Here is a 50,807-nt window from a genome sequence, read left to right on the forward strand (position 1 = left end):
TGTACTTTTAGTTTTCCCAAAAGAATATTTTTTAATTTTATCGAAAAATATTCATTGATCAAAAGCTCTTGTTTTGTCAAAGGCTATGACTACGTCCATACCACTTGGAAAGCACTGGTTCTCGTCTGATCACTAAAGTTAAAACAAGTCGGCGAAGTTAGACTTGGGTGGTGACCTCTTAGGAATACTTCGTGTTGTAGGCTCCTTTTGATTTAATAATAGAAAATTATTTCAATGTACTCATCAATTTTCCGAAAAGGAATTTTTTTTTTAATTTTATCCAAAAATATTCATAGATCAAAAGCTCTTGTTTTCTCAAAGGCGATGTCTACGTCCATACCACTTGGAAAGCACTGGTTCTCGTCTGATCACCAAAGTTAAAACAAGTCGGGCGAAGTTAGTACTTGGGTGGGTGACCTCTTAGGAATACTTCGTGTCGTAGGCTCCTTTTGATTTATTAATAGAAAATTATTTCAATGTACTCTTCAGTTTTCCCAAAGGGAATATTTAATCTAATTTTATCCAAAAATATTCATAGATCAAAAGCTCTTGTTTTTTCAAAGGCTATGTCTACGTCCATACCACTTGGAAAGCACTGGTTCTTTTCTGATCGCTAAAGTTAAAACAAGTCGAGCGAAGTTAGAACTTGGGTAGGTGACCTCTTAGGAATACTTCGTGTTGTAGGCTCCATTTGATTTAATAATAGAAAATTATTTCAATGTACTCATCAATTTTCCCAAAAGAAATATTTTTTTTAATTTTATTCAAAAATATTCATAGATCAAAATCTCTTGTTTTCTCAAAGGCGACGTCTAGGTCCATACCACTTGGAAATTACTGGTTCTCGTCTGATCACCAAAGTTAAAACAAATCGGGCGAAGTTAGTACTTGGGTGGGTGACCTCTTAGGAATACTTCGTGTCGTAGGCTCCTTTTGATTTATTAATAGAAAATTATTTCAATGTACTCATCAATTTTCCCAAAAGGAATATTTTTTTTAAATTTATCCAAAAGTATTCATAGATCAAAAGCTCTTGTTTTCTCAAAGGCGATGTCTACGTCCATACCACTTGGAAAGCACTGGTTCTCGTCTGATCACCAAAGTTAAAAGAAGTCGGGCGAAGTTAGTACTTGGGTGGGTGACCTCTTAGGAATACTTCGTGTCGTAGGCTCCTTTTGATTTATTAATAGAAAATTATTTCAATGTACTCATCAATTTGCCAAAAAGGAATATTTTTTTTAATTTTATCCAAAAATATTCATAGATCAAAACCTGTTGTTTTCTCAAAGGCGATGTCTATGTCCATACCACTTTGAAAGCACTGGTTCTCGTCTGATCACCAAAGTTAAAACAAGTCGGGCGAAGTTAGTACTTGGGTCGGTGACCTCTTAGGAATACTCATCAATTTTCCCAAAAGGAATATTTTTTTTAATTTTATCCAAAAATATTCATAGATCAAAAGCTCTTGTTTTCTCAAAGGCGACGTCTACGACCATACCACTTGGAAATTACTGGTTCTCGTCTGATCACCAAATTTAAAATAAGTCGGGCGAAGTTAGTACTTGGGAGGGTGACCTCTTAGGAATACTTCGTGTCGTAGGCTCCTTTTGATTTATTAATAGAAAATTATTTCAATGTACTTTTCAGTTTTCCCAAAGGGAATATTTATTTAATTTTATCCAAAAATATTCATAGATCAAAAGCTCTTGTTTTCTCACAGGCTATGTCTACGTCCATACCACTTGGAAAGCACTGGTTCTCGTCTAATCACCAAAGTTAAAACATGTCGGGCGAAGTTAGTACTTGGGTGGGTGACCTCTTAGGAATACTACTTGTCGTAGGCTCCTTTTGATTTATTAATAGAAAATTATTTCAATGTACTCATCAATTTGCCCAAAAGGAATATTTTTTTTAATTTTATCCAAAAATATTCATAGATCAAAACCTGTTGTTTTCTCAAAGGCGATGTCTACGTCCATACCACTTTGAAAGCACTGGTTCTCGTCTGATCACCAAAGTTAAAACAAGTCGGGCGAAGTTAGTACTTGGGTGGGTGACCTCTTAGGAATACTCATCAATTTTCCCAAAAGGAATATTTTTTTTAATTTATCCAAAAATATTCATAGATCAAAAGCTCTTGTTTTCTCAAAGGCGACGTCTACGTCCATACCACTTGGAAATTACTGGTTCTCGTCTGATCACCAAATTTAAAACAAGTCGGGCGAAGTTAGTACTTGGGAGGGTGACCTCTTAGGAATACTTCGTGTCTTAGGCTCCCTTTGATTTATTAATAGAAAATTATTTCAATGTACTTTTCAGTTTTCCCAAAGGAATATTTAATTTAATTTTATCCAAAAATATTCATTGATCAAAAGCTCTTGTTTTCTCAAAGGCTATGACTACGTCCATACCACTTGGAAAGCACTGGTTCTCGTCTGATCACTAAAGTTAAAACAAGTCGAGCGAAGTTAGAACTTGGGTAGGTGACCTCTTAGGAATACTTCGTGTTGTAGGCTCCTTTTGATTTAATAATAGAAAATTATTTCAATGTACTCATCAATTTTCCGAAAAGGAATTTTTTTTTTATTTTATCCAAAAATATTCATAGATCAAAAGCTCTTGTTGTCTCAAAGGCGATGTCTACGTCCATACCACTTGGAAAGCACTGGTTCTCGTCTGATCACCAAATTTAAAACAAGTCGGGCGAAGTTAGTACTTGGGTGGGTGACCTCTTAGGAATACTTCGTGTCGTAGGCTCCTTTTGATTTATTAATAGAAAATTATTTCAATGTACTCTTCAGTTTTCCCAAAGGGAATATTTAATCTAATTTTATCCAAAAATATTCATAGATCAAAAGCTCTTGTTTTCTCAAAGGCGACGTCTACGTCTATACCACTTGGAAATTACTGGTTCTCGTCTGATCACCAAATTTAAAACAAGTCGGGCGAAGTTAGTACTTGGGAGGGTAACCTCTTAGGAATACTTCGTGTCGTAGGCTCCCTTTGATTTATTAATAGAAAATTATTTCAATGTACTTTTCAGTTTTCCCAAAGGGAATGTTTAATTTAATTTTATCGAAAAATATTCATTGATCAAAAGCTCTTGTTTTGTCAAAGGCTATGACTACGTCCATACCACTTGGAAAGCACTGGTTCTCGTCTGATCACCAAAGTTAAAACAAGTCGGGCGAAGTTAGAACTTGGGTAGGTGACCTCTTAGGAATACTTCGTGTTGTAGGCTCCTTTTGATTTAATAATAGAAAATTATTTCAATGTACTCATCAATTTTCCCAAAAGGAATATTTTTTTTAATTTTATCCAAAAATATTCATAGATCAAAAGCTCTTGTTTTCTCAAAGGCGATGTCTACGTCCATACCACTTGGAAAGCACTGGTTCTCGTCTGATCACCAAATTAAAACAAGTCGGCGAAGTTAGTACTTGGGTGAGTGACCTCTTAGGAATACTTCGTGTCGTAGGCTCCTTTTGATTTATTAATAGAAAATTATTTCAATGTACTCTTCAGTTTTCCCAAAGGGAATATTTAATTTAATTTTATCCAAAAATATTCATAGATCAAAAGCTCTTCTTTTTTCAAAGGCTATGTCTACGTCCATACAACTTGGAAAGCACTGGTTCTTTTCTGATCGCTAAAGTTAAAACAAGTCGAGCGAAGTTAGAACTTGGGTAGGTGACCTCTTAGGAATACTTCGTGTTGTAGGCTCCTTTTGATTTAATAATAGAAAATTATTTCAATGTACTCATCAATTTTCCCAAAAGGAATATTTTTTTAATTTTATTCAAAAATATTCATAGATCAAAAGCTCTTGTTTTCTCAAAGGCGACGTCTAGGTCCATACCACTTGGAAATTACTGGTTCTCGTCTGATCACCAAAGTTAAAACAAATCGGGCGAAGTTAGTACTTGGGTGGGTGACCTCTTAGGAATACTTCGTGTCGTAGGCTCCTTTTGATTTATTAATAGAAAATTATTTCAATATACACATCAATTTTCCCAAAAGGAATATTTTTTTTAATTTTATCCAAAAATATTCATAGATCAAAACCTGTTGTTTTCTCAAAGGCGATATCTACGTCCATACCATTTGGAAAGCACTGGTTCTCGTCTGATCACCAAAGTTAAAACAAATCGGGCGAAGTTAGTACTTGGGTGGGTGACCTCTTAGGAATACTTCGTGTCGTAGGCTCCTTTTGATTTAATAATAGAAAATTATTTCAATGTACTCATCAATTTTCCCAAAAGGAATATTTTTTTAAATTTTATCCAAAAATATTCATAGATCAAAACCTGTTGTTTTCTCAAAGGCGATGTCTACGTCCATACCACTTGGAAAGCACTGGTTCTCGTCTGATCACCAAATTTAAAACATGTCGGGCGAAGTTAGTACTTGGGTGGGTGACCTCTTAGGAATACTTCGTGTCGTAGGCTCCTTTTGATTTATTAATAGAAAATTATTTCAATGTACTCATCAATTTTCCGAAAAGGAATTTTTTTTTTAATTTTATCCAAAAATATTCATAGATCAAAAGCTCTTGTTGTTTCAAAGGCGATGTCTACGTCCATACCACTTGGAAAGCACTGGTTCTCGTCTGATCACCAAATTTAAAACAAGTCGGGCGAAGTTAGTACTTGGGAGGGTGACCTCTTAGGAATACTTCGTGTCGTAGGCTCCTTTTGATTTATTAATAGAAAATTATTTCAATGTACTCTTCAGTTTTCCCAAAGGGAATATTTAATTTAATTTTATCAAAAAATATTCATAGATCAAAAGCTCTTGTTTTCTCAAAGACTATGTCTACGTCCATACCACTTGGAAAGCACTGGTTCTCGTCTGATCACCAAAGTTAAAACAAGTCGAGCGAAGTTAGAACTTGGGTAGGTGACCTCTTAGGAATACTTCGTGTTGTAGGCTCCTTTTGATTTAATAATAGAAAGTTATTTCAATGTACTCATCAATTTTCCCAAAACGAATATTTTTTTTAATTTTATCCAAAAATATTCATAGATCAAAAGCTCTTGTTTTCTCGAAGGCGTCGTCTACGTCCATACCACTTGGAAATTACTGGTTCTCGTCTGATCACCAAAGTTAAAACAAGTCGGGCGAAGTTAGTACTTGGGTGGGTGACCTCTTAGGAATACTTCGTGTCGTAGGCTCCTTTTGATTTATTAATAAAAAAATATTTCAATGTACTCATCAATTTTCCCAAAAGGAATATTTTTTTTAATTTTATCCAAAAATATTCATAAATCAAAAGCTCATGTTTTCTCAAAAACGATGTCTACGTCCATACCACTTGGTAAGCACTGGTTCTCGTCTAATCACCAAAGTTAAAACATGTCGGGCGAAGTTAGTACTTGGGTGGGTGACCTCTTAGGAATACTTCCTGTCGTAGGCTTCTTTTAATTTATTAATAGAAAATTATTTCAAAGTACTCATCAATTTTCCTAAAAGGAATATTTTTTTTAATTTTATCCAAAAATATTCATAGATCAAAACCTGTTGTTTTCTCAAAGGCGATGTCTACGTCCATGCCACTTTGAAAGCACTGGTTCTCGTCTGATCACCAAAGTTAAAACAAGTCGGGCGAAGTTAGTACTTGGGTGGGTGACCTCTTAGGAAAACTCATCAAATTTCCCAAAAGGAATATTTTTTTTAATTTTATCCAAAAATATTCATAGATCAAAAGCTCTTGTTTTCTCAAAGGCGACGTCTACGTCCATACCTCTTGGAAATTACTGGTTCTCGTCTGATCACCAAATTTAAAACAAGTCGGGCGAAGTTAGTACTTGGGTGGGTGACCTCTTAGGAATACTTCGTGTCGTAGGCTCCTTTTGATTTATTAATAGAAAATTATTTCAATGTACTCTTCAGTTTTCCCAAAGGGAATATTTAATTTAATTTAATCCAAAAATATTCATAGATCAAAAGCTCTTGTTTTCTCAAAGGCTATGTCTACGTCCATACCACTTGGAAAGCACTGGTTCTCGTCTGATCACCAAAGTTAAAACAAGTCGTGCGAAGTTAGAACTTGGGTAGGTGACCTCTTAGGAATACTTCGTGTTGTAGGCTCCTTTTGATTTAATAATAGAAAATTATTTCAATGTACTCATCAATTTTCCCAAAAGGAATATTTTTTTTAATTTTATCCAAAAATATTCATAGATCAAAAGCTCTTGTTTTCTCAAAGGCGTCGTCTACGTCCATACCACTTGGAAATTACTGGTTTTCGTCTGATCACCAAAGTTAAAGCAAGTCGGGCGAAGTTAGTACTTGGGTGGGTGACCTCTTAAGAATACTTCGTGTCGTAGGCTCCTTTTGATTTTTTAATACAAAATTATTTCAATGTACTCATCAATTTTCCCAAAAGGAATATTTTTTTTAATTTTATCCAAAAATATTCATAAATCAAAAGCTCTTGTTTTCTCAAAGGCGATGTCTACGTCCATACCACTTGGAAAGCACTGGTTCTCGTCTAATCACCAAAGTTAAAACATGTCGGGCGAAGTTAGTACTTGGGTGGGTGACCTCTTAGGAATACTTCGTGTCGTAGGCTTCTTTTGATTTATTAATAGAAAATTATTTCAATGTACTCATCAATTTTCCCAAAAGGAATATTTTTTTTAATTTTATCCAAATATATTCATAGATCAAAACCTGTTGTTTTCTCAAAGGCGATGTCTACGTCCATACCACTTGGAAAGCACTGGTTCTCGTCTGATCACCAAAGTTAACACAAATCGGGCGAAGTTAGTACTTGGGTGGGTGACCTCTTAGGAATACTTCGTGTCGTAGGCTCCTTTTGATTTATTAATAGAAAATTATTTCAATGTACTCATCAATTTCCCCAAAAGGAATATTTTTTTCAATTTTATCCAAAAATATTCATAGATCAAAACCTGTTGTTTTCTCAAAGGCGATGTCTACATCCATACCACTTTGAAAGCACTGGTTCTCGTCTGATCACCAAAGTTAAAACAAGTCAGGCGAAGTTAGTACTTGGGTGGGTGACCTCTTAGGAATACTCATCAATTTTCCCAAAAAGAATATTTTTTTTAATTTTATCCAAAAATATTCATAGATCAAAAGCTCTTGTTTTCTCAAAGGCGACGTCTACGTCCATACCACTTGGAAATTACTGGTTCTCGTCTGATCACCAAATTTAAAACAAGTCGGGCGAAGTTAGTACTTGGGTGGGTGACCTCTTCGAAATACTTCGTGTCGTAGGCTCCTTTTGATATTTTAATAGAAAATTATTTCAATGTACTCTTCAGTTTTCCAAAAGGGAATATTTAATTTAATTTTATCCAAAAATATTCATAGATCAAAAGCTCTTGTTTTCTCAAAGGCTATGTCTACGTCCATACCACTTGGAAAGCACTGGTTCTCGTCTGATCACCAAAGTTAAAACAAGTCGGGCGAAGTTAGTACTTGGGTGGGTGACCTCTTAGGAATATTTCGTGTCGTAGGCTCCTTTTTTATTTATTAATAGAAAATTATTTCAATGTACTCTTCAGTTTTCCCAAAGGGAATATTTAATTTAATTTTATCCAAAAATATTCATAGATCAAAAGCTCTTTTTTTCTCAAAGGCGATGTCTACCTCCATACCACTTGGAAAAAACTGGTTCTCGTCTGATCACCAAAGTTAAAACATGTCGGGCGAAGTTAGTACTTGGGTGGGTGACCTCTTAGGAATACTTCGTGTCGTAGGCTTCTTTTTATTTATTAATAGAAAATTATTTCAATGTACTCATCAATTTTCCCAAAAGGAATATTTTTTTTAATTTTATCCAAAAATATTCATAGATCAAAACCTGTTGTTTTCTCAAAGGCGATGTCTACGTCCATACCACTTGGAAAGCACTGGTTCTCGTCTGATCACCAAAGTTAAAACAAATCGGGCGAAGTTAGTACTTGGGTGGGTGACCTCTTAGGAATACTTCGTCTCGTAGGCTCCTTTTGATTTAACAATAGTAAATTATTTCAATGTACTTATCAATTTTCCCAAAAGGAATATTTTTTTTAATTTTATCCAAAAATATTCATAGATCAAAACCTGTTGTTTTCTCAAAGGCGATGTCTACGTCCATACCACTTGGAAAGCACTGGTTCTCGTCTGATCACCAAAGTTAAAACAAGTCGGGCGAAGTTAGTACTTGGGTGGGTGACCTCTTAGGAATACTTCGTGTCGTAGGCTCCTTTGATTTATTAATAGAAAATTATTTCAATGTACTCATCAATTTTCCCAAAAGAATATTTTTTTTAATTTATCAAAAATTTCATAGATCAAAAGCTCTTTTTCTCAAACGATGTCTACGTCCATACCACTTGGAAAGCACTGGTTCTCGTCTGATCACCAATGTTAAAACAAGTCGGGCGAAGTTAGTACTTGGGTGGGTGACCTCTTAGGAATACTTCGTGTCGTAGGCTCCTTTTGATTTATTAATAGAAAATTATTTCAATGTACTCATCAATTTTCCCAAAAGGAATATTTTTTTTAATTTTATCCAAAAATATTCATAGATCAAAAGCTCTTTTTTCTCAAAGGCGATGTCTACGTCCATACCACTTGGAAAGCACTGGTTCTCGTCTGATCACCAAAGTTAAAACAAGTCGGGCGAAGTTAGTACTTGGGTGGGTGACCTCTTAGGAATACTTCGTGTCGTAGGCTCCTTTTGATTTATTAATAGAAAATTATTTCAATATACTCATCAATTTTCCCAAAAGGAATATTTTTTTAATTTCCAAAAATATTCAGATCAAAAGCTCTTGTTTTTGAAAGGCGATGTCTACGTCCATACCACTTGGAAAGCACTGGTTCTCGTCTGATCACCAAAGTTAAAACAAGTCGGGCGAAGTTAGTACTTGGGTGGGTGACCTCTTAGGAATACTTCGTGTCGTAGGCTCCTTTTGATTTATTAATAGAAAATTATTTCAATATACTCATCAATTTTCCCAAAAGGAATATTTTTTTAGATTTATCCAAAAATATTCATAGATCAAAAGCTCTTGTTTTCTGAAAGGCGATGTCTACGTCCATACCACTTGGAAAGCACTGGTTCTCGTCTGATCACCAAAGTTAAAACAAGTCGGGCGAAGTTAGTACTTGGGTGGGTGACCTCTTAGGAATACTTCGTTTCGTAGGCTCCTTTTGATTTATTAGTAGAAAATTATTTCAATGTACTCTTCAATTTTCCCAAAAGGAATATTTTTTTTAATTTATCCAAAAATATTCAAAGATGAAAAGCTCTTGTTTTCTCAAAGGCTATGTCTACGTCCATACCACTTGGAAAGCACTGGTTCTCGTCTGATCACCAAAGTTAAAACAAGTCGGGCGAAGTTAGTACTTGGGTGGGTGACCTCTTAGGAATACTTCGTGTCGTAGGCTCCTTTTGATTTATTAATAGAAAATTATTTCAATGTACTCATCAATTTTCCCAAAAGGAATATTTTTTTAATTTATCCAAAAATATTCATAATCAAAAGCTCTTGTTTTCTCAAGGGCGATGTCTACGTCCATACCACTTGGTAAGCACTGGTTCTCGTCTGATCACCAAAGTTAAAACAAGTCGGGCGAAGTTAGTATCTGGGTGGGTGACCTCTTAGGAATACTTCGTGTCGTAGGCTCCTTTTGATTTATTAATAGAAAATTATTTCAATGTACTCATCAATTTTCCCAAAAGGAATATTTTTTTTAATTTTATCCAAAAATATTCATAGATCAAAAGCTCTTGTTTCAAAGGCGATGTCTACGTCCATACCACTTGGAAAGCACTGGTTCTCGTCTGATCACCAAAGTTAAAACAAGTCGGGCGAAGTTAGTACTTGGGTGGGTGACCTCTTAGGAATACTTCGTGTCGTAGGCTCCTTTTGATTTATTAATAGAAAATTATTTCAATGTACTCATCAATTTTCCCAAAAGGAATATTTTTTTTAATTTTATCCAAAATATTCATAGATCAAAAGCTCTTGTTTCTCAAAGGCGATGTCTACGTCCATACCACTTGGAAAGCACTGGTTCTCGTCTGATCACCAAAGTTAAAACAAGTCGGGCGAAGTTAGTACTTGGGTGGGTGACCTCTTAGGAATACTTCGTGTCGTAGGCTCCTTTTGATTTATTAGTAGAAAATTATTTCAATGTACTCATCAATTTTCCCAAAAGGAATATTTTTTTTAATTTATCCAAAAATATTCATAGATCAAAAGCTCTTGTTTCTCAGGCGATGTCTACGTCCATACCACTTGGAAAGCACTGGTTCGTCTGATCACCAAAGTTAAAACAAGTCGGGCGAAGTTAGTACTTGGGTGGGTGACCTCTTAGGAATACTTCGTGTCGTAGGCTCCTTTTGATTTATTAATAGAAAATTATTTCAATGTACTCATCAATTTTCCCAAAAGGAATATTTTTTTATTTATTTAAAAATATTCATAGATCAAAAGCTCTTGTTTTCTGAAAGGCGATGTCTACGTCCATACCACTTGGAAAGCACTGGTTCTCGTCTGATCACCAAAGTTAAAACAAGTCGGGCGAAGTTAGTACTTGGGTGGGTGACCTCTTAGGAATACTTCGTGTCGTAGGCTCCTTTTGATTTATTAATAGAAAATTATTTCAATGTACTCATCAATTTTCCCAAAAGGAATATTTTTTTTAATTTTTCCAAAAATATTCATAGATCAAAAGCTCTTGTTTCTCTAAAGGCGATGTCTACGTCCATACCACTTGGAAAGCACTGGTCTCGTCTGATCACCAAAGTTAAAACAAGTCGGGCGAAGTTAGTACTTGGGTGGGTGACCTCTTAGGAATACTTCGTGTCGTAGGCTCCTTTTGATTTATTAATAGAAAATTATTTCAATGTACTTCATCAATTTTTCCCAAAAGGAATATTTTTTTTAATTATCCAAAAATATTCATGATCAAAAGCTCTTGTTTTCGAAAGGCGATGTCTACGTCCATACCACTTGGAAAGCACTGGTTCTCGTCTGATCACCAAAGTTAAAACAAGTCGGGCGAAGTTAGTACTTGGGTGGGTGACCTCTTAGGAATACTTCGTGTCGTAGGCTCCTTTTGATTTATTAATAGAAAATTATTTCAATGTACTTCATCAATTTTCCCAAAAGGAATATTTTTTTTTATTTTATCCAAAAATATTTATAGATCAGAAGCTCTTCTTTTCTCAAGGGCGATGTCTACGTCCATACCACTTGGTAAGCACTGGTTCTCGTCTGATCACCAAAGTTAAAAAAAGTCGGGCGAAGTTAGTACTTGGGTGGGTGACCTCTTAGGAATACTTCGTGTCGTAGGCTCCTTTTGATTTATTAATAGAAAATTATTTCAATGTACTTCATCAATTTTCCCAAAAGGAATATTTTTTTTTATTTTATCCAAAAATATTCATAGATCAAAAGTTCTTGTTTTCTGAAAGGCGATGTCTACGTCCATACCACTTTGGAAAGCCGGTTCTCGTCTGATCACCAAAGTTAAAAAAAATCGGGCGAAGTTAGTACTTGGGTGGGTGACCTCTTGGGAATACTTCGTGTCGTAGGCTCCTTTTGATTTATTAATAGAAAATTATTTCAATATACTCATCAATTTTCCCAAAAGGAATATTTTTTTTAATTTATCCAAAAATATTCATAGATCAAAGCTCTTGTTTTCTCAAGGCGATGTCTACGTCCATACCATTTGGAAAGCACTGGTTCTCGTCTGATCACCAAAGTTAAAAAAAGTCGGGCGAAGTTAGTACCTGGGTGGGTGACCTCTTAGGAATACTTCGTGTCGTAGGCTCCTTTTGATTTATTAAATGAAAATAACTTCAATGTACTTCATCAATTTTCCCAAAAGGAATATTTTTTTTTAATTTATTCAAAAATATTCATAGATCAAAAGTTCTTGTTTTCTGAAAGGCGATGTCTACGTCCATACCACTTGGAAAGCACTGGTTCTCGTCTGATCACCAAAGTTAAAAAAAATCGGGCGAAGTTAGTACTTGGGTGGGTGACCTCTTAGGAATACTTCGTGTCGTAGGCTCCTTTTGATTTATTAATAGAAAATTATTTCAATGTACTCATCAATTTTCCCAAAAGGAATATTTTTTTAGATTTATCCAAAAATATTCATAGATCAAAAGCTTTTGTTTTCTCAAAGGCGATGTCTACGTCCATACCACTTGGAAAGCACTGGTTCTCGTCTGATCACCAAAGTTAAAACAAGTCGGGCGAAGTTAGTACTTGGGTGGGTGATCTCTTAGGAATACTTCGTGTCGTAGGCTCCTTTTGATTTATTAATAGAAAATTATTTCAATGTACATCATCAATTTTCCCAAAAGGAATATTTTTTTTAATTTTATCCAAAAATATTCATAGATCAAAAGCTCTTGTTTTCTCAAAGGCGATGTCTACGTCCATACCACTTGGAAAGCACTGGTCTCGTCTGATCACCAAAGTTAAAACAAGTCGGGCGAAGTTAGTACTTGGGTGGGTGACCTCTTAGGAATACTTCGTGTCGTAGGCTCCTTTTGATCTATTAATAGAAAATTTTTCAATGCACTTGATCAATTTTCCCAAAAGGAATATTTTTTTATTTTATCCAAAAATATTCATAGATCTAAAGCTTTTGTTTTCTCTAAGGCGACGTCTATGTCCATACCACTTGGAAAGCACTGGTTCTCGTCTGATCACCACAGTTAAAACAAGTCGGGCGAAGTTAGTACTTGGATGGGTGACCTCTTTGGAATACTTCGTGTCGTAGGCTCCTTTTGATTTATTAATAGAAAATTATTTCAATGTACTCATCAATTTTCCCAAAAGGAATATTTTTTTAGATTTATCCAAAAATATTCATAGATCAAAAGCTTTTGTTTTCTCAAAGGCGACATCTACGTCCATACCACTTGAAAAGCACTGGTTCTTGTCTGATCACCAAATTAAAACAAGTCGGCGAAGTTAGTACTTGGGTGGGTGACCTCTTGGAATACTTCGTGTCGTAGGCTCCTTTTGATTTATTAATAGAAAATTATTTCAATGTACTCATCAATTTTCCCAAAAGGAATATTTTTTTTAATTTTATCCAAAAATATTCATAGATCAAAAGCTCTTTTTTCTCAAAGGCGATGTCTACGTCCATACCACTTGGAAAGCACTGGTTCTCGTCTGATCACCAAAGTTAAAACAAGTCGGTGAAGTTAGTACTTGGGTGGGTGACCTCTTAGGAATACTTCGTGTCGTAGGCTCCTTTTGATTTATTAATAGAAAATTATTTCAATGTACTTCATCAATTTTCCCAAAAGGAATATTTTTTTAATTTTATCCAAAAATATTCACAGATCAAAAGCTCTTGTTTTCTGAAAGGCGATGTCTACGTCCATACCACTTGGAAAGCACTGGTTCTCGTCTGATCACCAAAGTTAAAACAAGTCGGGCGAAGTTAGTACTTGGGTGGGTGACCTCTTAGGAATACTTCGTGTCGTAGGCTCCTTTTGATTTATTAATAGAAAATTATTTCAATGTACTCATCAATTTTCCCAGAAGGAATATTTTTTTAGATTTATCCAAAAATTCTCATAGATCAAAAGCTCTTTTTTTCTGAAAGGCGACGTCTACGTCCATACCACTTGGGAAGCACTGGTTCTCGTCTGATCACCAAAGTTAAAACAAGTCGGGCGAAGTTAGTACTTGGGTGGGTGACCTCTTAGGAATACTTCGTGTCGTAGGCTCCTTTTGATTTATTAATAGAAAATTATTTCAATGTTCTTCATCAATTTTCCCAAAAGGAATATTTTTTTAATTTTATTCAAAAATATTTACAGATCAAAAGCTCTTGTTTTCTGAAAGGCGATGTCTACGTCCATACCACTTGGAAAGCACTGGTTCTCGTCTGATCACCAAAGTTAAAACAAGTCGGGCGAAGTTAGTACTTGGGTGGGTGACCTCTTAGGAATACTTCGTGTCGTAGGCTCCTTTTGATTTATTAATAGAAAATTATTTCAATGTACTTTATCAATTTTCCCAAAAGGAATATTTTTTTTAATTTTATCCAAAAATATTCATAGATCAAAAGCTCTTGTTTTCTCAAAGGCGATGTCTACGTCCATACCACTTGGAAAGCACTGGTTCTCGTCTGATCACCAAAGTTAAAACAAGTCGGGCGAAGTTAGTACTTGGGTGGGTGACCTCTTAGGAATACCTTGTGTCGTAGGCTCCTTTTGATTTATCAATAGAAAATTATTTCAATGTACTTCATCAATTTTCCCAAAAGGAATATTTTTTTTTTTATCTATTTGATCAGCAAACCAGTGCTTACCCCTTGGAAAGCACTGGTTCTCGTCTGATCACCAAAGTTAAAACAAGTCGGGCGAAGTTAGTACTTGGGTGGGTGACTTCTTAGGAATACTTCGTGTCGTAGGCTCCTTTTGATTTATTAATAGAAAATTATTTCAATGTACTTCATCAATTTTCCCAAAAGGAATATTTTTTTAATTTTATCCAAAAATATTCATAGATCAAAAGCTCTTGTTTTCTCAAAGGCGATGTCTACGTCCATACCACTTGGAAAGCACTGGTTCTCGTCTGATCACCAAAGTTAAAACAAGTCGGGCGAAGTTAGTACTTGGGTGGTGACCTCTTAGGAATACTTCGTGTCGTAGGCTCCTTTTGATTTAAATAGAAAATTATTTCAATGTACTTCATCAATTTTCCCAAAAGGAATATTTTTTTAATTTTATCCAAAAATATTTAGATCAAAAGCTCTTGTTTTCAAAGGCGATGTCTACGTCCATACCACTTGGAAAGCACTGGTTCTCGTCTGATCACCAAAGTTAAAACAAGTCGGGCGAAGTTAGTACTTGGGTGGGTGACCTCTTAGGAATTCGTGTCGTAGGCTCCTTTTGATTTATTAATAGAAAATTATTTTAATGTATTTCATCAATTTTCCCAAAAGGAATATTTTTTTTAATTTTATCCAAAATATTCATAGATGAAAAGCTCTTGTTTTCTGAAAGGCGATGTCTACGTCCATACCACTTGGAAAGCACTGGTTCTCGTCTGATCACCAAAGTTAAAACAAGTCGGGCGAAGTTAGTACTTGGGTGGGTGACCTCTTAGGAATACTTCGTGTCGTAGGCTCCTTTTGATTTAAATAGAAAATTATTTCAATGTACTCATCAATTTTCCCAAAAGGAATATTTTTTTTAATTTATCCAAAAATATTCATAGATCAAAAGCTCTTGTTTTTCTGAAAGGCGATGTCTACGTCCATACCACTTGGAAAGCACTGGTTCTCGTCTGATCACCAAAGTTAAAACAAGTCGGGCGAAGTTAGTACTTGGGTGGGTGACCTCTTAGGAATACTTCGTGTCGTAGGCTCCTTTTGATTTATTAATAAAAAATTATTTCAATGTACTCATCAATTTTCCCAAAAGAATATTTTTTTAATTTTATCCAAAAATATTCATAGATCAAAAGCTCTTGTTTTCTCAAAGGCGATGTCTACGTCCATACCACTTGGAAAGCACTGGTCCTCGTCTGATCACCAAAGTTGAAACAAGTCGGGCGAAGTTAGTACCTGGGTGGGTGACCTGTTAGGAATACTTCGTGTCGTAGGCTCCTTTTGATTTATTAATAGAAAATTATTTCAATGTACTTCATCAATTTTCCCAAAAGGAATATTTTTTTAATTTTATCCAAAAATATTAGATCAAAAGCTCTTGTTTTCTATAAGGCGATGTCTACGTCCATACCACTTGGAAAGCACTGGTTTTCGTCTGATCACCAAAGTTAAAACAAGTCGGGCGAAGTTAGTACTTGGGTGGGTGACCTCTTAGGAATACTTCGTGTCGTAGGCTCCTTTTGATTTATTAATAGAAAATTATTTCAATGTACTCATCAATTTTCCCAAAAGGAATATTTTTTTTAATTTTATCCAAAAATATTCATAGATCAAAAGCTCTTGTTTTCTCAAAGGCGATGTCTACGTCCATACCACTTGGAAAGCACTGGTTCTCGTCTGATCACCAAAGTTAAAACAAGTCGGGCGAAGTTAGTACTTTGGTGGGTGACCTCTTAGGAATACTTCGTGTCGTAGGCTCCTTTTGATTTATTAATAGAAAATTATTTCAATGTACTTCATCAATTTTCCCAAAAGGAATATTTTTTTTAATTTTATCCAAAAATATTCATAGATCAAAAGCTCTTGTTTTCTCAAAGGCGATGTCTACGTCCATACCACTTGGAAAGCACTGGTTCTCGTCTGATCACCAAAGTTAAAACAAGTCGGGCGAAGTTAGTACTTGGGTGGGTGACCTCTTAGGAATACTTCGTGTCGTAGGCTCCTTTTGATTTATTAATAGAAAATTATTTCAATGTACTCATCAATTTTCCCAAAAAATATTTTTTTAATTTTATCCAAAATATTCAAGATCAAAAGCTCTTGTTTTCTCAAAGGCGATGTCTACGTCCATACCACTTGGAAAGCACTGGTTCTCGTCTGATCACCAAAGTTAAAACAAGTCGGGCGAAGTTAGTACTTGGGTGGGTGACCTCTTAGGAATACTTCGTGTCGTAGGCTCCTTTTGATTTATTAATAGAAAATTATTTCAATGTACTCATCAATTTTCCCAAAAGGAATATTTTTTTAATTTTATCCAAAAATTTCATAGATCAAAAGCTCTTGTTTTCTCAAAGGCGATGTCTACGTCCATACCACTTGGAAAGCACTGGTTCTAGTCTGATCACCAAAGTTAAAACAAGTCGGGCGAAGTTAGTACTTGGGTGGGTGACCTCTTAGGAATATTTCATGTCGTAGGCTCCTTTTGATTTATTTCAATAGAAAATTATTTTAATGTAATTCATCAATTTTCCCAAAAGGAATATTTTTTTTAATTTATCCAAAATATTCAGATCAAAAGCTCTTGTTTTCTCAAAGGCGATGTCTACGTCCATACCACTTGGAAAGCACTGGTTCTCGTCTGATCACCAAAGTTAAAACAAGTCGGGCGAAGTTAGTACTTGGGTGGGTGACCTCTTAGGAATACTTCGTGTCGTAGGCTCCTTTTGATTTATTAATAGAAAATTATTTCAATGTACTCATCAATTTTCCCAAAAGGAATATTTTTTTTAATTTTATCCAAAAATATTCATAGATCAAAAGCTCTTGTTTTCTCAAAGGCGATGTCTACGTCCATACCACTTGGAAAGCACTGGTTCTCGTCTGATCACCAAAGTTAAAACAAGTCGGGCGAAGTTAGTACTTGGGTGGGTGACCTCTTAGGAATACTTCGTGTCGTAGGCTCCTTTTGATTTATTAATAGAAAATTATTTCAATGTACTCATCAATTTTCCCAAAAGGAATATTTTTTTTAATTTTATCCAAAAATATTCATAGATCAAAAGCTCTTGTTTTCTGAAAGGCGATGTCTACGTCCATACCACTTGGAAAGCACTGGTTCTCGTCTGATCACCAAAGTTAAAACAAGTCGGGCGAAGTTAGTACTTGGGTGGGTGACCTCTTAGGAATACTTCGTGTCGTAGGCTCCTTTTGATTTATTAATAGAAAATTATTTCAATGTACTTCATCAATTTTCCCAAAAGGAATATTTTTTTTAATTTTATCCAAAAATATTCATAGATCAAAAGCTCTTTTTTCTCAAAGGCGATGTCTACGTCCATACCACTTGGAAAGCACTGGTTCTCGTCTGATCACCAAAGTTAAAACAAGTCGGGCGGTCAGGGGTTAGTACTTGTGGGTGACCTCTTAGGAATACTTCGTGTCGTAGGCTCCTTTTGATTTATTAATAGAAAATTATTTCAATGTACTCATCAATTTTCCCAAAAGGAATATTTTTTTAATTTTATCCAAAAATATTCATAGATCAAAAGCTCTTGTTTTCTCAAAGGCGATGTCTACGTCCATACCACTTGGAAAGCACTGGTTCTCGTCTGATCACCAAAGTTAAAACAAGTCGGGCGAAGTTAGTACTTGGGTGGGTGACCTCTTAGGAATACTTCGTGTCGTAGGCTCCTTTTGATTTATTAATAGAAAATTATTTCAATGTACTCATCAATTTTCCCAAAAGGAATATTTTTTTAATTTATCCAAAAATTTCATAGATCAAAAGCTTTGTTTTCTCAAAGGCGATGTCTACGTCCATACCACTTGGAAAGCACTGTTCTCGTCTGATCACCAAAGTTAAAACAAGTCGGGCGAAGTTAGTACTTGGGTGGGTGACCTCTTAGGAATACTTCGTGTCGTAGGCTCCTTTTGATTTATTAAGAAAATTATTTAAGTACTTCATTAATTTTCCCAAAAGGAATATTTTTTTTTATTTTATCCAAAAATATTCATAGATCAAAAGTTCTTGTTTTCTCAAAGGCGATGTCTACGTCCATATCACTTGGAAAGCACTGGTTCTCGTCTGATCACCAAAGTCAAAACAAGTCGGGCGAAGTTAGTACTTGGGTGGGTGACATCTTAGGAATACTTCGTGTAGTAGGCTCCTTTTGATTTATCAATAAAAAATTTTTCAATGCACTTGATCAATTTTCCCAAAAGGAATATTTTTTTTATTTTATCCAAAAATATTCATAGATCAAAAGCTTTTGTTTTCTCAAAGGCGACGTCTACGTCCATACCACTTGGAAAGCACTGGTTCTCGTCTGATCACCAAAGTTAAAACAAGTCGGGCGAAGTTAGTACTTGGGTGGGTGACCTCTTAGGAATACTTCGTGTCGTAGGCTCATTTTGATTTATTCATAGAAAATTATTTCAATGTACTTCACCAATTTTCCCAAAAGGAATATTTTTTTTTATTTTATCCAAAATATTTATAGATCAAAATCTTTTGTTTTCTCAAAGGCGATGTCTACGTCCATACCACTTGGAAAGCACTGGTTCTCGTCTGATCACCAAAGTCAAAACAAGTCGGGCGAAGTTAGTACTTGGGTGGGTGACCTCTTAGGAATACTTCGTGTCGTAGGCTCCTTTTGATTTATTAATAGAAAATTTTCAATGTACTTATCAATTTTCCCAAAAGAATATTTTTTTTATTTATCCAAAAATATTCATAGATCAAAAGCTTTGTTTTCTCAAAGGCGATGTCTACGTCCATACCACTTGGAAAGCACTGGTTCTCGTCTGATCACCAAGTTAAAACAAGTCGGGCGAAGTTAGTACTTGGTGGGTGACCTCTTAGGAATACTTCGTGTCGTAGGCTCCTTTTGATTTATTATAGAAAATTATTTCAATGTACTCACAATTTTCCCAAAAGGAATATTTTTTTTATTTTATCCAAAAATATTCATAGATCAAAAGCTTTTGTTTTCTCAAAGGCGACGTCTACGTCCATACCTCTTGGAAAGCACTGGTTCTCGTCTGATCACCACAGTTAAAACAAGTCGGGGCCGAAGTTAGTACTTGGATGGGTGACCTCTTGGGAATACTTCGTGTCGTAGGCTCCTTTTGATTTATTCATAGAAAATTATTTCAATGTACTCATCAATTTTCCCAAACGGAATATTTTTTTAAGTTTTATCCAAAAATATTCATAGATCAAAAGCTCTTCTTATCTCAAAGGCGATGTCTACGTCCATACCACTTGGAAAGCACTGGTTCTCGTCTGATCACCAAAGTTAAAACAAGTCGGGCGAAGTTAGTACTTGGGTGGGTGACCTCTTAGGAATACTTCGTGTCGTAGGCTCCTTTTGATTTATTAATAGAAAATTATTTCAATGTACTTCATCAATTTTCCCAAAAGGAATATTTTTTTTTAATTTTATCCAAAAATATTCATCGATAAAAACCTCTTGTTTTCTCAAAGGTGACGTCTACGTCCATACCACTTGGAAAGCACTGGTTCTCGTCTGATCACCAAAGTCAAAACAAGTCGGGCGAAGTTAGTACTTGGGTGGGTGACATCTTAGGAATACTTCGTGTTGTAGGCTCCTTTTGATTTATTAATAGAAAATTTTTCAATGCACTTGATCATTTTACCCAAAAGGAATATTTTTTTTATTTTATCCAAAAATATTAATAGATCAGAAGCTTTTGTTTTCTCAAAGGCGACGTCTACGTCCATACCACTTGGAAAGCACTGGTTCTCGTCTGATCACCACAGTTAAAACAAGTCGGGTGAAGTTAGTACTTGGATGGGTGACCTCTTAGGAATACTTCGTGTCGTGGGCTCATTTTGATTTATTCATAGAAAATTACTTCAATGTACTTCACCAAATTTCCCAAAAGGAATATTTTTTTTTATTTATCCAAAAATATTCATAGATCAAAAGCTTTTGTTTCTCAAGGCGACGTCTACGTCCATACCTCTTGGAAAGCACTGGTTCTCGTCTGATCACCACAGTTAAAACAAGTCGGGCGAATTTAGTACTTGGATGGGTGACCTCTTGGGAATACTTCGCATCGTAGCCTCCTTTTGATTTATTCATAGAAAATTATTTCAATGTACTCATCAATTTTCCCAAAAGGAATATTTTTTTAAGTTTTATCCAAAAATATTCGTAGATGAAAAGCTCTTCTTATCTCAAAGGCGATGTCTACGTCCATACCACTTGGAAAGCACTGGTTCTCGTCTGATCACCAAAGTTAAAACAAGTCGGGCGAAGTTAGTACTTGGGTGGGTGACCTCTTAGGAATACTTCGTGTCGTAGGCTCCTTTTGATTTATTAATAGAAAATTATTTCAATGTACTTCATCAATTTTCTCAAAAGGAATATTTTTTTTTAATTTTATCCAAAAATATTCATCGATCAAAAGCTCTTGTTTTCTCAAAGGCGACGTCTTCGTCCATACCACTTGGAAAGCACTGGTTCTCGTCTGATCACCACAGTTAAAACAAGTCGGGCGAAGTTAGTACTTGGATGGGTGACCTCTTAGGAATACTTCGTGTCGTAGGCTCCTTTTGATTTATTAATAGAAAATTATTTCAATGTACTTCATCAATTTTCCCAAAAGGAATATTTTTTTTAATTTTATCCAAAATTATTCATAGATCAAAAGCTCTTGTTTTCTCCTAGGCGATGTCTACGTCCATACCACTTGGAAAGCACTGGCTCTCGTCTGATCACCAAAGTTAAAACAAGTCGGGCGAAGTTAGTACCTGGGTGGGTGACCTCTTAGGAATACCTTTTGTCGTAGGCTCCTTTTGATTTATCAATAGAAAATTATTTCAATGTACTTCATCAATTTTCCCAAAAGGAATATTTTTTTTAACTTTATTCAAAAATATTCATAGATCAAAAGCTCTTGTTTTCTGAAAGGCGATGTCTACGTCCATACCACTTGGAAAGCACTGGTTCTCGTCTGATCACCAAAGTTAAAACAAGTCGGGCGAAGTTAGTACTTGGGTGGGTGACCTCTTGGGAATACTTCGTGTCGTAGGCTCCTTTTGATTTATTCGTAGAAAATTATTTCAATGTACTGATCAATTTTCCCAAAAGGAATATTTTTTTTAACTTTATTCAAAAATATTCATAGATCAAAAGCTCTAGTTTTCGGAAAGGCGATGTCTACGTCCATACCACTTGGAAAGCACTGGTTCTCATCTGATCACCAAAGTTAAAACAAGTCGGGCGAAGTTAGTACTTGGGTGGGTGACATCTTAGGAATACTTCGTGTTGTAGGCTCCTTTTTATTTATTAATAGAAAATTTTTTCAATGCGCTTCATCAATTTTCCCAAAAGGAATATTTTTTTTAATTTTATCCAAAAATATTCATATATCAAAAGCTCTTGTTTTCTCCTAGGCGATGTCTACGTCCATACCACTTGGAAAGCACTGGCTCTCGTCTGATCACCAAAGTTAAAACAAGTCGGGCGAAGTTAGTACCTGGGTGGGTGACCTCTTAGGAATACTTCGTGTCGTAGGCTCCTTTTGATTTATTAATAGAAAATTATTTCAATATACTGTTCAATTTTCCCAAAAGGAATATTTTTTTTAATTTTTTCCAAAAATATTCACAGATCAAAACCTCTTGTTTTCTCAAAGGCGATGTCTACGTCCATACCACTTGGAAAGCACTGGTTCTCGTCTGATCACCAAAGTTAAAACAATTCGGGCGAAGTTAGTACTTGGGTGGGTGACCTCTTAGGAATACCTTGTGTCGTAGGCTCCTTTTGATTTATCAATAGAAAATTATTTCAATGTACTTCATCATTTTTCCCAAAAGGAATACTTTTTTTAACTTTATTCAAAAATATTCATAGATGAAAAGCTCTTGTTTTCTGAAAGGCGATGTCTACGTCCATACCACTTGGAAAGCACTGGTTCTCGTCTGATCACCAAAGTTAAAACAAGTCGGGCGAAGTTAGTACTTGGGTGGGTGACGTCTTAGGAATACTTCGTGTTGTAGCCTCCTTTTGATTTTTTAGTAACATATTATTTCAATGTACTTTATCAATTTTCCCAAAAGGAATATTTTTTTTTAATTTTATCCAAATTTATTCATAGATCAAAAGCTCTTGTTTTCTCAAAGCGATGTCTACGTCCATACCACTTGGAAAGCACTGGTTCTCGTCTGATCAGCACAGTTAAAACAAGTCGGGCGAAGTTAGTACTTGGATGGGTGACCTCTTGGGAATACTTCGTGTTGTCGGCTCCTTTTGATTTATTAATAGAAAATTATTTCAATGTACTTCATCAATTTTCCCAAAAGGAATATTTTTTAAGATTTATCCAAAAATATTCATAGATAAAAAGCTTTTGTTTTCTCAAAGGCGACGTCTACCTCCATACCACTTGGAAAGCACTGTTTCTCGTCTGATCACCACAGTTAAAACAAGTCGGGCGAAGTTAGTACTTGGATGTGTGACTTCTTGGGAGTACTTCGTGTCGTAGGCTCCTTTTGATTTATTCATAAAAGATTATTTCAATGTACTCATCAATTTACCCAAAAGGAAGATTTTTTTAAGTTTTATCAAAAAATATTCATAGATGAAAAGTTTTTGTTTTCTCAAAGGCGACGTCTACGTCCATACCACTTGGAAAGCACTGGTTCTCGTCTGATCACCACAGTTAAAACAAGTCGGGCGAAGTTAGTACTTGGATGGGTGACCTTTCGGGAATACTTTGTGTCGTAGGCTCCTTTTGATTTATTCATAGAAAATTATTTCAATTTACTCATCAATTTTCCCAAAAGGAATATTTTTTTAAAGTTTTATCCAAAAATATTCATGGATCAAAAGCTCTTCTTTTCTCAAAGGCGATGTCTACGTCCATGCCACTTGGAAAGCACTGCTTCTCGTCTGATCACCAAAGTTAAAACAAGTCGGGCGAAGTTAGTACTTGGGTGGGTGACATCTTAGGAATACTTCGTGTTGTAGGCTCCTTTTGATTTATTAATAGAAAATTTTTTCAATTCACTTCATCAATTTTCCCAAAAGGAATATTTTTTTTATTTTATCCAAAAATATTCATAGATCTAGAGCTTTTGTAAAAAAAAAAAAAACTGGTTCTCGTCTGATCACCACAGTTAAAACAAGTCGGGCGAAGTTAGTACTTGGATGGGTGAGCTCTTGGGAATACTTCGTGTCGTAGGCTCATTTTGATTTATTCATAGAAAATTATTTCAATGTACTTCACCAATTTTCCCAAAAGGAATATTTTTTTTTATCCAAAAATATTCATAGATCAAAAGCTTTTGTTTTCTCAAAGGCGACGTCTACGTCCATACCTCTTGGAAAGCACTGGTTCTCGTCTGATCACCACAGTTAAAACAAGTCGGGCGAAGTTAGTACTAGGGTGGGGGACCTCTTAGGAATACTTCGTGTCGTAGGCTTTTTTTGGTTAATTTATAGAAAATTATTACAATGTAATCATCAATTTTCCCAAAAGAAATATTTTTTTTAATAATTCCAAAAGTATTCATGGATCAAAAGCTGTTGTTTTCTCGAAGGCGATGTCTACGTCCATACCACTTGGAAAGCACTGGTTCTCGTCTGATCACTAAAGTTAAAACAAGTCGGGCGAAGTTAGTACTTGAGTGGGTGACCTCTTACGAATACTTCATGTCGTAGGCTCCTTTTGATTTATTAATAGAAAATTATTTCAATGTATTTCATCAATTTTCCCAAAAGGAACATTTTTTTTAATTTTATCCAAAAATATTCATCGATCAAAAGCTCTTGTTTTCTCAAAGGCGACGTCTACGTCCATACCACTTGGAAAGCACTGGTTCTCGTCTGATCACCACAGTTAAAACAAGTCGGGCGAAGTTAGTACTTGGATGGGTGAAATCTTAGGAATACTTCGAGTCGTAGGCTCCTTTTGATATATTAATAGAAAATTATTCCAATGTACTCATCAATTTTCCTAAAAGAAATATTTTTTTTAATTTTATCCAAAAATATTGATGGTTCAAAAGCTCTATTTCTCTCAAAGGCGATGTCTACGTCCATACCACTTGGAAAGCACTGGTTCTCGTCTGATCACCAAAGTTAAAACAATTCGGGAAAGTTAGTACTTGGGTGGGTGACCTTATAGGAATACTTCGTGTCGTAGGCTTTTTTTGTTTATTAATAGAAAATTATTTCAATGTACTTCATCAATTTTCCCAAAAGGAATATTTTTTTTAATTTTATCCAAAAATATTCATAGATCAAAAGCTCTTGTTTTCTAAAAGGCGATGTCTACGTTCATACCACTTGGAAAGCACTGGTTCTCGTCTGATCACCAAAGTTAAAACATTTCGGGCGAAGTTAGTACTTGGGTGGGTGACCTCTAAGGAATACTTCGTGTCGTAGGCTCCTTTTGATTCATTGATAGAAAATTATTTCAATGTACTTCATCAATTTTCCCAAAACGAATATTTTTTTTAATTTTATCCAAAAATATTCATAGATCAAAAGCTCTTGTTTTCTCAATGGCGATTTCTACGTCCATACCACTTAACTTTAACTTTAACTTTAATAATTATGCCTCTTTGAGCATCTCTATATGGTTACAAAGTTCAAAAACAATTCACTATAAAAATTACTTACAAAAACTTCTTTAAAAAACATATCTATAAGTCTATATATATACAAATACACAAGCTCATATTTAAAATCCTAAATTCTATTAAAAATTTCATCTGATAAGTTCCAATACCCATTAGTACCGTCACTGCCTAGATTAGTCAATTTATGATATTCTAATTTTGCCTTAAAAATCATTCACCGAAGTTGCTTCTTTTACCTCACATGGCAACATACTCCAGTACTTAACTACTCTCTGCTTAAATAAGTCCACACTATTACCAAGCTTATAACTTGATGTAGGTACAAGATTTCTTCCTGATCTCGAGAAACGGAAAAAACCATCTGCATAATTCACTATTCCTTTTATAATTTTAAAAGTTTCGATCAAATCACCACGAGCACGGCGTTCTAATAATGTAGTAAGTCTAAGCCTTAATAACCTTTCTTTGTACGACAAGTGTTGTAAGCCCTCAATTCGTTTCGTGAATCTCCTTTGACAGTTTCCAAGACTCATTATTAAGGACCAGTTCCCATTCCTTAACGATGGTGACCATAACTGTACACAATGTTCCAAAGGCGGTCTGATCAATGATTTATATATTGGTAAGAGCACACTCTTAGATCGAGACACGGTGTTACGAAACACCCATGCAGCCATTCGATTTGCTTTTCCAACTGCCTTTTCTATTTGGTCTTTCCAATCACACTTATAAGACATTTCAACTCCCAAATCGGATTCTTGAAGCACTGATTTAAGAATATTACCATTTAGTAAGTAGTTACTATTTCTATTATCCATTCCCACGTGCATTACAAAGCATTTTTTGACGTTGAAAGACATGCACCACTTGTGCTCCCAATCCGTCAAATTATTGAGGTCCTCCTGGATTTTATCTGGACTCTCAGCATTGCCTATAAGCTGAACGTCACCTGCAAATAACTTTGTTGTAGATGAAACAGCATTAGGTAAATCGTTTACGTAAAGCAAATACAATGGAGGCCCCAGTACAGAACCTTGGGGCACTCCTGATGTAACTTTTTTCCAAGATGAAATAGCACTCCCAACTCGAACAGCCATCCATATGTCCGACAAAAAATCTTCCACAATCTTCAACAGATTTCCCACTATACCAAATTTTTGTATTTTAATTAACAATTTCTCATGCGGCACAGAATCGAACGCCTTTCGAAAATCTAAATAAATTATATCCACTTGGAAAGCACTGGTTCTCGTCTGATCACCAAAGTTAAAACAAGTCGGGCGAAGTTAGTACTTGGGTGGGTAACCTCTTCGGAATACTTCGTGTCGTAGGCTCCTTTTGATTTATTAATAGAAAATTATTTCAATGTACTCATCAATTTTCGCAAAAGGAATATTTTTTTAATTTTATCAAAAAATATTCATAGATCAAAAGCTCTTGTTTTCTCAAAGGCGACGTCTAGGTCCATACCACTTGGAAAGCACTGGTTCTCGTCTGATCACCAAAGTTAAAACAAGTCGGGCGAAGTTAGTACTTGGGTGGGTGACCTCTTAGGAATACTTCGTGTCGTAGGCTCCTTTTGATTTATTAATAGAAAATTATTTCAATGTCATTCATCATTTTTCCCAAAACGAATATTTTTTTTAATTTTATCCAAAAATATTCATAGATCAAAAGCTCTTGTTTTCTCAATGTCTACGTCCATACCACTTGGAAAGCACTGGTTCTCGTCTGATCACCAAAGTTAAAACAAGTCGGGCGAAGTTAGTACTTGGGTGGGTGATCTCTTAGGAATACTTCGTGTCGTAGGCTCCTTTTGATTTATTAATAGAAAATTATTTCAATGTCATTCATCATTTTTCAGCGGTTTCATCATTTTTCAGCGGTTTCAACATACAACGAATAAAAACGAAGATACACGCACTCAGACTAAATACCTTACGACGACTCCTGGACCAAGAACCAGCACACTGGAAACAACTAACAGAATATTTTCTAAGAACGGGCAACATGAAACTGGGAAAAATGACTCTCACCCAAAAGTACACCTCACAGCAGATAAACCGGGGAACCCCAAAGTTCCACAAGGAACTACTAACGTCATGGCTCAAGTACAACCAACACACTGAACGTACACACGAACCAACAAACGTAACCGACATACTCAACGAACCATTATTTCGAAACCCGGCGATACGAGACAACGACAGCCAGGTGCTGTACAACGCCAAATGGCAACAGCGGGTGTTACACAACTAAAAGACATATGCTACATAGCAATCCCAGGATTTAAGCCACCCAGAGCTGTCAATGAACTGCTACAAGACGAAGATGAAGAACCGACCGAGTCGCTTGACGACACGAGGCAGGAACTTAACCGAGTAATGGACGCTATACCTATCAAATGGACTAGGGAAATACAACGGGAACATACCAAACGACCTAAACCTACAGTGCAGCCTAGCTTTAGAGTAAACATAACAGCACAAGAGACAGTAGACATAACACAACTCAAGACAAAACATTTCCACAAACAATTGACAAGAGATGAACAAGCAACAATCGCATCGCTTGATCATTGGAAACAAACCCTACAACCGATACCAACAATCGACTCCAGCTACTGGACAAACACAACATACAGCAAACTCATCACAAACAAACAAGGCGACGTCAACTGGAAAGTAGCGCACATAGTACTACCAAACGCAAAGTCACTACACAGAATGGGAGTTTATCACACGGACACTTGCCATCACTGCAACGAAACAGAAACAGTTGAACACCTACTGTTACACTGCAACCACGCTAAACACTTTTGGACGACAATCCAGCAACTTGCTGATAACGTCACCGAGCGAAAACTGCCACTGACCGACACTACCAAACTACTAGGGCTTCACACCCAGCAAAACAATCAACTGTCAGCAAATACAACGGAACTCATAAACTGGATTCTAACAATCGCACGCTGTGCCTTGCATAAATTGGCTGTAGACTACCGTGTGAGGGGTGAAACTACTCCCCCCCTTTCACTTTTTGTTGCATCGGCCAAGAGCCACATAACCTACCAACACAAACTGGCACAAACACGACAAAACGTAGACACCTTCGACGCACAATGGTGCATAAACGAGGCGATAGCCAAAATTGTAAATAAAAAATTAATATTAAACTTATGAAATCACAACTGAAAAAATTAGAAAACATTAACCAGGATATAACGTAGTAAAAATACAAACAAATAGAAACAACTGTAAATATGTAGTATAATAAATAAACAGAAAAAAGAGAAAAAAAGAGAAGAAAAAAAAAGCACTGGTTCTCGTCTGATCACCAAGGTTAAAACAAGTCGGGCGAAGTTAGTACTTGGATGGGTGACCTCTTGGGAATACTTCGTGTCGTAGGCTCCTTTTGATTTATTCATAGAAAATTATTTCAATGTACTTCATCACTATTTCCCAAAAGGAATATTTTTTTTAATTTTATCCAAAAATATTCATAGATCAAAAGCTCTTGTTTTCTCAAAGGCGATGTCTACGTGCATACAACTTGGAAAGCACTGGTTCTCGTCTGATCACCAAAGTTAAAACAAGTCGGGCGAAGTGAGGGACTCAGGTTGTGAAGTAGAGGGAATGACTTCTGCTTCAAAAACATTGACACTATGTTGAGAATTCCCCTGTTGTGGAATTCTCATCTTCACAACCTTCCCAACCGACTAACTCCGCACACCAGCGACTAAAGCAGCAAAAGGGAGAGCAAAGTAGATTGAAGTCCGAACAACCTGTTGTGCTAATTGGGGATTCAATTATAAAACATATTAATCCCAAAAAAATTGTCTCGGAAGCCAGAACGTAAATTTACCTATCCTGGGAAAACATGCGAGGAAATAAATAAATTTGTTGGTGCTATAAAAGCAGTCGTGTCTGATCCATCACATGTAATCATTCATTGTGGCACTAACAACTTAGGCAATGACTCGGTTGATACCTTCGCAACGAAAATTAAGAATCTTGCCCAAAATGTATAAAATAAATTTCCCAATGCTCAAATTGGAATCTCAGGACTGCTGATCAGAGAAGATCTCAATACTAACTGCAGTAAATGAAAAAATGAGAAAGTTCTGTCAAGATCATAACTTTTGTTATATCGATCATTCTTCAATAGACCAATCCTGCTTAAATGGCAGTAAGCTTTACTTGAATGGGAAAGGATCCTCTGTTTTGGCAACACAATTTAATCAAGTTTTTGAGACCATCACCTAGGCCTTACAATACCCAGATCGGCCATAATACGAATGATCGGGGATTTCAGAATGCTCTTTTCAAGAAATTTGGGGAAATATTGATGAAGATGGGGTCTCAAACGACGAGATCCACATTCTTGGATATAATATAGTAAAAAAAGACCGAAATAGATACGGCGGCGGAGTGTTTATGTATATTAAAGAAAATCTGTCTTATACAATTCGGGAGGACCTTGTGCCAGTCCGTTTAGAATTAATCTGTATTGATTAATTAAAAGTATATTCGACGATTACGCTAGTTTTCTATGTGATTATGAAAATAAACAATTGATTATACTGGGTGACATGAATTGTGACTACTCGAAGAGTCCAATTGGACCTCACACTGAGAAGTTACAGTTCCTGTCATCGATATACAGTATGAGTTACAACAATTGATCTTAGAGCCGACACGTGTGACCAGCAAATCATCTACTCTAATAGACCTAGCTTTTAGTAATGAGCTAAGTAATATAGCCAAATCAGGTGTGATTCACTGTGGCATGTCTGATCATAGTATAATTTTCATAGTACGCAGGATTATTCCACACAAGCGGTTTCCGAAGTTGAACTCCAATGGTTTCAATTGTGTTTAAAAAACCGATACCAGAAATGCCAAATTAATGGTTGTCTCTCAAAAAAAGTAAAGTAATCAATACTTGTGCCCCTGATGTTTTTAATCTACATAAATGATTTCCCAAACTGCTTGAAATCGACAGTGCGCTGTCTATATATGCAGATGATTCGCAAATATTCACTTTATCATACGACTCTGTGGAAAATTTGAATACGTACTTGAGAAGCATAACAGACTGGTTAAATGTAAACAAACTCCAATCTCACTCCTCTAAAACCAAGCTTATGGATATAGGTTCTAGATATAATCCAAACTCTATATATATATATATATATATATATATATATATATATATATATATATATATATATATATATATATATATATATATATATACACCCGTTTGCAAAAACGTTGGCCGCAGATAGATATATAGATAGATACAAGAAATCTAATTAGAATTGCATATGTTGTGTAATATGATTGAAATCCCATGCAAATGTATTCATATGCAATGCTAATTAGACTTCGAGTATCTATCTATCTATCTATCTGCGGCCAACGTTTTTGCAAATGGGTGTATATATATAAATATATATATATATATATATTTATATATATATATATATATATATATATATATATATATATATATATGAATTATGTAAAAAAATATATTCTGGTATAGGTAAAGGTATATATATATATATATATATATATATATATATATATATATATATATATATATATATATATATATATATATATATATATAATATATATATATATATGAATTATGTAAAAAAATATGTTCTGGTATAGGTATCTTGAGAAGAATAAAATCTTTCGTCTCATTAGATTCTCTTCTTAAACTTTATAAATCTTTAATTCAGCCGTATTTTGATTACTGCTCCCCTTTGTCGGACACTTGTGATAAGGTCTTAAAGGATAAATTGCAAATGCTCCAGAACCGTGCGGTTAAAGTGATTACTGGTGCAAATTACGATGTCAGTCCCAGCATGATATTGCAATTTAAAAATTAAATTTAGACACTCGTAATGTCAGACGCGCTAAATTGAAGAGTGTTCTGTTGTATAAGGTCCTCAATGAACTTTCAGCTTCGGGCCTGACTAATAATTTATAAAATTCTGAGATTTGGAGGGCTAATATAATCTGCGAAATTATGACACTGATTTAAAATTACCAAAACCAAACATAGAATTCGCTCGATCGATTGCAATTGGACCAGTCAGAGAGAGATTGAAGAAAATATTCGTAACACATGGAATCCCAAAAGTAGTGCAGACGGGCAATGGCCCACCATTCAACCCCTATGAATGTATTAAGCTGCTTGCTACAGAGAACGGATTCACCCATAAACCCGTAACGCCTTACCATCCAAAAGCACAGGGACAGGTGGAAAACTTTACTAAATTAATTCACAAGATCGCTGCGATTGCAAAACAAGACCATATCAACCCTCATGAAGCAACGTATGACATGCTACAAACATATCGAAGTACACTACATCCGGCGACAAAACGCACACAATACGAGTTGTTAATGAACCGACAAGTCAGAACAAATCTGGATTACTTTCCCACGGAAACTGTCATCATCCAAAGATGACGTTGTGAGACGGACCAGTGATACAAAGAAAAAGCAAAGATCGATCGAAGGAATACAGAGTAAAGACCGGAGACACAGTAATCGTTAAACGAGAAACAAAGAAGAAAGGAGAAACTCCGAAATGAACCATATGTATATGTGATAACAAAAATCAAAGGATTGATGGTAACAGCGAAAAAAATGAATGATCAGAAGACGAAACGCAGAGACATATCTTGTTTCAAACTGCTAAAGACGGACAACCACCCGGAAGAGCATCAACGAAGCCCTGAAACCCTAGTACCACCACCAGCCGAAGGAGACACACCTATTCGCCAACAAGAACCATTGAGTGCAGAAACAGAAAATGAAAGACAACCGCGAATCGAGAGATAAGAAGAAGCACAAGGACTGCGAAGATCAACACGACAGAAAAAGTCGACATTTGAAACACATTTAAAAGAGTGTACGACATAAGATAAGTAATTAAATGAATAGAAAGAAAATATTCTGGAAATACTCGGTTGATATTAGGATTATACTGTATAGAGAGGACTAAAAAAACATTATTAAGTCGGACGCGATGAAAGTAAACTTACTAACTGATAGGGAGGAGATGTAACCTATTACTAATAATAGATATAACATTAATCATATTACTAATTAATATACATAAACATGCCGTCAAGTAGAGTTCTTATTGTGTGGATTTAAATATAACCACAATACATCACTCTTGAAAGCAAAATTGCTATCGAGTGCCTGCGTTGGTTTTGAATAGATAAATGTAAATAATATAATTCCAAAAGTATTACAATAGACACAACGCTATGGTACCTACATAATTTTCTAGCGGATGGGGACGAGTTGAGTGTATGGATACGAACTCTAGAACAAAGACAGACTACAGTACGGCTCAGAAGTAACCTAATGCGACGAACGCGTTCAGAACGCGTTGCAGTGTTTTCACTTAGACGCTTCGTGTGCCTTCGGAAATTCAGAATAAATTATCGAACAGCCAGTCAATATCCTTATGCTACGGTTCGTTAATTCCGCTTTTAGCTTGCGGGACAAGCGCTATTTTATTTCGCGTAAAAATAAGCGCATGTGTGACTTGTGTATCTCATTCGAAAATTATAGTAATATGTATGTAGCATCTTGAGAAATTCGGACTTGGTGGCCTAAGGATATGCTATGCTTAACCAAAACCAGTATTTGGCTGGGAAAACGCTGTTAAAATTGGATGACTCTTATCACCGTCTTTGATCAAAGAAACTTTCGTAGTAATAGTAATAGTAGTTCGGTACTATTAGGACTGTAGAGGGTGTGTCAAAGTTTCAAGTTTTTCTCTACGTAAAACTTACCGCTGCGCAACTTGGCCGGTAATTAAACACAGTTACGATGACTGGAATCTCTTCTCCTCGGATGACGGAGTATGGTAGCGTCATTGAAACAAAGAACGGTTGAAAAGCTCTGAGTGTCGACGTTTCTGAAACTCCGATACCTGTCTTCGACGAAATAGCGAAACCATTTGCCACCCAACTTGTGATTGTACCTGGCACAGTTACTTCAATTGTCTTGTTGCCTGATTCACTAAAGAGGATGAATTGAAATTGTAAAATTGTGAAAAGATCGCTCCATATTAAAACAATGCTGAAAGGATCAGCTCCACATTAGAAAAATTATGAAGGATCAGCATTTTGCGGGCTAAAATGATAAATTTGCTGGGCTGAGATATATTTTAGCCCGCTGATCTAAGCCACTGAGAAGAATGACCGAAGTGTTTAACTATTGCATAATTTTTTATACAAAAATTGCCCTTTAAAGTTGATATAATAGTAATACAGTTGATGTTCGTGGGCATAAATGTGTTTTTAGCCCGCCTCAGAACATGTTTTAACCCTCGCTAAAACGGTTGGGCGAAAATGATTTTAGAGTCGGGCCAAAAACACATTTATGCGCGCGAACATCAACTCTATTCTTATATTAGAACAATTAAGTAGGAAAGGACCAGCTCCACATTAGAACAATTATGAAAGCACCAGCTCTACATTGGACAATTAGCATACGAAATACGATTGATTAGAACTATAATCTTCGTGCAAATCTTACTCGAGTTTTTCATCCGACCATAACCATGTCTCTGGGAAATCTTTGCGAATTTTGACCGCCTTTTGCTTCGCTGGTATTCTTTCATTTTTTATCTCAGCTTGTTCAGGAATTTCGTAGTCACTTCGCTCAAGGTGGTGAAGGAGGGTAGTCTTTAATGTTCAAGCAAAAAAACATAGTAAGTGCTTCGATATTTCTTATTAGTATCTCTACGAATTCCACCATGGTACAAGAGTATCCCAAAATTAATCTTTGAAGGTCTGGACCGGTTACGCGATAGCTGGATAACGCTATCCACCGAAAATAAGACTTATTTTAATCAATCTAAAATTGCCCATTGTTTGATATAACCTGGATTAAAAATCCGTCAGGCAGAACTGAATATATGAATAAACACCCCTAATTATCGTTCTAGTTTCGGCCCTGTCAACAACATTGAATGGGGTAAAGGAGGGAGCTTGAACAACTGATAGTTGCTTTATAGCTAAAGTTTACAGTCATTTCCGCTCTCAATTACAAGTGTCCCAACTATGTTTGATAAACTAATACCTGCCCAAAATACATGCTCGGGATCTAAGAGTAGAACAGAAGCGTCGATTCGTTGTGCGTCGCAAAGGTTTGTTGCGAATTTTTAAATGGGAAATAAATCGCCCATCAACAAGAGATTATTTTTTTTATTATTATCATGAATTGAATCTCAAACAATTGGTTATTCAGATCAATTTACAAGAATTTTTTTTCTAATGTTATATCTAAGAATATTATCTAAACTATATTAGGAATATTTACAATTAATGTTGTGTGTACATTGTTAAGATTTTAAAAAATGTTCAAGAAAATAGTCAAATAGTTTACTTTTAAAAATTTTTAAGATTGTCAATTTCAATTATGCTATTTGGCAAGGATTTCCATAATGATACTGCTCGATATTCAAATGATCGTTGTCCTGTAGCAGATCTTTAGCACGTTCCTAGTATTTCTTTCATGTACTGATGATCTTTTTTGAAATAGTCCAGGAAGATAATCAGGAAGATGTCCATTTAAACACTTGAAAGTCAAAATGCCAATAAAGTATTGCAACATGCTAGCAACAGGTAACCAGTTTATATGTTCGAGTACTTGTGAGATAGGATCATATTTTCTTCTCCCTGTTCATCATTCTCGCCGCAAAATTTTGAGCTCTTTGCAGCTTCTCAATATTTTTCTTTGTAGTACCAGACCATACAGTTGAGCAGTAATACAGTTTTGAAAATATTTAGGATGAGATGATACTTTCCAAAGTCTTGAAACAGCATTTAATAATATATGTTCCTCAAAACTCAGTGTTGAGTTTAATTGTATACCAAGATCTCTTGCTGAAACAATTGGAGTGATCCTTTCCCAAGCAGAATTACATGAAAGCTTTCCGGTAGTCTTTGTAACATTTTGCGAGTTCCTAATACAAGGATTTATTAGTAAACTATTATGACTGCACCAGGCTGCTATATTTACCAAGTCTTCATTAATTTTTAACATTGCTTCCCCAGTGTTTTCAAAGAGAAACGAGGGATATAATTTTGAGTGATTCACATACGAATTCAATTCAGCAAAAACCGGAACTTCAGGCAGCTCGTTTATATAAATGTTGAACAGACTTGCTCCCAATACTGAACCCTGTGGTAATCCAGGAGTAATATAGCCTTGTTGTGACACCACTGAACCTATCCTTACTCTCTGTTCCCTTCCAGTCAAGTAGCTTTTAAACCATTCCAAAGTATCAAAACTAAGACCGAGAGTTTGTAGCTTGGTTAAAAGTTTTCAGTGGTCTATACTATCAAATGCTTTTGAAAGATCTAATAACGCCATAATTGTGAGTTGTTTCGAGTCTATTGCTCTAATCACTTTATCACTTTAATGCTTTAATGACTGGTTCATTGCTTCAATCACTTTATAATCACCATTTTCACAGGGGCATGTATATATTTCTAGCACGTGAAGAAACTTGTTATTAAATTGATTTATAACATCGTTCACGATATCTTTAAGGAAGATTTCTTGCCATGCCTGGTGGTACTTGATTTAAGTCTTCCAAGAAACAATCAGTCATATAGTTCTTATAAGATCTCATGCACGCATATATATGACTAGCTGGAGGTTTCGTTATTTTAAGTTTCAAGCATGCGTAAATTAGATAACGATCACTGATGTGAGATAAAACCACTCCCCAGTCTTCCACTAAGTTCATGTTAGATGTCATAGTAATATCAATAAGAGATGATGTTACACGAGTAGGCTCCTCCAGATGAGTTAGATTTACACTCGTGCAAAAGTCAAGTAATGCAAGTGTCTCCGGCGAGTCTGGTTTCAAGAAATCACAGCTTAAGTCACCTACAACAATTATTTCGTTTCCCTTTGTAAGAGCATGTGTGTAGCTTTCCACAAAACTATCCAGAAACCTGAAACTGGACAATATAGTCAGGTTTGAATGTCACACAAAGAATTATTGATCTCAGATTCTTAAGTTGTATTTGTATCCATAACTGATGGAATCCCGATTCAGATGTCCCAGTTATGTCTTTTAGACAGCTGACTTTTATTAAAGAATGAGTATAGATACAAACACCTGCTCCAGTCTTTCTCATACGGTCCAGTCTTGTCAATTTATACCCTTTAATTTCAACTTCAGCATTTGTCACATTAGAATTTAACCAAGTCTCTGATAGTGCTAAAATGTCATAATTACCACTTTGCATGAGCTGTCGAACCTGTATGAGATGATTTCTGTTTTTTATTGATCTAACATTGAGATGGGCGACTTTGAGTTTTGACGTGTTTCCATTGAACGATTGGTTTTATATTCTTTGTTGAAACTTTCATTGTAATTAGATTGTTGGGATGGCGTCCACTTCCTTTGTACCATCTGTTGACTGAGGGGGTTCAGGGAGAAATTATAGTTGTAATAAAAGCCCTTATACATAGGTGAAGAGATTTTCGCCTTGGGGTACTTCATCCGTCGGCTTGACTTTAATTATTTTCCCTAATTTTTCTTTTGCATGGTTTCCACAATTTACAGGTCAAATATTTAGGCCAGAAATTTTCTGCAAGCACTTTATCTAGTAGGAACGGCAGCGCAGCAGAGGGAATATGCACCTTAGCTGATAATGTTCATGGCCTCTTCCTTGGAAAGATTGTGATATAAGTTGTATTAATATATTAATACCTCTCCTCTCAAGACAAGAACAAATATCTTTCTCACTTACACTACTGTCAATTCCGGTTAAGAATAACCTTTTCGTTCTGCTATGTCTACGTGCTACTGTACGCGGCCAACAAAACGATCATCACCATTATCATTGGTTATTTTATTACCATTTTCTTGTAAATTTTGTACCGCTTCATTGATTTCATTTTCATTGATCTTCGTGGTCTTATTGTTCATGACTGGGGTGAGTGTAACAAATTTGGCATATATTAACTGGTTTACTTTTTCAGTCTCATCATTCATTCATCACACAAGCTAATATTATCACCTTCCCTGTTTGTTGTCACTAGTGATTCCAATGTGGCATTCGTATGCAAACCATTCTGACTCAAATTGTTGACATTACATTCAGAGGCTTCGCTTTTTGGCGATCTCAGTAAATTAACAGAATGTATACCGTTCTCAACCATGGAGTCTTGAAGATTCGACATTACGTCCGCCATATGCAAGACTGCATTCGACACAGTTCGTACTAACTCACTATTAATAAGCTGATCCTCTTCTGGACTCAAAATCTCATCATAGATGCTACAATTTTGTGTATTGGTAGGCAGTTCACTACAGCAACCGCCAGAAAATTTGCTCTTTTGAACGTGCTCGTTCAACAAGTTGTCATCGGCAATACTATAATTATTTGTCTGAGAAGCTCGCTGAGACAAAGTAGAAACTAGCTTAGATTCCATAGATTTTGCATTAATACCATTTAAATGTAATAGTTTTTTCTTGCTCCACCAGACAATCCTCGGTAGATTATCACAATAAAAGACTTTCTTATCACAACTAGGAGAATCCCATTCGCCATCCAACTGTAAAAACTCAGTTGTCATACATTTGACAGACGAATAATCGCCAGTCCATGCTATCTTCAAGCTTTTTTCAATGATCGATATAATTTTTATCATAGTTGTTGTTCTGATTAGAATTAAGCGACATAATGCTTTCATCAGTTGAAGAATTCGTTGTGGAGATCTTGGAAATGTACGGAGACATGTATGAAGGCAGACAAGAGAGAGCAGAATCACACCAGAAGACTATACAATCAGGCATTATAATACGCGTGTTTTTGACACACTTTGTGTCCTTGTAAAAGGCGAATGTGTCCTTGTAAATGGAAAAGTGTGTAATTAAAAATCATGCCTCAAGGACAAAAATGTTTAATACTAGAAATACATGCATGCAGCAACCCCTTGCTATTTCAAACCAAGTACACAATTTCCTGAGTTAACCTGATCTAAACTTATATTATGAAATGACACAAAACTCAAATCAGTCTTAAAGTTTCCATCATTCAATACAAAAATAATCACAAAGCTAGTGTAAACATTGCCCGTTCAATTTTGCTGCATTATACCATGCCAGCAATTAAGTAACGGTTTAAAATCGAAGTTTCAAACGATTAACACAGTACAAAATCTTCACAGACAAAGAAAAAACTTCAAATGTTATTTTATTCTGTAATTGCAGTCAACGCCGGCGGCTAAAAGTTTCAGTATACTTTATAAATATAGTGTGTATTTTTGATACCAAAATTCAAATTACACTTTCAAAAACAATTTTTGAAGTTAAAGCAAAGGTGTAATAGCCCTTCACAGGTTTATGCGTTTGCAGAAAAACTGAAAATTTAACAAATGAACGGCATACAAAGCTGAAAAGTATACAAATACGGCTCATTCTTACCGCGAAACAAGTACGAGATAAACAAAATAAACACGTACCCTTTGTCTTTGAAAACATTTATAAGCTTGCAGATTATGAATTATTCCTCTTACACAGCTTTGTTTTGACTGTATCCACGTTCATCTTTGCTATCTGTCATGCTTCATATATCTTGTTTCTTCTTGTTTTACTTTCTTTGCACAAAGTTTATGAAACGCTTTTACAAAAATGTTTACGAAATGACAGTTAAATTGCTGACGTTCTCATTGAATTACAAACTTTCTGTCTTAGCCAATCAGAACGTTTGTTGATTACCAGTCTACACTCGTTCGCATTTCACGCATGCGCACAAGTACCATGACCATTGAACGTCCACGGTCCACGACATAGAATTTGAGCAACTTTGGATTCCGCTATGTTCTGTCAGAATACCTGGGTGTAATAAATCTCCCAGCGGAATTAGTACCCTCGCACGGCGCTTCGCGCCGGCTCGGGGATAATTTTAATTTGACTATTTAAAATAATTATTGTCTCTATTTTAAAGTATATAAAAACGCTTGGATAGTTGGGGGTTTAAAATTATATGATCTAGAGGCCGAGACGCGTTTTCAAAAATGGTTTAATGGTGTCTTTTTCAAAAACAGCGTTGGTGATGACGAGATCGACGCTTCAGCGGAAGAAAGGGGACACAATCTGAAACCGTCTTTTGGTTGACATTATTGAATATATTATATATTAAAAAAGGCTAGAGACTGACGGACCGTCTCTTGCGTTGTAATTTCACGTTGTAATTTCTAAGACTAAGTGATTATTGAACCTAAAGACAATGTTTGTCCTTGTAAAAATTCCGTATTATAATGCCTGTATACAATATAGTTCCGGTCTTATTCTTGGACAAGGTTTTGTATGGATTTTTAAAAGGAAATGGCAATAGAAAACATTTGTGTTTTGTTGAAAAAAAAATTTACACTCCTTACTTCCCAAGATATTGGCGATCAAAAACATCGGCTTTTGAGATATATCCGCCATCTTGTTTTACAATGAGATCTAATTACGTGACGTCAAAAGCAGGGTTGACGCTTAAGAAATAACAACTACGTGTTTACGCTTTAGTTTAGAACTCTTACAATTCAAACGTTATAATTTGAGACACGTTTGATTGTAATACAGGGAAACTCATCGCTTCACTGCATCGTTAATCTGAAGTGGCAAAACGAATTTTCACCCAGCTTATGACATCATGCATATCAGACCAAGAATATGCATATCCAAAATGGCGGATGGAAGATAATTTCATTCGAAAATATCTTGAGAAGTAATACAGTTAAAAAAATCTTTAAACGAATTTTTTAAATAATCATGACTTTCTTTTAAAATAGAGAAAGATAATTTTTATTGCCGTCTCCCTTTAAGTTGGATGGAATATATATTTTTTCATAAAATATACAAAATTTAATATAAATTACCATTGCTTGGATAGCCCGAACCCTCCGTACCCAATTCCAATGTACATTATTTCGTAAAGATGTGTAGATTTGATAGGAAAACAAGACCAGTTGCCTAAATGAGGGACATTTTGTATTAGAATAATGTCTTTATTAGAGAGATGTCTGCATACATTAGAGAGATGTCTGCATTAGAGAGATGTCTGCATTAGAGAGATGTCTGCATTAGAGGGATGTCTGCATTAGAGAGATGTCTTCATTACAGAGATGTCTGTATTAGAGAGATGTCTGGATTAGAGGAATTTCTGTATTAGGAGAGAGATGTTTGCATTAAAGAGATGTCTGCATTAGAGAGATATCTGCATTAGAGAGATGTCTGCATTAGAGAGATGTCTGCATAAGAGAGATGTCTGCATTAGAGAGGTGTCTGGATTAGAGGAATGTCTGTATTAGGAAAGATATGTTTGCATTAAAGAGATGTCTGCATTAAAGAGATGTCTGCATTAGAGAGATGTCTGCATTAGAGAGATGTCTGCATCAGAGAGATGTCTGGATTAGAGATATGTCTGCATAAGAGGGATGTCTGCATTAGAGAGATGTCTGCATTAGAGATATGTTTGTATTAGAGAGATGTCTGCATTAAAGAGATGTCTGCATAAGAGAGATGTCTGCATTAGAGAGATGTCTGCATCAGAGAGATGTCTGGATTAGAGATATGTCTGCATTAGAGAGATGTCTGCATAAGAGAGATTTCTGAATTAGAGATATGTTTGTAATAGAGAGATGTCTGCATTAAAGAGATGTCTGCATAAGAGAGATGTCTGCATTAGAGAGATGTGCGCATCAGAGAGATGTCTGGATTAGAGATATGTCTGCATAAGAGGGATGTCTGCATTAGAGAGATGTCTGCATTAGAGAGATGTCTGCATAAGAGAGATGTCTGAATTCGAGATATGTTTGTATTAGAGGGATGTCTGCATTAGGAGAGAGATGTTTGCATTAGAGAGAGGTGTGTATTAGAAAGATGTTTGAATTAAGAGGATGTCTGAATTAGGAAGCTGTCTGTATTGATGAGATGCCTGTATTAGCGAGGCTTCTGAGATGTGTTTTGGAAGATGCCTCTTAGAGGGTAAATCTATAGAATTAGATTTAATAACATACATCAAAGGCCGCAGAGACGTCTTCGTAGTCTTCCCACAACGGCGTAATACCACGTTTTCTTCTCCCCAGTGTTCCCAATTGTTGCACTTTGGGTTAGAAGACCATGTTTTGCTTTGATGCTCCTGTAGATATGGACGGACCTGAAACAAAATAAAAATACTATACAATCATATACAAAAATATCTACTAAGTGAGTTATTTAAATACTTCATGCTACCGTGTTTTGCTGCCAATTTTACAATAGTTTCAATGGTACCGTAGAGTAATCTTTCTGTTCACCTTATCCTTTGAAAACTTGTTCCCAGATTTCAAAATGTGAATGCTTTTGTCCAGGGCCACGTACGCCACACGTGATCCGGGCGAAGCCTTCAATATCAGCTTCGCTTTTTCTCCCGGTTCATTCTCCGCAAAACTCACCGACACCTTCAAAAGTGCGATCATTGAAAAATTATACGCTGAACTTTATACCTTAAAGTGATCTGATGTTGTACAGAACTCATGTGAGTAAAGTCAAGATTCTCCTATGTTCTCTCAGTTGACTGAGTTGAGCATGGTTAGATCATGCAGAGGTAGCCCATGTCCTTTAATGTGAACTATATTTAAAAGGGAGTCTCTGTGTAAAAGCGGACCACTGGATCTGAGCTTTTTGACCGCCATTTATCTATATATATTTGACCGCCATTTTATTTCTATTATCATTTGTTACCTAGCAGTAAGTTTTGAGTTGGTTAAAGCCAAATATAACTTCTAATAATTTATATTCATTAACAATGGTTACAACAATTTAACCAACTGAGTAACATTTATTCATTTAAATGGATACTTTGCTGAAACCTGTTCGTTTGGACTTCGATCCTAACTTTCCATCTGCAGCTAAGGAATGGAGGCATTGGCATAAAACATTTTCGTGTGGCAGCAATGCTTCGGATAAGTATAGAACTCAGTTAATTATGTATCCCATAATGTGTATGAATATATTATTGAGGTCTGTGAAGATTAACTAAATTGTTTATTAAAACGCCAAACTGCTTGTTGAATTTATTCAAGAGCTTTGTAGATTAAGTAAGGATTGTAATCTTAAGAGTGTTACTGCCGAACAGTTTAGCGAGTATTACTGTCTTCTGTATTAATTCGTCAGTGACTTTTGGAGAACAGTAAACTAGATTTGAAATCTGCTTTTGATCAGACTAATGCACTGGATTTGGTGCAGAAGAATGCGGAAACATATGTGGCACCCAATATTCCTACTGCTGCAGCAGTAGCAGGAGTCCCTTGAGATAATTGAGATATTATTTAACTGTCTAAAAGTAGGAAAGGTTTTAATAAACTGTAAAAGTTTCAAGAAAATAATGCGTATTAGGAACAACGCGCGACCTCTAAAGTTGACGTATATTTCATTGCGCGCACTGGATTAAATACATCCTTGCTTTTAGCGTGACTAATCTCATGCAAGGTTGGGCAAATGAATAAATTATATCGAGAAACTGAACACAGAGACGAATCAATTTAATAAAAAGATTTTTTAGTCTGAGCATGGTAAAAAATTTTGTCATTAGATCGCTTTGTCTTTGTATTCAATTTCTCGCTTTAATTTATTCATTTGCCCACCCTTGCAAGAGATTAGTCACGCCAAAAGCAACGATGCATTTAATCCACTGCGCGCAACGAAATATACGTCAGCTCTATAGGGACCGTGCGTTGCTTCCAGTATGCGTTATTTTTAGCGAAACTTCGACAGTTTAATGAGTTTATTAAAAACCTTTACTACTTTTAGACAGTTAAACAATATCTCAATTTCAGCTTCACATTTTGGCGCGCAAACTGGAAGCCCTCTCAATATCAGTGGATAAGAACACCCCTCCCGGTAACATAATTTTGTTAATGCAAAAACAAACTTGCCCTAGGTATACCAGATAAGTCTTAACTATGCCTAGGAACACAAAAATTTTCCAAATTTTGCAAATTATCCTGAAAAACGAGAATTTTACATTCGCGACACTTTTTTGATGCACCCTGTATAGGCACTGCTCGCATTTAAGAGACATGTCGCCATTATGATCTAATTTAGCCTAATTTATGGCGTAATAATTCTAATAAATTTCGAGGCCATTGATTTTCCTGCATTCTGATTGGTCAAAATTCACTGTCTCTGAAGTGATAGTCACTGGTCAGTGACTACAGTTTTTTGTTGTTGTTTTTCAAATTTTACGTAATTATAAATTTTTTTGAAATTATGTTGATTATTATTTGTAACACAATACACTAAAGCAATTAGTCAGACACCTTAGGCTCGGCGATTAAAAGCCTATATTAACTTCGGCTTCGGCTCAATTAAAATGGGCTTGTAATCACCTCGCATTCTGCGTGGTAAATTTGTATGGTGGAAATTATGGAGATTAAATTATGGAGATTATGGAAATCATAGTGGAAATTTGTAGTTCATGGTATGAATAATGTATCAGTTTGTAAAGTGTCTACTGTTAGTTATGAAAAGTACGCTTTTTATTTGCATTGAAAACAATAGAAATAAAACATTACAAATTGATACAGAGATATATACTAACAGTACGTGTTGCAAAACAATAATCGTTTACGATATCAATATCCTGTGGTTACTTTAATTTCCTCTTTTCGGAGCGGTGCGCTGGCAAGCCCTAAATTGTCTCTTGATATTTCTTATTTGACGCTTCATCGCCCTTCCAGTATACTTATAGATTGTCGTCCCAGAATTCAGCACAACCGTAATCTTACGGCCGTCATCTTGGAAGTAATTGTTTCGACCAATCACAATGGATCGTTCCTTGTCGTAGATCTCATCGCATGGACAGAATTCTGGAATGTGATACTCCAGGTTTTTTTTCATAATACGCTCTCCTTTCTCCTTCGAGTCCGTGGAGAATGCGTAGACAACTCTGAGCATGCCTTGTGAAGATTTCATTCTTGTCACTGAGAAACGGAATACAAAAAAAAAATTACCCAAAAATATGTGATAATGCTCATTATTAAAATAATTTTAATATATAATTTTTTTACCAAAGAATAATTCTTTTTAGTGTATTTACAAAGGTGATTATTACACTTTTTAGAACGCTTTTCAACTTTCTTCTGCGAAAACGATGTTTCATGTCAATCACCGTAAAACTGTCGGGATATTTGTTTACATTTGCAAAACATGTATTTTCTACAACAGATTCGTTTTTTGAAAAAATCACCTTTTAATTATAATAAAACAATTATTCACCTCAGGTTCAGTTAATATCGCCAAATAGAACCCCCAATTTCGTCTCGGTTTTTATTGAGCGATATTCACCTTCGGTGAATAATTGTTAATTTAGGGCCGGGTAGGAAGGACAAGGTTTGATAACTTGCTAGCAGAACAAGGGGATGTTAACTCACCGGTACTGTTACACTCAATTATAGCATCCAGGATTCCATCTGGATTCTCCAAAGTCAAACATCTTGGGCACTCAGCGCCAACTTAAAAATAAATGACAGCTAAAACATCGAGCTGACTCCATTAAACGCAGGGTGAAATATAGAATTGCCACTGGTGGATTTTTCTTCCCATGTGAAATAATATGAAAATTTGGGAAAATATGAAAATTCCCAATATTCAAATTAGGTATTTCGTAAGAAACCATGATCTAGGTTCATGTGTGTATTTTACACACCTCTGTTGCCATAGCATTCCGTCTCACCAATTCTGTACATCACTTTAGCTTGGCGTTCTGTCAAAAAAAGATATTGATTTGAAGACACCAACTTAATTAGGATGTTCAAAAATCGAGTGAAGTCGGATAAATGAGTGGACGGTTATCTTGGCAAGCCTAGACCGTGCATGCAAGTTTCCTTTATTAGAAAACTTGGTATTCATGAATTTTATGCTTTGAAAATATCAGGATAACTCGAAATACCGGGACCGGTTGTATCAAAACCGGATAGCACTATCCATGAGATTGTCGTTTTAACCGTTCTAAGGCCTGAGTCAAAAAAAAAACTGTTTCTTCACCTGGTTCATAGTAATCATAGACTTGAACAACAGCATGTTTCACTTTCTTGACAAGTGTGTCTTGGTGGATGTCAATGGAAAAAGTAATATCTGATCTACATGTAAACACGGAAATATATGTTGGTAGTAGAAGCTAATTATTGGTTCAGTCATACCGAGGAACAACACTAGATCAATAAGAGATGATCCTTGTAAGATCTTGCATAGAACTGATAGAGAAATCAAGATATAGTAACCTTGAAGATTTACGATAGTTACCTCATCGAAATAAAGCTGTACGTTCTGTCCATCAATGTCGTAACGTTTGAAGTTCAGTGCCGGATCATTCCTTAGCTAAAAAAAGAAATGACGAGATATGGTTACTGTGGTTTCCGAGATATCGTGGCGAATTCACGTATATCGATAGGTTTGGGACGACTGCATTTAAAATTTCTCTGTTTCATACAGAAATTGAAATCTTACATTTTCCAAAGATTCCTCTCTCACACTAAATCCAGTAACTAGTTTAATATCCACCACGGCCATGTTAGAAACATCCTGTTTGAGCAAGCTTAAGTGGAAGAAATTACGTAGAAACATTCACGTAACCTAGTTGAATAACCTTCAAAAATACAATTAGTTGAGAGGGATCAGATCGATAGGTGTTTTCGGGTTCGTAGTGGTTGTTTGGAGCTCCGCTTTTTCTCCCATACATTGAGTGTCCTAATCCTAAGTCAAAAACCAGTAACAAAAGGTTTCTAAGCGCCAATTGTGGACCCTTTTGCTGAATAAAATTGAATTTACTACAAGCGAAACACTTCTTACTTTGTGGTTATTTCCAGCTTTAATGGACTACATTGGGTCGTTTCTTCATCAGGAGCTGAACTTCTCGTACGAACATCAACTTTAATATCAAATGCTGGAACATCTTCCGGTTCCGGAATATTATACTTCACTGACGCCTAAAGAAATGCTTCGTTTATCATTTCCCATAAAAGCCATTGGTTAAAAAGATAAACGACGAGGTCTATTGTTGCTGTTTTTTATACCTGTACCAAAGCACAGCCAACGCCCTGACCCGTTACTTCCAATTTACCGGGAATGATCTTCCGAGGAAGCTCGACAGTTTGTAATGTCAGTTTATTCGGCATTGTTACCACAAAGTTGTGGTTGTAGTAATCACCCATCTTCAAAGATCCCGTTAATTGAATTAAATTAAAATCAGCGCTGTCCCCATAAGCTCGTCCTGCAAACTCGGCTAACGCTTGCAGAGCAACACAAGTGTCCTATAAAAAGAAATTTACAATGTATCAAAATCCTTCTTGTTTTATACAAGAAAAGATCAGGAACAAGATTTTAAGCGTTCTCACTTTAGGCCGGAACTGAAATGTCTAATAATTTCTGGAGTAAGAATGTAAGATCTTTAAGCCATCCATTTTAGACTTCATTAAAGATCTTACCTGTGTTGAAGAAAATCCGCCTCGAGAGTTTCTTTGTCTCGATAACCAGCGAATAATATCCATAATTTCATTATTTACCACGCCTTCATCAATTGGCGTTTGATGTAAAATTGAAAGCAAGGCATATGCTGTCATTTCTACGTCGGCTGATGATTCATGAGGGTAAAATCTTGGATTCTGCGTAGGTTTAATTCCATTAGTCCAGTACATTTGATCCTCTGTAGAGAGGGTTTATAAACGTGTTAATTTTTAGTTAAATATGTCTGTAGGACATCAAAATAATACCTTCATGGTGCTACCTATGCATGATCAAAGCATGCTAAATCAAGTTAACTAAGAGAGAACACAGGAGAGACTTAACTCTACTCACATGAGCTCTGTAGAACATCAGATCATTCTCAGGTGGCCCACAATCAAAACATACTCTTGTTATTTGGCTTACCTTCCTTGGTTGCCTTATTTTTTAATATTCTGAGCATCCTCTGAGCGTCAGTATGGTTTGCTAATGTCAAGGCGTACGTCACAAGGGCAGTTGAATAAGTATCGGTGATCGTGTTAAATCGATTTACGACACACCTGAGAGCTTTGGACACCATGGTGCTCTGAAGAAGAAGAACATTGTATATGCCGTGAATAATAATTGGACGTTTTGAGAAAGAATTTACTTATAAAGTAACAGAAACTTTTTTTTTGTTTGGTTACTAGAATGTTGTTAAGCTTACATTTGTTGTTTCTCCAGCTTCCAAAAGGGCCGTGGTCACATAGGCTGTGATTGTAAGTTCGGTGTTCATGCCCCCCTAAAACACGAACAAAAAAGACCATTCAAATGGTTTTCCAGACGACTATGAACAAGCGTTTTTAATCTGATGATGGTCTTTATTTTTTCGAGTGTTGGATTGTCTTAAGTGATCTATCTCACAGGGGATTTCTTTTGGGGAGGTTGACTCCATTTTCTACATTTATCTTAATCCTTAAGTTGGTATCCTCGCGGAAAACGCGTTAGTATCTTAGAAACTTCATGTAGCATTTCATCAATTATATAACTAGACCTTCAAATTACCTGTAGTCTTCTATTAAAAACTTTTCCGTACTGTGGAAAACATCCGTTATCCAATTGTTTGATGCGAAACCATCTGAAACTGCGTTGGACGTCAGCACCATCAACAAAAATGTATCTTTTCGCCCGGGCAAATGATCGAACTACAAACGCGGTCAACCTGAAAAAAAGTAGTGTTCAGGAATCACATGTGTTGTACTTAGGTTGGAAGAATCATCGTAATATTTTTAATATTTTTCATAGGATGATAGTTCACACTTACATCATACTTCCTTCACTGTCAGATTCGCCAAACGCACTGTACGAGCCGCTTCTTCTTCTGTAAATCAATTCTCTTTGATAACCTGATGAGATAAATATCAGAGAAAATATTGTTAAAATGGTTGAAATAATGGCCCACTTTTCAGGAAAAGAAAAAAACCCTGCTACTGTATGCTCTTGCTAATAAATTGGTTACATCGAAAAACATCCTGCTGTTTCGTACTAACCAACTTTCATAAAGTTTTCAGCTTTACTCTTTATTTCTTCTGTCGCTTGGTTCGTCTGAGTCAAGTAATCCATGATGTAGATATTGGGTGCGAAATTTGCCATATTTTGTTCTCCACAGCCATAAGGCATGCGCAGTAGATCATCTAGGTTCGTCATTGCTGGTCCCATGATGTCACCTGCATAAGAGTGGAGGTCACGTGTCAGTTGTCAACCACATCTAAGACCCCCTGTGATTCTACTTTAACCTTGAATTATCAGAAAGGCTCTAAGCATGCTTAAATCAATCAACTGAGAAAGATCTTTCAACCGAGGGTAAAATACCGAATATTGAATTACCTATAATAGTCACTGTTGGGTATATTGATCCTAGTATGTAATTTCCAGGTACCCTGAGTCTAAACTCTTCCTTGTATTTCTTGTCTAAAAAACAGGAAATGTTTTACCAAAAACAAGCAGAGAAGATGAACATCCAAATAAAACTGACGATCCTTACTTCCTGGACAGAAGAATGTTCCCTGAGTGAACTCCCTTTTGATACCTTCAGCCTGAAAAGAAAAGAGTTTGAAAGTTAAATGTGACTTTAATTTTAATTAGTTTTAATCTTGAAACAACAGCGATTACGAAGACAAACGCAACGAAATTCATTTTTGGGACCTTTTGACATCGTCCGATGTCACTCTCAAGCAGGTGAATTTATTACATTATGGTGCATAAAGCTACATATATTTAATAAATAAGACAGTAGCGTTAAAAGAACAAAGATAATAAGGTATTGTTTGGCGTTGACAGAGTCTGATTGTACGTTTAGACCTGGTTCACACTAGCTCCTAAGAACCGGGGTTCCATTGTATTACCTTCCGATTGACAAAGTATTTTGCGCACCAACGACCTCAGACAAAGGAATTCTTAGGACAAGTGTGCCCTAATATGGAACATCTCATTGATTGAGCAATCGAACTTGGTACTATTAATATGAAAGTTTTTTATAGCTTTAAAACCACTGGCAGAAGGAGCATGCAGTTGTAAGGCCATGTTCCGAAAAACGATGCTTGCACCAAAAAATTGATGAGCACAGTACTCCACAATCGGTAAGCAAGCATCGTTTTTCGGAACATGGCCTTACCACTGCATATACGACAATGTAATTGGACTACGATATACGACGATGTAATTGGCTTTATTATATTCATTTTGTAATCAATGGTGTTTCTGGCAATCTGATTGGTTAAAAATAGTGTGATTAATTCCCAAATCGGACTATTTTTTAGCATTAATCACATCATTTATAAGCCAATGAGATTGAAGCTCTACATCACAATAACCAATCAGATTTGGTATTTCAGTGTAACTATCTAATCAAATTACAGGGGAAAATGGCACAAAATTCTATTACGTTTAATTTTAAATGCCCCCGAAAAATTTCTTGACAAAAATAGATGAAAATTACTCACATTTTATACCGTTTACGTTTCTTTCAACCAATAAATCGTTTTGAATTTGTTTAATTTTTTGTGATTTCAGAATGAATATAATAAAGTGGAAATTGGGTTTCGTGTCCCGCTTCGCTGTCGTGCTATTTTGTAATCACGCGTTTGATTTCACACCAAATTGCACTCCACTCAGTGCAATTACCATTATTAATCAATGATTACAGTGCTTCTTTTGAATTTCAGATCACACTTGCAGATTTGTTTTTGTCAAGTGTCAATTGCTCTTCAGTTTCTCCTATGATTAGTTTTACCTCGACAAGTAGTTTTCGTGTGACAGCATCGTGGACTGGAATTGGTTTATTAGAACAGAGTTTGTCCGATGACGTAGCGGTAGTTGCCGTGACCGTGAGAGGAATGTGTCCGAGGTTAATAGGAATGATTGTGAACTTCACTAATTTTCCTTCGCTGCCACAAACGCAGAGTTTGTTGATATGATACGATGTCACTTTGTAAACGGCCTGCTTGTGGTTCAATTCTAATCTTATCTAAGGAAGAAATCCCAGTGCTGTGTGTGAGAAACTGTTTTGCAGGATAGCGTTATATGCTATGATACTGTATTCATACCAAGATTAATGAGAGGTATATCCGTTTGTAGTAACCCATTGCTAGTAATAGATATGACATTATTTCATATCACTAATTAATATAACATAAACATGTCAATCAAATGGAGTTCTTATTGTTACAACACAACATTTAGCGACGAGAAAAAAACGGGAAAAATTCGAAAAAAGATAAAAAGGAGTATGTCAGATACCAAAGCAGCGGAAGCACAGCCAAGTACAAGTACAACTGCTGGGCCTGTAGGAGCAACCACACAGCTCTATAACCGTAATAAATTGACAACTGAATATTGCACCACATCAACTGACCAGAGATAGCAACCATACAGCCGTACGCTTGGCGAAATGGAAAAGGACATAGAGCAACAATTTAGATTTTTCGAAATCGAGGATCCACAACTAAAGAATGATGGACTTATTATATATGGAGGTCAAGAAATCTAGATTACTCTTTACCAGATCCCAATCTCGAAGATGACGAGGGAGAACAAAATGAATATACGCGCTTTATTTACAAGCTCGATCAGTATTTCTTGCCGAAAAAGCAAGCGAACAAACTTGGTACAGCAAGACGGCGAACCGATAGCGACTTATTATGCCCGAATCAGAGAAATCACGAAAAAGTGTAGCTATACCGATGAAAACGATGCGATACGAGACCATTAATTTTGATCAAAACAATGAGGAACAACGCGATTCGTGTCAAAGCTATTCGTAAAA

General features: G+C 35.8%; 1 protein-coding gene, 1 long non-coding RNA gene, 54 other non-coding genes and 47 pseudogenes across 56 annotated transcripts; 101 read left to right on the top strand and 2 right to left on the bottom strand.

The window, feature by feature from the left end:
• The first annotated feature begins 87 nt into the window (after window positions 1–87).
• Window positions 88–203, top strand: LOC114529664 (annotated as a pseudogene).
• Window positions 204–326: 123 nt separating this feature from the next.
• Window positions 327–445, top strand: LOC114529670. The gene has a single exon (XR_003687667.1). It is a non-coding gene; the product is annotated as a 5S ribosomal RNA (ribosomal RNA).
• A 123-nt stretch (window positions 446–568) lies between these two features.
• On the top strand, window positions 569–687 carry LOC114529661 (annotated as a pseudogene).
• A 123-nt stretch (window positions 688–810) lies between these two features.
• Window positions 811–929, top strand: LOC114529636 (annotated as a pseudogene).
• A 123-nt stretch (window positions 930–1,052) lies between these two features.
• LOC114529695 lies at window positions 1,053–1,171 on the top strand. The gene has a single exon (XR_003687691.1). It is a non-coding gene; the product is annotated as a 5S ribosomal RNA (ribosomal RNA).
• A 313-nt stretch (window positions 1,172–1,484) lies between these two features.
• Window positions 1,485–1,603, top strand: LOC114529623 (annotated as a pseudogene).
• A 122-nt stretch (window positions 1,604–1,725) lies between these two features.
• Window positions 1,726–1,844, top strand: LOC114529639 (annotated as a pseudogene).
• A 312-nt stretch (window positions 1,845–2,156) lies between these two features.
• On the top strand, window positions 2,157–2,275 carry LOC114529645 (annotated as a pseudogene).
• Window positions 2,276–2,397: 122 nt separating this feature from the next.
• On the top strand, window positions 2,398–2,516 carry LOC114529655 (annotated as a pseudogene).
• Window positions 2,517–2,638: 122 nt separating this feature from the next.
• Window positions 2,639–2,757, top strand: LOC114529702. The gene has a single exon (XR_003687698.1). It is a non-coding gene; the product is annotated as a 5S ribosomal RNA (ribosomal RNA).
• Window positions 2,758–2,880: 123 nt separating this feature from the next.
• LOC114529642 lies at window positions 2,881–2,999 on the top strand (annotated as a pseudogene).
• A 123-nt stretch (window positions 3,000–3,122) lies between these two features.
• LOC114529640 lies at window positions 3,123–3,241 on the top strand (annotated as a pseudogene).
• A 123-nt stretch (window positions 3,242–3,364) lies between these two features.
• Window positions 3,365–3,481, top strand: LOC114529660 (annotated as a pseudogene).
• A 364-nt stretch (window positions 3,482–3,845) lies between these two features.
• On the top strand, window positions 3,846–3,964 carry LOC114529637 (annotated as a pseudogene).
• Window positions 3,965–4,087: 123 nt separating this feature from the next.
• Window positions 4,088–4,206, top strand: LOC114529691. The gene has a single exon (XR_003687687.1). It is a non-coding gene; the product is annotated as a 5S ribosomal RNA (ribosomal RNA).
• A 123-nt stretch (window positions 4,207–4,329) lies between these two features.
• On the top strand, window positions 4,330–4,448 carry LOC114529607. Its single transcript, XR_003687654.1, has one exon. It is a non-coding gene; the product is annotated as a 5S ribosomal RNA (ribosomal RNA).
• Window positions 4,449–4,571: 123 nt separating this feature from the next.
• Window positions 4,572–4,690, top strand: LOC114529613 (annotated as a pseudogene).
• Window positions 4,691–4,813: 123 nt separating this feature from the next.
• LOC114529649 lies at window positions 4,814–4,932 on the top strand (annotated as a pseudogene).
• Window positions 4,933–5,055: 123 nt separating this feature from the next.
• LOC114529697 lies at window positions 5,056–5,174 on the top strand. Its single transcript, XR_003687693.1, has one exon. It is a non-coding gene; the product is annotated as a 5S ribosomal RNA (ribosomal RNA).
• Window positions 5,175–5,297: 123 nt separating this feature from the next.
• On the top strand, window positions 5,298–5,416 carry LOC114529644 (annotated as a pseudogene).
• Window positions 5,417–5,729: 313 nt separating this feature from the next.
• On the top strand, window positions 5,730–5,848 carry LOC114529609. Its single transcript, XR_003687656.1, has one exon. It is a non-coding gene; the product is annotated as a 5S ribosomal RNA (ribosomal RNA).
• Window positions 5,849–5,971: 123 nt separating this feature from the next.
• On the top strand, window positions 5,972–6,090 carry LOC114529652 (annotated as a pseudogene).
• Window positions 6,091–6,213: 123 nt separating this feature from the next.
• On the top strand, window positions 6,214–6,332 carry LOC114529617 (annotated as a pseudogene).
• Window positions 6,333–6,455: 123 nt separating this feature from the next.
• On the top strand, window positions 6,456–6,574 carry LOC114529606. The gene has a single exon (XR_003687653.1). It is a non-coding gene; the product is annotated as a 5S ribosomal RNA (ribosomal RNA).
• Window positions 6,575–6,697: 123 nt separating this feature from the next.
• On the top strand, window positions 6,698–6,816 carry LOC114529705. The gene has a single exon (XR_003687701.1). It is a non-coding gene; the product is annotated as a 5S ribosomal RNA (ribosomal RNA).
• Window positions 6,817–7,129: 313 nt separating this feature from the next.
• LOC114529631 lies at window positions 7,130–7,248 on the top strand (annotated as a pseudogene).
• Window positions 7,249–7,371: 123 nt separating this feature from the next.
• Window positions 7,372–7,490, top strand: LOC114529683. Its single transcript, XR_003687679.1, has one exon. It is a non-coding gene; the product is annotated as a 5S ribosomal RNA (ribosomal RNA).
• Window positions 7,491–7,614: 124 nt separating this feature from the next.
• LOC114529630 lies at window positions 7,615–7,733 on the top strand (annotated as a pseudogene).
• A 123-nt stretch (window positions 7,734–7,856) lies between these two features.
• Window positions 7,857–7,975, top strand: LOC114529619 (annotated as a pseudogene).
• A 123-nt stretch (window positions 7,976–8,098) lies between these two features.
• Window positions 8,099–8,217, top strand: LOC114529682. Its single transcript, XR_003687678.1, has one exon. It is a non-coding gene; the product is annotated as a 5S ribosomal RNA (ribosomal RNA).
• Window positions 8,218–8,331: 114 nt separating this feature from the next.
• Window positions 8,332–8,450, top strand: LOC114529692. The gene has a single exon (XR_003687688.1). It is a non-coding gene; the product is annotated as a 5S ribosomal RNA (ribosomal RNA).
• Window positions 8,451–8,572: 122 nt separating this feature from the next.
• LOC114529693 lies at window positions 8,573–8,691 on the top strand. The gene has a single exon (XR_003687689.1). It is a non-coding gene; the product is annotated as a 5S ribosomal RNA (ribosomal RNA).
• A 116-nt stretch (window positions 8,692–8,807) lies between these two features.
• LOC114529704 lies at window positions 8,808–8,926 on the top strand. Its single transcript, XR_003687700.1, has one exon. It is a non-coding gene; the product is annotated as a 5S ribosomal RNA (ribosomal RNA).
• A 122-nt stretch (window positions 8,927–9,048) lies between these two features.
• Window positions 9,049–9,167, top strand: LOC114529698. The gene has a single exon (XR_003687694.1). It is a non-coding gene; the product is annotated as a 5S ribosomal RNA (ribosomal RNA).
• Window positions 9,168–9,289: 122 nt separating this feature from the next.
• LOC114529611 lies at window positions 9,290–9,408 on the top strand. Its single transcript, XR_003687657.1, has one exon. It is a non-coding gene; the product is annotated as a 5S ribosomal RNA (ribosomal RNA).
• A 120-nt stretch (window positions 9,409–9,528) lies between these two features.
• LOC114529700 lies at window positions 9,529–9,647 on the top strand. Its single transcript, XR_003687696.1, has one exon. It is a non-coding gene; the product is annotated as a 5S ribosomal RNA (ribosomal RNA).
• Window positions 9,648–9,767: 120 nt separating this feature from the next.
• Window positions 9,768–9,886, top strand: LOC114529622. The gene has a single exon (XR_003687658.1). It is a non-coding gene; the product is annotated as a 5S ribosomal RNA (ribosomal RNA).
• A 121-nt stretch (window positions 9,887–10,007) lies between these two features.
• LOC114529634 lies at window positions 10,008–10,126 on the top strand. Its single transcript, XR_003687659.1, has one exon. It is a non-coding gene; the product is annotated as a 5S ribosomal RNA (ribosomal RNA).
• A 119-nt stretch (window positions 10,127–10,245) lies between these two features.
• Window positions 10,246–10,362, top strand: LOC114529618 (annotated as a pseudogene).
• Window positions 10,363–10,482: 120 nt separating this feature from the next.
• LOC114529646 lies at window positions 10,483–10,601 on the top strand. Its single transcript, XR_003687660.1, has one exon. It is a non-coding gene; the product is annotated as a 5S ribosomal RNA (ribosomal RNA).
• A 122-nt stretch (window positions 10,602–10,723) lies between these two features.
• On the top strand, window positions 10,724–10,841 carry LOC114529615 (annotated as a pseudogene).
• Window positions 10,842–10,962: 121 nt separating this feature from the next.
• Window positions 10,963–11,081, top strand: LOC114529658. Its single transcript, XR_003687661.1, has one exon. It is a non-coding gene; the product is annotated as a 5S ribosomal RNA (ribosomal RNA).
• A 124-nt stretch (window positions 11,082–11,205) lies between these two features.
• Window positions 11,206–11,324, top strand: LOC114529701. The gene has a single exon (XR_003687697.1). It is a non-coding gene; the product is annotated as a 5S ribosomal RNA (ribosomal RNA).
• Window positions 11,325–11,448: 124 nt separating this feature from the next.
• LOC114529643 lies at window positions 11,449–11,566 on the top strand (annotated as a pseudogene).
• A 120-nt stretch (window positions 11,567–11,686) lies between these two features.
• On the top strand, window positions 11,687–11,805 carry LOC114529708. Its single transcript, XR_003687704.1, has one exon. It is a non-coding gene; the product is annotated as a 5S ribosomal RNA (ribosomal RNA).
• A 124-nt stretch (window positions 11,806–11,929) lies between these two features.
• LOC114529612 lies at window positions 11,930–12,048 on the top strand (annotated as a pseudogene).
• Window positions 12,049–12,170: 122 nt separating this feature from the next.
• Window positions 12,171–12,289, top strand: LOC114529687. Its single transcript, XR_003687683.1, has one exon. It is a non-coding gene; the product is annotated as a 5S ribosomal RNA (ribosomal RNA).
• Window positions 12,290–12,413: 124 nt separating this feature from the next.
• On the top strand, window positions 12,414–12,531 carry LOC114529616 (annotated as a pseudogene).
• A 121-nt stretch (window positions 12,532–12,652) lies between these two features.
• LOC114529689 lies at window positions 12,653–12,771 on the top strand. The gene has a single exon (XR_003687685.1). It is a non-coding gene; the product is annotated as a 5S ribosomal RNA (ribosomal RNA).
• A 122-nt stretch (window positions 12,772–12,893) lies between these two features.
• Window positions 12,894–13,009, top strand: LOC114529663 (annotated as a pseudogene).
• A 122-nt stretch (window positions 13,010–13,131) lies between these two features.
• LOC114529633 lies at window positions 13,132–13,249 on the top strand (annotated as a pseudogene).
• A 123-nt stretch (window positions 13,250–13,372) lies between these two features.
• LOC114529665 lies at window positions 13,373–13,491 on the top strand. Its single transcript, XR_003687662.1, has one exon. It is a non-coding gene; the product is annotated as a 5S ribosomal RNA (ribosomal RNA).
• A 122-nt stretch (window positions 13,492–13,613) lies between these two features.
• LOC114529680 lies at window positions 13,614–13,732 on the top strand. Its single transcript, XR_003687676.1, has one exon. It is a non-coding gene; the product is annotated as a 5S ribosomal RNA (ribosomal RNA).
• Window positions 13,733–13,855: 123 nt separating this feature from the next.
• LOC114529666 lies at window positions 13,856–13,974 on the top strand. Its single transcript, XR_003687663.1, has one exon. It is a non-coding gene; the product is annotated as a 5S ribosomal RNA (ribosomal RNA).
• A 124-nt stretch (window positions 13,975–14,098) lies between these two features.
• LOC114529699 lies at window positions 14,099–14,217 on the top strand. The gene has a single exon (XR_003687695.1). It is a non-coding gene; the product is annotated as a 5S ribosomal RNA (ribosomal RNA).
• Window positions 14,218–14,307: 90 nt separating this feature from the next.
• Window positions 14,308–14,424, top strand: LOC114529656 (annotated as a pseudogene).
• A 123-nt stretch (window positions 14,425–14,547) lies between these two features.
• On the top strand, window positions 14,548–14,665 carry LOC114529709. The gene has a single exon (XR_003687705.1). It is a non-coding gene; the product is annotated as a 5S ribosomal RNA (ribosomal RNA).
• A 117-nt stretch (window positions 14,666–14,782) lies between these two features.
• Window positions 14,783–14,898, top strand: LOC114529632 (annotated as a pseudogene).
• Window positions 14,899–15,021: 123 nt separating this feature from the next.
• On the top strand, window positions 15,022–15,140 carry LOC114529667. The gene has a single exon (XR_003687664.1). It is a non-coding gene; the product is annotated as a 5S ribosomal RNA (ribosomal RNA).
• A 121-nt stretch (window positions 15,141–15,261) lies between these two features.
• Window positions 15,262–15,380, top strand: LOC114529668. Its single transcript, XR_003687665.1, has one exon. It is a non-coding gene; the product is annotated as a 5S ribosomal RNA (ribosomal RNA).
• A 121-nt stretch (window positions 15,381–15,501) lies between these two features.
• LOC114529638 lies at window positions 15,502–15,620 on the top strand (annotated as a pseudogene).
• A 120-nt stretch (window positions 15,621–15,740) lies between these two features.
• On the top strand, window positions 15,741–15,859 carry LOC114529685. The gene has a single exon (XR_003687681.1). It is a non-coding gene; the product is annotated as a 5S ribosomal RNA (ribosomal RNA).
• Window positions 15,860–15,982: 123 nt separating this feature from the next.
• Window positions 15,983–16,101, top strand: LOC114529681. Its single transcript, XR_003687677.1, has one exon. It is a non-coding gene; the product is annotated as a 5S ribosomal RNA (ribosomal RNA).
• Window positions 16,102–16,225: 124 nt separating this feature from the next.
• Window positions 16,226–16,344, top strand: LOC114529669. Its single transcript, XR_003687666.1, has one exon. It is a non-coding gene; the product is annotated as a 5S ribosomal RNA (ribosomal RNA).
• A 118-nt stretch (window positions 16,345–16,462) lies between these two features.
• Window positions 16,463–16,581, top strand: LOC114529671. Its single transcript, XR_003687668.1, has one exon. It is a non-coding gene; the product is annotated as a 5S ribosomal RNA (ribosomal RNA).
• Window positions 16,582–16,702: 121 nt separating this feature from the next.
• LOC114529628 lies at window positions 16,703–16,821 on the top strand (annotated as a pseudogene).
• Window positions 16,822–16,943: 122 nt separating this feature from the next.
• Window positions 16,944–17,062, top strand: LOC114529672. The gene has a single exon (XR_003687669.1). It is a non-coding gene; the product is annotated as a 5S ribosomal RNA (ribosomal RNA).
• A 123-nt stretch (window positions 17,063–17,185) lies between these two features.
• LOC114529674 lies at window positions 17,186–17,304 on the top strand. Its single transcript, XR_003687670.1, has one exon. It is a non-coding gene; the product is annotated as a 5S ribosomal RNA (ribosomal RNA).
• A 123-nt stretch (window positions 17,305–17,427) lies between these two features.
• On the top strand, window positions 17,428–17,546 carry LOC114529675. The gene has a single exon (XR_003687671.1). It is a non-coding gene; the product is annotated as a 5S ribosomal RNA (ribosomal RNA).
• A 123-nt stretch (window positions 17,547–17,669) lies between these two features.
• LOC114529659 lies at window positions 17,670–17,791 on the top strand (annotated as a pseudogene).
• Window positions 17,792–17,913: 122 nt separating this feature from the next.
• Window positions 17,914–18,032, top strand: LOC114529676. Its single transcript, XR_003687672.1, has one exon. It is a non-coding gene; the product is annotated as a 5S ribosomal RNA (ribosomal RNA).
• A 119-nt stretch (window positions 18,033–18,151) lies between these two features.
• On the top strand, window positions 18,152–18,269 carry LOC114529627 (annotated as a pseudogene).
• Window positions 18,270–18,389: 120 nt separating this feature from the next.
• Window positions 18,390–18,508, top strand: LOC114529650 (annotated as a pseudogene).
• A 122-nt stretch (window positions 18,509–18,630) lies between these two features.
• On the top strand, window positions 18,631–18,749 carry LOC114529677. The gene has a single exon (XR_003687673.1). It is a non-coding gene; the product is annotated as a 5S ribosomal RNA (ribosomal RNA).
• Window positions 18,750–18,872: 123 nt separating this feature from the next.
• LOC114529684 lies at window positions 18,873–18,991 on the top strand. The gene has a single exon (XR_003687680.1). It is a non-coding gene; the product is annotated as a 5S ribosomal RNA (ribosomal RNA).
• A 117-nt stretch (window positions 18,992–19,108) lies between these two features.
• LOC114529629 lies at window positions 19,109–19,225 on the top strand (annotated as a pseudogene).
• Window positions 19,226–19,345: 120 nt separating this feature from the next.
• On the top strand, window positions 19,346–19,466 carry LOC114529608. Its single transcript, XR_003687655.1, has one exon. It is a non-coding gene; the product is annotated as a 5S ribosomal RNA (ribosomal RNA).
• Window positions 19,467–19,589: 123 nt separating this feature from the next.
• LOC114529678 lies at window positions 19,590–19,708 on the top strand. The gene has a single exon (XR_003687674.1). It is a non-coding gene; the product is annotated as a 5S ribosomal RNA (ribosomal RNA).
• A 125-nt stretch (window positions 19,709–19,833) lies between these two features.
• LOC114529621 lies at window positions 19,834–19,952 on the top strand (annotated as a pseudogene).
• Window positions 19,953–20,074: 122 nt separating this feature from the next.
• LOC114529707 lies at window positions 20,075–20,193 on the top strand. Its single transcript, XR_003687703.1, has one exon. It is a non-coding gene; the product is annotated as a 5S ribosomal RNA (ribosomal RNA).
• Window positions 20,194–20,314: 121 nt separating this feature from the next.
• On the top strand, window positions 20,315–20,433 carry LOC114529614 (annotated as a pseudogene).
• Window positions 20,434–20,556: 123 nt separating this feature from the next.
• Window positions 20,557–20,675, top strand: LOC114529679. The gene has a single exon (XR_003687675.1). It is a non-coding gene; the product is annotated as a 5S ribosomal RNA (ribosomal RNA).
• Window positions 20,676–20,800: 125 nt separating this feature from the next.
• On the top strand, window positions 20,801–20,919 carry LOC114529696. The gene has a single exon (XR_003687692.1). It is a non-coding gene; the product is annotated as a 5S ribosomal RNA (ribosomal RNA).
• Window positions 20,920–21,043: 124 nt separating this feature from the next.
• LOC114529647 lies at window positions 21,044–21,162 on the top strand (annotated as a pseudogene).
• Window positions 21,163–21,286: 124 nt separating this feature from the next.
• LOC114529605 lies at window positions 21,287–21,405 on the top strand. The gene has a single exon (XR_003687652.1). It is a non-coding gene; the product is annotated as a 5S ribosomal RNA (ribosomal RNA).
• A 123-nt stretch (window positions 21,406–21,528) lies between these two features.
• Window positions 21,529–21,647, top strand: LOC114529706. Its single transcript, XR_003687702.1, has one exon. It is a non-coding gene; the product is annotated as a 5S ribosomal RNA (ribosomal RNA).
• Window positions 21,648–21,771: 124 nt separating this feature from the next.
• Window positions 21,772–21,890, top strand: LOC114529703. The gene has a single exon (XR_003687699.1). It is a non-coding gene; the product is annotated as a 5S ribosomal RNA (ribosomal RNA).
• Window positions 21,891–22,013: 123 nt separating this feature from the next.
• LOC114529620 lies at window positions 22,014–22,132 on the top strand (annotated as a pseudogene).
• A 124-nt stretch (window positions 22,133–22,256) lies between these two features.
• LOC114529610 lies at window positions 22,257–22,375 on the top strand (annotated as a pseudogene).
• Window positions 22,376–22,499: 124 nt separating this feature from the next.
• Window positions 22,500–22,618, top strand: LOC114529624 (annotated as a pseudogene).
• Window positions 22,619–22,741: 123 nt separating this feature from the next.
• LOC114529654 lies at window positions 22,742–22,860 on the top strand (annotated as a pseudogene).
• Window positions 22,861–22,983: 123 nt separating this feature from the next.
• Window positions 22,984–23,102, top strand: LOC114529686. Its single transcript, XR_003687682.1, has one exon. It is a non-coding gene; the product is annotated as a 5S ribosomal RNA (ribosomal RNA).
• A 124-nt stretch (window positions 23,103–23,226) lies between these two features.
• Window positions 23,227–23,345, top strand: LOC114529651 (annotated as a pseudogene).
• Window positions 23,346–23,678: 333 nt separating this feature from the next.
• LOC114529690 lies at window positions 23,679–23,797 on the top strand. Its single transcript, XR_003687686.1, has one exon. It is a non-coding gene; the product is annotated as a 5S ribosomal RNA (ribosomal RNA).
• A 122-nt stretch (window positions 23,798–23,919) lies between these two features.
• LOC114529635 lies at window positions 23,920–24,038 on the top strand (annotated as a pseudogene).
• Window positions 24,039–24,162: 124 nt separating this feature from the next.
• LOC114529648 lies at window positions 24,163–24,281 on the top strand (annotated as a pseudogene).
• A 123-nt stretch (window positions 24,282–24,404) lies between these two features.
• On the top strand, window positions 24,405–24,522 carry LOC114529653 (annotated as a pseudogene).
• A 123-nt stretch (window positions 24,523–24,645) lies between these two features.
• On the top strand, window positions 24,646–24,764 carry LOC114529626 (annotated as a pseudogene).
• A 1,411-nt stretch (window positions 24,765–26,175) lies between these two features.
• On the top strand, window positions 26,176–26,292 carry LOC114529662 (annotated as a pseudogene).
• Window positions 26,293–26,414: 122 nt separating this feature from the next.
• On the top strand, window positions 26,415–26,533 carry LOC114529694. Its single transcript, XR_003687690.1, has one exon. It is a non-coding gene; the product is annotated as a 5S ribosomal RNA (ribosomal RNA).
• A 118-nt stretch (window positions 26,534–26,651) lies between these two features.
• On the top strand, window positions 26,652–26,770 carry LOC114529688. The gene has a single exon (XR_003687684.1). It is a non-coding gene; the product is annotated as a 5S ribosomal RNA (ribosomal RNA).
• Window positions 26,771–44,463: 17,693 nt separating this feature from the next.
• On the bottom strand, window positions 44,464–45,090 carry LOC114529528. Its single transcript, XR_003687646.1, has 3 exons — window positions 45,050–45,090; window positions 44,712–44,768; window positions 44,464–44,517 (listed from the first exon to the last, which is right to left on the bottom strand). It is a non-coding gene; the product is annotated as an uncharacterized LOC114529528 (long non-coding RNA).
• On the bottom strand, window positions 45,089–50,127 carry LOC114529535 (pregnancy zone protein-like). The gene is made up of 15 exons (XM_028551353.1): window positions 50,089–50,127; window positions 49,776–50,009; window positions 48,528–48,579; window positions 48,371–48,454; window positions 48,034–48,210; window positions 47,808–47,889; window positions 47,549–47,705; window positions 47,211–47,285; window positions 46,931–47,090; window positions 46,489–46,706; window positions 46,078–46,314; window positions 45,854–45,990; window positions 45,512–45,599; window positions 45,308–45,382; window positions 45,089–45,144 (listed from the first exon to the last, which is right to left on the bottom strand). Exons 1-15 carry the CDS (start codon window positions 50,125–50,127, stop codon window positions 45,121–45,123), a joined length of 1,839 nt encoding a protein of 612 aa, XP_028407154.1. The 3' UTR covers window positions 45,089–45,120.
• Between the last annotated feature and the right edge of the window lie 680 nt (window positions 50,128–50,807).

The sequence above is a fragment of the Dendronephthya gigantea genome, unplaced genomic scaffold (assembly GCF_004324835.1).
Source record: "Dendronephthya gigantea isolate DGI-Jeju-01 unplaced genomic scaffold, DenGig_1.0 000057F, whole genome shotgun sequence".
NCBI lineage: Eukaryota > Metazoa > Cnidaria > Anthozoa > Malacalcyonacea > Nephtheidae > Dendronephthya > Dendronephthya gigantea.

Excerpts from the sequence above, each read along its gene's own strand:
- LOC114529535 (XM_028551353.1), bottom strand. The coding sequence starts at position 50,127 with ATGGGTTACTACAAACGGATATACCTCTCATTAATCTTG. Across the intron at positions 46,707-46,930 it reads AAATAAGGCAACCAAGGAAG|AGGATCAAATGTACTGGACT; the intron begins GTAAGCCAAATA and ends CCCTCTCTACAG. Across the intron at positions 45,145-45,307 it reads TACAGCTTTATTTCGATGAG|ATCAGATATTACTTTTTCCA; the intron begins GTAACTATCGTA and ends GTTTACATGTAG.